We start from the raw sequence: 54,970 nt of genomic DNA, 5'->3' as shown, positions 1-54,970 counted from the left end.
GCCCATGAGGTAGAGACTGGGTGACCAGCCTGTGGTGCTAGTGGGAGGTGCTGGGGCCTAGGAGCCAGGCCTGGTAGGAAGAGCTGGGTCCTGGGCGTGTCTGCAGGGGTGCTGGGACCCTAGCTCCTTCCCTTGCCTTCCACCCGCCATGAGGTGGACAGGGCTTACTAATCAAGCGTTCTCGCCCTACCATGCTGTGCTTCCAGGGGCCCAAACCAATGGCGCCAAGTGACCATGGGCTGAAACCTCTGCTACATGAGCCCAACAAGCCTTTCTTCCTCAGGTATTCTGTCACAGTGACAGGAAGCCAGCTACCACAGCTGGCTCACACCAGGTGGAGTTGTGCATGTGTTGGTCCATGTGCCTTTTGCTTTTCAGGGGCCAGGGACAGTCTCTGAAGTGAAGCCACCAGAAGAAGCCATGCCAAGCAATAGAAAAGGAGCTGTGATTGACACATGGCCTTTTAAACCTGGTATTGGTGCTCTGGATGGCCCTGGCTCAACAGCTCGGCTTCCCACCACCAGTGTATACATACGAAGGGAGAGTCCCAGGCCAACTTGCTCTAAGACCGTGACTTGCTCCAAAGCTCTGTAGATAACACTTGGAAAGCACCCTGTGGGATAGGCTGCTTCAAACACCTGTCTTTGCTTTACCACATCTGAAAGAGCATCGTGCAGGTAACAGGGCACCTCAGCTGTAACCTGCTCGAGGCACTTTTCACAGATGAGTGAATTTGCAGTAACTCTAACAGAGTTCTCAGAAAGTTGGGAGTGGCAGACCTGGAGGAAAAACAGGCCTGGCTGGTCAGTCGGCTCATGGGCGTTTAGATGTGGGGTGGAGGTCTCTTTCCTTCCCTCAGTCTCCTTTCTACCTATCTTTACTCTATCACACCTCAATAAAAGGGAGAGCAGAATAGCCAGGGCTGAGCAGAGGTGATGGGGCCGAGGATGAGAGAAGAACAGTGTGCTGTGAACACAGGAGGGACCAAGCCCTGGCTGTCCGCGTGCAGCAAGCTGGGGGCGATTCCCTCCTCGGACTCCAGAAGAAGCTGAGCTCTCTGATCTGACCCAGATGGAACTGAATCCAAGCTTCTGACCTCCAGGCTGCAAGAGATCAAGCTCGTGCTATTTTTGACTGCCAGGTCAGTGGAGGTGATTTGTTATAGCAGCAACAGGAAGCCCATACACGAGTTGAAGCCCAGCATATTTCAGCAGCTGGCCCAATGCCAGAAACACTATTCACAAACTATTTCAAAAAATGCATTGCTAAAAAAATCAGAGACACTATAGCAGCTTTTGGTTGAGCATATGGATATCAAAGGCCATTTGCCATTCGGAGAGACATATTTGAAGCCTGCTCTTACTGGTGGTCTACCGCTTTGCTTTTTTTCCTAAAGGAAAAGCCAGTGAGACAAGAAAAGTGCCCTTCAAGGAAAGTGCTTGTTCAGCGGTGCACCCAGGAAACTCTGCTTTGTGTCTGTCCTGGCTCCAACTCACCAAGGAAGAACAAAAGATGGTGTCCCCAAGCGACATCTGCTGCTGTCCTTTTTGGTGGCTGCTGGCACTGCACTCCAGGTTCCTCTCTGGTTTCTTTCCCTAATTCTTGGAAAAATGTAACTGATTCGTCATAGGGAATTTGATTTTGTTTTCATTACACCAACACAGTTTTCAGGGGAAAGGTGGAATAAAGAAAAAATTTGCAGTCTGTGAGTAATTAAGTGTGCTTTTAACAAATGGGAATGTTTACTATTTAATATTTTCATTTTGGAACATTCCAGACATATCCAAAAGTAGAACAGGAACCCCCAGGTCCTCATTGCCCAGCTGTGGCAACAGTCACTACCTGGCCAACCCCAGGTCACTTCCCATCCTCTCCAGCCTAGAGCACTTGAAAGCAAGTCCCAGACACTGTATCATTTCATAAGAAAATATGAGATTATTTTATTTTAATTTTTATTTTATTTATTATTATTATTTTTTGTGGTGCTGGGGATTGAACCCAATTTACATTATGATTATTTTAAAGAACAGGCAATACAAACAGGGAGCATAAAATTTGAAAGTTGGGAAACAAAGTCAGCAAGAAGTGAGTCACAGGGCTTCACTCCGGGTGCCCAGAGGCAGCGGCAATGAGCCTTTCCTAATTAGTTTTTCCAATGAAGTACAACTTTGTTTCTTAAAAAGGAAATTTATCCTAAGAAATCAGCATCCAAATAGAGCTTTCACTCAGTGTTTGTCATGGATGGTGCCTTTCATGAGAGTGATCTGATTGGACTATAGACCACACCTGGGGTAGATCGATTAATATTTGTGGATTGAGTGATTCCAAAGCTACTTAAAGGTGGAAGTTATGCGAAGCTTAGTCTTTAAGGAACCCACTCAGTGCCAGTCTTATCCGGGCCATACGTATCCATGGACTGCAAGCCCTGGAAGGGACCTTAGCAATGACTTAATCAAGCCAAGGGGTCAGAGAAGTGACGCAGGAGGCTCAGGCTGGCAGCAGAGGCCAGGTCAGACTGAAGTCCCCTGCACCCGGTGCCTCTGCCCACGGTCTGCTGAGTTCCCCCGGAAGCCTTTCCACCCTGAGCACACATGCCACATGGAGGCATCCTCATACCCACAACTGAGGGCAGGGGCTGTGTGTGCCTAAATTGCCTTGGGGGAAGGAATGCTGTGGCCTTTGATGGAGCAGCCGATAGTATGTTTTCCATGCCATAGTCGGCCAGGGAATTCTCCCCAGGACTCAAGACAGCTGAACAGAACCCACAAAATGTTGCCAAGAGCCACCATGGTCTCTGCTCTGATGTGCCCCTGCCTGCAGGACAGCTTGTACTCAGAGAAACCTCTGTGCAGTGTAAGAAGCTCCTCCCCTCCACGGAGTGTCTGTGACCCCCACTTTACATAGAATGAAATGAGAAACAGATGTCCCAAGAGACTACCCAAGGCCTGCAGTCCATCAGGAGCAAGGCTGGACTCTGGATTCTCTGGCCAGGAGCCCAGGGTTCCTTCTCCACAGCACAGCTGGTCAAGCACAAAGTCAGTGCCGGTCCCAATGTCATGAGAAGACAAAAGACATGTGCACTGTTTGGAAGGCTGTGAGCACAGTATGTGTTTGATGCTGATTTTAATGTAGTCACTTGGAAAGGGCATTTCAGGCAGAGGGGACACATGGAGCGTGTGGGACACTGAAGGCAGCTGGGATTTCCAGAACCTGACATGGGAGTTAAGCACTGGGGGAGTGAGCTGCAGGCTGGAGCCAGCTTACCACAGGGCCGGGGTTCTGGAGAGTTTGCATTTTTATCTTCTAGTGGGAAGTGAGAGGGCCAGGAGGACTGTCCCTCCTCCCTTGTTCCTTTTCTTCTCCTTCTTCTTTTTTGAGATGGGGTCTTGCTATGTTGCTGGGGCTGCCCCCAAACTTAGGCTCAAGAGATCTTTCTGCCCAAGCCTCCCAAGCAGCTGGGACTGCAGGCACACACCACCACATTCAGCAGCTGGAGCTTGTCTGAGGTCCACACTGGACGGGGGAGGCCACAGCAGCTGGCCCAAGGACACGCTGGGCAGTAGAGCCCATGACATGGCGCCCCCTAGGGGATCCTGCCTGGGGCCTCCTATCCCCAGCAGTGATGCTGCTGCAGGTCCTGGCCACAGTGGACACAGGCCTCAGGAGCTTGATGGGACAGGCCAGGGTGTCAGTGTCCTCTGAAAGGCCCACACTTCCTGGTGGCCACAAGGTGGCACCACTGAGGGGGCACTTTCTCTCTGAGTCCCATCGGAGTGCTTTTGAGTCTGTTTATTTTGATCTGGATCACAGATGTGCTGTTTTGAAACGCCTCGGAACACAGAGCTGGGCTTCCTGCTTCCTTCTCCCTTCTCGTGGCCTGTTTCACGTTCTTGCGACGGCTCCAGGGTGCTTCTGCCGTTGAAAGGTTGCACTAGTTCACTGCTGGAAGGCAGTGCACATGGCGAAGCCTGGGAGCCAAGGCAGGAGGCCTCCCTTGCAGAGCACGTTTTCAGTACAATGGCGGCAGGCTGGACTTCACTATGTTGACGACAGCTGTTCAGACAGTTGGGTACTTTGCAAGGAATCTACCAAGTTGTAAAGATATGAGAGGTCTTGACTATTTCGGCACCTTCCAATGGTTCAGTGTGATAAGGCGGCACATGTGGCTACTTTTGTGTTGGGACAGAGACTAGGAGGACATTGTACCACTTTGGGTTTCAGTTGTGAAAAGCAGAGACTGATGCAGGTCACCAAAAGGGGGAGTCATCCCAGGCAACACCGGCATATGGTGGAGAAGAGGCAGCTTAGGGGCTCTGCGGAGGAGAGGCACCTGGTGCAGCCCTTAGCTGGCAGACCTCTCCAAGAAGAGCTGTCCCCAGGCCAGGCTTCAGTAGTCACTGCTCGCAGCAGAAATGACTGAATCTGAGACAACCGGATTATGAGTGGGTGTCTTCTTCAATCCACTTGTGGGTCCATCATCTCCAGGGGAATCAAGCCTCAGCATGAAACATGGTCTTCTCCTTTCCCCACATTCACTGGCTGTTTGTTTTGCTTTTTATTCAGAAATCAAACGTCAAAGGCAGAGTGCAGTGGCTCACGCCTGTAATCCCAGAGGCCTGGGAGGCTGAGGCAGGAGGATCACAAGTTCAAATCCAGCCTCAGCAACTTATCGAGCCCCTAAGCATCTTAGTGAGTCACTAAGCAACTTAAGGAGACACTGTCTCAAAATAAAAAATAAAAAGGGCTGGGGATGTGACTCAGTGGTTAAGCCCTCCTGGGTTTAGTTCCTAGTACCAAAAAATAAAATTAAATTAAAATAAAAAAATATTGAAGGACAAGAAAGAGCAGGAGAGTCTTTGAGAAAGGCCTGGTGTCAGAGAGGCCTGGTTCAGTGACTCCCAGGCAGCAGGAAGGCTGCAGCTCTGCTGCCTGGGTTTATCTTCAGAGTTGCTGAACACCTGGACTCCTGCACGTCATTCGTGATCCCTGGTAACTAGGAGGATGTGTCCTTTCAAGAGATCTGATCATTTCTAGAGCCTTGGGGTGTGAACAGACCTGGCCTCTGGCCAGGAGTCACCAGGTAGGCTGTGCTGGGGCCAGTGGAGCTTGTGCTCAGGATCTGCTCTGAGAAAAGGCCCTGGGCAGAAATCTGGAAAGTCCATTCCAAACAACTCATGAAGGAGAGTCGTAATTACTCTCATCAACTAGGTTTGCTTTAACAGTTACCTTATGGTTTAGTAGGCTTTCTCGCTGCTATAACGAAATGACGTGGCCAGCACAACTGCAGAGAAGGAAAGGTTTCTTTAAGGGCTCAGGGTTTCAGAGGTCTCCGTGCATTCACGGCCAGCTCTGCCATGGGGAAGAGTGTAGGCAGGGCGAAGCAGCTCACATGGTGATCAGGAAGCAGAAAGTCTCCACTCCAGATACAGAACATATGCCCCAAAGCCACGCCCCATCCCCACCTCCTCCACCACACCCCACCATTCACTGGTTAAGACTCTCCAACCCAGTCAGATCTCCTCTGAACCTTCTTGCCCTGTCTCATGCGTGAGCTTTCGGGGGACACCTCACATCCACAGCATAACACCATCACCTGAGCACACTCCAGGGCTCCCCTCCCCTTCCTGGGAGCTCTGGGCCCAGCCCAACGCATGGAGCTCCTTATGCAACGCGGCAGCAAGGCCATTCCAAGTTACCAATGTAATGAAGGCCAGCTCGTGGGAGCAGAGCTGTGAAGGGCAGCAGCCTCCCATGGGGCAGGCAACAGGTGCAAGCTCTAGGATAGTGGTTTCAAGTTGAATTAAAATATATTTTTTTAAAAGATTATTCTTCTGAGTCTTAAAAAACTGTGGTTTTGGAATTTTGGCTGGTGTTTCCATTGGCTCTGATTAGCACTCAGCTGTAGTACGTTCTTGTGACTCTATAGTAGGACATCCTCTTCTTGATTCTGCGACCTCGGTCTCTCTTTTTCCCTGCCTGGAGGTAGGCAGTTTTTCATCTTCTTGTGAATCTTCCCAGATACCTCATTTTAAAAACAAGCAAATATGTACATAAATCTGTTTTGTTGTTGTTGTTTAGTTTTTGGTTTTTGGTACTGAACTCAGAGGCACTCAACCACTGAGCCACATCCCCAGCCCTTTTTTGCATTTTATTTGGAGATAGGGTCTCACTGAGTTGCTTAGTGCCTTGCTTTTGCTGAGGCTGGCTCAGCACTTGTGATCCTCCTGCCTCAGCCTTCAGAGTCGCTGGGATTACAGGCCTGTGCCACCACACCTGGCTCATAAATCTGTTTTTACAACAGATTGTAGTCTGTTACACATCTGCACCTTGATCTTTCCTGTTGATATATTTTAGAGATTATCCATAACAGTCCATAGTACAATTGTCCCTCAGTATCTGCAGGGAATTTGTTCCAGGACCTCCCTCAGGTATTAAATGCCAGGATGCTCAAGTCCTGGAAGGAAATGGGGTAGTAAATGGAGTGCATATAACCTGCACATGTTCTCCCATGTAGCTCCAATCATCTCTAGATTACTCACACCTCTAAGACAGTGTAAATGGCATATAAGTAGTCATTATACTATATTGTTTAGGGAATAATGACAAAAAGAAAGTCTTCACAATATTCAGTACAGTACGATGCAATTTTTAAAATATTTTATTTTTAAATTTGTTTTAGTTGTTGATAGACCTTTATTTATTTATATATAGTGCTGAGAAGTGAACCCAATGCTTCACACATGCCAGGCAAGTATGCTACCACTGAGCCACAGCCCCAGCACTTAAAAAATATTTTGATTTGCAGTTGGTTGAATCCTCAGATGCAAAATCCATGATGCAGGAGCTGCGTGTGCCCTGTAAAAGAACACCCCACGTCTGACTGGCTCCCAGCTGGGCATCTGGCCCCTGGTTGTGATGAACAATGCTGCAGCAGATCCCTTGTACATCTGCCACTTCTCAAGTGTGGCTGCCAGCAAGGCAAAGTCATCTGCCACAACCCCAGTTGTGAATGGAGTCCTTTAAAAAGGCTCTGTATGCAGATGCAGTGGCACACTCCTGTACCCAGGACTCAGGCTAAGGCAGGAGGATCACAAGTTTAAGGCCAACTTAGTGAGGCCCGTCTCCAAATAAAATGAAAGGACTGTGGGTGCAGCTCAGTGGTAGAAGCAACCCCGGGTTCAGCCTCCAGCATCAAAACTAACAAACAACAACAGGAACAAAAACCATTTGGCATATTTGAATGCTGCAGAGGATTTGGCTTGTAGGAGTGCAGACTCGTGACTCCAGTTTAAACCGAGCTGAGAAACGGAGTCAGAGTCGACTTCACCTGCGCTGGACTTGGTCTTCCCAAGTGCCCCTGCGGTCCCAGGGCTTCCAACAGATCCCCCTCTACCATGAGCTTGTCAGCTGCTTGAGAACACAGCCAGCGCAGAAAGAGTCACTGTGAAAGTGACTGTCAGACACTTAACGCTGTCAGATTGCCAGGCTGCTAGACAGAAATGATATTTTGCAAACTGTTCTTAAAAACTGTGCAAGAACTAGGTTTACGACTTTGTAAATTAAAAAAATGGAACATTATTATTTTAAACAAATATGTGTTTGATAGTCTTTTCTGCAAACTAAAATGGCCTTCAAGGATGCCAAGTACCTTCACAGCAACCACAGCACGGTCTCGCCCGGTGGTTAAGGCAGCCCCTTAGTCTCCCCAGGCTCCCGGGGGACCAGCAGTCTGCAGGTGCCAGGGGCTACAGCATGAGGTGTGTGGGCAGCACCTGCAGGAGGAGCATTGCACCTGGGCACCTGACAGAGGTGCTGTGACCACAGAGGCTGGCTACTCCTGGGCAGGACCTCTGTGGTCCGATGCTGCTGAGGGGCCCGGGGTCACGGACAGCTGAGCCCTGCGAGCTGGTCAGTGAGGTGGGGGCCACTGTGGAGGGAGAGGCATCCAGGCTGAGGACACAGCAGGCCAGCAGGAGTGAAGCTGGATGGTCATCCAGAGCCCTCAGGTGGGCCTGCAGGACAGGAAGAACACAGACCATGGGAGCTCAGAGGCCTGGGAAGAGGTGGGTGTTGGGACTTCTCTGAGGGCAACAAGAAGCCATTGTTTTAAGTGGGTGAAAAGATCTGCCATCATCTGCCCATCCATGAGAGCTTGTGCTTCCAGTTGAGACCCTGAGGGTGCCAGGGTGTGCTCAGGGTGGGTAGCAAAAGGGGCAGGTCCTGCGTTAGTCCATCTGGCTGCTGTAACTAAACACCTGAGATTGGGCATTTTGAGAAGGCAATTAGTGGGCTTGTGATTCTGGTCGCTGGAGGGTCCAAGCTTCAGGGTATGGTGTCCTGGAGACAGAACCTGGGCCCCATCACCACACAGGGAGAAACAGAAGGGGAGTTGGCTGTCTAAAGAGAGGACAGAGGCATGGGCTGTCCACCCTAACAACCTGCTCTCAAAGTACTAACCCAGCCAGAGAGCAGGAGTGCCTGAGCTTCCTATTAATCCACCACTGGGGTGTCTCCTAGGACAGGGTCTCCAGGATGCCTAAAGGGAGGTGCACCTTGACTCAGGCCCTGTGGGTCCTAGACAACTTCACAGAAAGAAACTTAAGGATGGACAAAGCAAGGCACAGACTGATATTCATTATGTACTTATTTTTGTGGCAATGGAGACTGAGCCCAAGGTGCTCTACCTTGCAGCCACACCCCAGCTTTTTTATTTTGAGACAGTCTGGCCTCAAACTTGCCATCCTCCTGCCTCAGCCTCCAGAGCCTGGCATTGATGGAGCAGACAGGCCCAGTGTGGTGCTGGAGAGGATGCAGTGGCTTCACTGAACAAGGCGTTTGTACGTGTGAGACCTGCAGGACACACTCGCTCTCACAGGGCACTTCTAGTCCTCCTGTGTGCTGGCCGCTTGCATGTGAGTCATTGCCTATAGGGGTTCTTTTCTTCTTTGCTTTTGGTGAAATATCTCTACTACTATCCCAGATGCCCAGGTTTCATTGTTTTGCTTGGGAATTTAAAAATATTAATACCAGGGCTGCATTTGTGTCACCAACTTGCAGCATGTGACAGGGATAAAGTCAGCACATCCTCAAAATATCAATTATTAAAACAATCTGCAAAAGATTGAGCAAAAGCATTCTCATATCTGTTTTTCTTAAGGCCAGGTCAGGAGACGGGTTATTTATGGACCCGAGGATAAGGTCTGATAATTGATTTCGTAGTGTTACCTATGACCAGAGTGTGCGGAGAGTTCCAAATCATGTGCAAGTGGAAGGCTCCTGTTGTCTTCCTTGTGTTCCTTCTACCTGTGCTGAGGCCTTTCATCTTGCGGCACCTCAACATGGCCACATGGGGATCATGCTACCAGCACAAGCAGATTTGGGGACATAGGCAATCCAAGTGCCAATCACAGATGTTCTGTCCCTCAGTCTAGGGGCACAGGTGATGGATAAGGAGCAGCGAGACCTCAGAGCTTCGTGCTGCAGAGAAAGATGACAGGGTGTGGGAGCGGGTGGGAGGAGCCCTGAGGTCAGAGAAGGCCTCTCTGCCAGGTGTTGAAGAGCTGAGACTGGAATTGGGACAGGAGCCCCAATCTGCAGGCAAGCTGGCCCAGCAGAGCGGGATGGGTGTGGGACAGGAGGCTCAGATGTAAATGCCATTCCCAGGCAGCAGCAGGTCCTGCTCATTATTTTTTTTAAATCAAACACATCTGATGCTGAGCCCTGTCCCCTCCAGTGCCAGCCAGGAAAAAGCCTCTATCACCCATCTTGGAATCAGAGTCCTGGCGCTAGGTCTGAGGGGCCTTGGACAATGAGGGCAGGGCAGCTGCTGGTATTCCTAAGTAGAAACCTCCAGAAAGAGGCAGGTTCAGCCCAGACATGGCCTCCCTGTGAGCTCAGGCAGTGCCAGGCTCTGGCCTAGTGCAGAGATCACCCGGGGCCTTGGGCATGCTGAGGCTTGGCATGGAGACCCAACATCTTCCGGCTTCTGGACAACACAAGGCAGGCTGCCCGCCATTGCTGATGTCCTGCCAGGTGACACCAGCTTTCTGAGGCAGAGGAGCTCAAAGGCCTGGCGACTTGCTGGGAGCTGGGGTGGTGGCGGTCATGACCTACACATGGCCGGGTAGAAAGACCATGCTGGCCACAGTGTGGTGCGGCCAGAGGGAGGGCACATGGCACCTTCACCAAATTACCATGCTTTGGTAGTGGCTGCGTCTGTCAGTGGCTCCCTGGAGTCAGCAGCAGAATTCTTTACCCTGACCGTGGGACCGCGCTTTCCAGTCCTCTCTGAGTTGCACAGGCTCCTGGGGCCTCGCAGCACTGCTGGGAGAAACAGGAATCTTTGTTTTCTATCTGAACTTTGGGGTTGTTGCTAACTCCACGGGTCAAACCCTGACTTTAAAATAAAAGGAGTGGTGGTGTAGACCACCATCCCTGATACCTAGGGCTGAGCGGGGAGGGGGGCTTGAGCTCAGGAGTTTGAGGACAGCCTGGACAACATAGCAAGACCCCATCTAAAAAAACAACAAACTGCCGGGCTCAGTGGCGCATGCCCATAAGATTAGCAACTCAGGAGGCTGAGGCATGAGGATCCCAAGTTCAAAGTCAGCCTCGGCAACTTAGCAAGACCTATCTCAAAATAAAATAAACAGGGCTGAGCTGTGTCTCAGTGGTTGAGTGCCCTGGGTTCCATCCTCTGTGCTGGGCTGAAATGTGAAGTGGCTCGTTTTGTCACCCCAGTGCAGCTGTGGCTCCCCTCTACCATCAGTGTTGCTGTAGGGACTGCCATAGTGATAGCCATCCTTTTCTGTGCCTGTAACCTCGATCATGGGATCACGAGGCCCGCAGACACGGAGAATGGTGAAGTGCTTATCTTAAGGGTCCCAAGGAAGGAACGAAGCACAGGAAGAGGCAGAGAGCGACTTCAAAGGTCCCTGGTCCCAGCCAGCTCTGTAGAGCTCTCCAGAGGGAAGAGGACACGCTTCACTGACCCTGAGTTTAACCTCACCAGACAGAAGCACCTGACTTCTTTTGGCTGAAATTAACAGAGAACATGCCTCACATTCATTTCAAGTTTTTATTAAAATACTTTTTTGTTTATAGGGACAACCAAAGAAAAGATACCTATTTTACATGTTGTAGATCATCTAGAACACAGTAAACCCACTCTTAGGAGTGCAGCATAGACCTAGAAACCTTCAAAGTGGCTTTCTCAAAACTGACTTTGAAAATGTGGCTGAGTTCCCTCGCTCTCCACCGAATTCTCGGTTTCTCTCCTGCATTCGATGCTGCCTGACACCTGTTTTGTGTGCTGGCGCTGCTACATGGTGGCCTCCCTTTCAGAGCAGGCTTGTGAACAGATGTGAGATTTTATTTGAACTGTCGACTGATTTGGGGCAACCATTGTGAACTCAGTCACGATAGTCAACATCACGGGAGGGAGGGCAGAGCTGGCTAGCACACGCCCCGCGCCACAAGACAGGTGGCTGATGCACACCTCTCACAGGGCCCCCTGGCTTAGATCTGGCTATAACACAGGTGACCACTCAATTTTTGATTAAAATAAAAAGAGTTTTTTCTGAGCATCAGCATGGGCGTGAACGTTCTGTGTGGTAGAAAGGGCCTGTGTTTTGCGAGGCTGCTGGCCTCTCCAGTACTGTGCTTTCACTCTGGAAAAACATTCACATGCAGAACCTAGAGGCCACCACAGAACTGGAAGTGGGACCCTGAGGTTTTCTCCATCCCTTGGCAAACCAGGAGAGAGAAGTAGGTGAGCACAATGGACCACTCCATTGGGGATCCCTTGCAGTGAGAACGGGGTTCCCAGAAACGTAAAGGTGGAAAAAAAGTACAGCATTTTACAACTTCATAATGAAAGCTAAAAAATGGTGATCAATGCACTTCAACATGTTTGTCACTATTAAGAAAATATCAACTGTGTTGCCAACCAACCCAGAAGCATCCCTCCACTCGTAGGCATAAAGCCACCTGGAAAGCAGTGAAGCTGAAATGAGGCAGGGGACTCCTTCCCTGGCCTCGGCCTCGAAGGTGCTGGTGAGGAGGGGTTAAGGAAGGGCGCCAGGAGCCTCCATGCACAGGGAAGCCGGGGCTCCCATGCTCTCCTCTCAATGTCCCAAGAGCCATAAAGCTCAGCTTCCTAAGAGGCCAAAATACCTAAGTCCCTGTGACCTTCGTTAGTGACCTCAGAGCAAAAATGTGATCCAGCTGTGAACTTTATTGTAATCACAATGTCACAAATGACCCCATAACTACTGTTCAGATAACGAATAATACAAACTACCCAACAGCATTATCTATGTGCATACACTAAAATGTGAAGACATACAAAGAGGTATTCCTAAAAAGTTACTTGTAATTCAAATATTCATTAGAGAAATTAGAAAGTTTGTAAAAATCAAGAGTTTATATAATAAAAATATTTATGTTTTAGATTCATACTTGAAGTTTGGGATTCTATGAAGGACAGAGTATTTAAGCTTATCTCTATTGAGACATTATATAAAAAGCTGACTAAAATAATCCTGCAGTGTATTTGGAGTGTACAGAATATTGAACAGATATTTTAAAAAATATTTCAGAATTTCAACCTCCCACAATCTGATGCCTATTTAATAAGAACAAGAGATCCAGACACAACCGTCCGCATGGGCACGGCCTCGTGTGGCTGCCCTCAGCGCCCTCCCAGCACTTCCAGCCCGACCTGTTCGTATCTTGAATTTCTTCTGATCCTGTGTTGGCTGGGGAACCGGCTCTGTCTCCACAGGGCTGAGGCTCATTGTCACCTCCACATGGCCTGGTTACCAGCCACCCACCTGCCCAGAGGACAGAATGCTTTTCTGCAGGATAGGTGGAGTTGGCTCGGCAGTCCTGCTGCGCCCAGTGCTCCTCGCTGGCACCTAAGACGCCAGTTACTTGCCCTGGTGGAGTGTGCCACACAGTCTCACGGTGCACCCTGATACCCAGCTGAGCACTCCGGGTGGGCAGACAAGAGATCTGCCCTAGAGCATTGTACCTGGAGGGGCAGGGCTTCTAGTGCATCAGGGCTCTCAAATGTAAAATGTAGCGGGCAACTGCTTTCTAGAACCAATGCAGATGCTTACTAAGGTGATTTTCGTGGTTTTCAGAGTTGTCTTTGAACATCCCCTCTGTTCATAAAGCAGAGAGACATAAGGCACAGTGAAGAGTGGCACACAGCTATGGAAACAGGTCCCAGGAGTTGCAGGCACTGAGGGAACCCTAACTCACTTAAGTGGGTTCTGCAAACACTGGAAAGTGCTTGGAACACGAGAAGGGAGCGGTACCAGGCTTTGTGTTGGGCACAAAGGCTTTCGAGGCTTCCTGAGCACCAGCTTCTCCTACACCAGTGCTGTGCATGTATAACAAGGGAGAGGTGTGCGGCCAGGGGCGCGGAGAGGAGGGAGTGGTAGTACGCATGTGTCTAACCCACCCCAGCACCCAGCACCCTCAAATGGCACCTCCTTCCTAGCCCTTGCACCTTTGGAACTTGCTGGTATTCTGATCCAACCAGTGGACTCACTGAGTTATGCTCACACCTTTCTTGTGATTTGAGTGCTTGGGTTCCTGTTTCTCTTCCTTCTTTAGAACATGCAGTTCATACATTTGACAGTCTTACTGCCGTAGTCAATGCACTCGGGGCCAATGCACTCGCAGCAGGCATTGTGGAACCAGCGGTATTTGGATGCGCCCATGGACTCGCAGGATATCTTACACTGATGTATGGACATGCAGTCGTCAAAGTACACCACTGTGCACATGTGCTCTGGAAAACAGAATTAAGATTTCAGAGCTGGAGGTGTTAAAACACGAAGTGCTTTCTATGGAGTTGAATACAATTGACAGTTAATTGTCTCTGTTCCCTTACTGCTGATCTGCACAGGACGTAAATGAGGTACAGGAGAAAAGGTCTTTGTCTGTCAATCATGTTGAGAATCCTTCCACCACAGATAAGAAAGCAAAGGGCATCCTTAGTCTCTCCCATCACACTTCAGACTTTGACCTGAAGTTAGATTACTAGGCTTAAAAACTATTTGCTGCAAGATACAGTGGTGCATGCCTGTAATCCCAGCGTATCAGGAGGCTGAGGCAGGAGGATCACAAGTTTGAGGCTAGATGGGGCAAATTATGAGACCCCGTCTCAAAATAAAAAAGCAAGAGGGCTGGGATCTGGCTCAGTGGTACAGTGCTTGTCTGGCAAGCATGAAGTCCTGGGTTCAGTACCATACCAAAGCTCTTTTAAGTTCATCACTTCTGATAAGATTTCCTACAGAGAGAATTCTGCAGTCAAAAATTTGAAAACCCCACTATTCTATTCTAAGATGATGTTGAGGATGTAAGTAAAGAACACTTTAGGTGCTTTAGATACGGTGAGTGGCCAGCAGGCCGGCATCCTGCCTGGCGTCTGACTCTCCACAGGACACTGACTCTGGTTCAAGTTTCCCTGGTGATTAAGACCATATAACTCCTCACCTGGGAGAAAAGGGCCCAGGAGATCCACAGTGGATAACGGGCACCAGGATGAAGAGCATATAATCTAAGGCTGGGCCATTTTTACAGAGCCATTTACACAATTGATAATTTGCCAGGGCTTGAGCAGTGAGGGAGGTTTCACAGAGGAACTGGACATCTTTAGTGTAAGGGTGAAAAGCGAAGCTCACAGGCAGCCAAGAGGACAGCCAAGAGGGGGTGGGTGTGCTGTGTGGGGACGGCACCGCCAAGGTCATGAGAGGGGGCCTGGGAGGCAGCACAGCACAGAGGGGCGGTGCAGGCACGCAGGCCTCCAGTGACTGGTCCCACTAAGTTCCCCTGGTTGGTAAGCTCTCACGAACACTCCAGCAGACAGCCACTGGGGACCCCAAGTAATCAGAGGACCTGAGGGACAGAGCAGCCAAGGCGGCCCTATATGCTAAGGAGAGAATGCAGCCACAGGGGCGGGAGCTCCAAGGACACCGTCCAGGGAGCTCCAAGGACACTGCAGGACTAGCTCCCCTCCGTCCCCAGAACCTGAGCAGTCTCTGAGCGAAATCTCTGTGTTCCTATTTTATAGCTCTGATCATCCACATTTTGATAGTGGGAAAAATTGCAGGAAAACGTCTTATTATCATATTCCACATATTCCCGATGTTTTCCAAAACTCAAAATTTGTTGCATAAAGTATTTTAACCTAAGAGAAAATAAGAATCTTTATTAAATATTTAAGAAATATTAAAATTAACATTTTTATGAAATCTGTCCTCTAACAAAAGCCACTCTGCTTTTGCTATCCATGTCCTAAGTCCTTTCTACTTTATACAGGTCAAGGTTGTGATGGAGGACACGCAGGGAGGGGGGAACTCAAGTCACGCCCTTGCGTCCTGGACACAGCAGCGCCATCACGGCGGCAGAGCCACGCGGTGCCTAGAACTAGAACATGTCAGGGCTTGATAAAACCTAGAGCCCCTCCCACCCATCTTTAGTGTGCTCCTCGGGTTGGCACAGGGCGTTCTCATCTTGCTCCCATGGGACCAGGAGGGCCTGCTGGCTGGGTCAGAGTGGACCAGGGGACGAGGTGCCACAATACTGCTTGTAGCAGAGAGGTCTAGTTGTGGTGCCAACACTACCACAGCTGAAACCTCAGCTTTGGGGACATGGGGACAAGCAACACCCTGCTTGGTGAGGTGCGACGCAAAGGGATACCAGTGTGACTGCCTGCCACACGGAGCTCTGCAGCTATGCGGACGGCTTCTGTCTGGGTTGCCAGAGTCTAGAATTTACTCAGGACTACCCACACAAATTCAAAACCACAGGGTGCTCCAGAGGATGACCTGAATGCAGGTGTCACTGGACCAGGAACAGACCAGAGGGTGGAAGGGAAGTCCAAGGGCAGTTACCTTTGTCACTGGAGTAAGGCGCGTGCACATTGTTGCTGGGAACAGACACGTTCTGCTGGTGTGGCTGATTCACTGTCTCTAGAAAGGAGACAAGGTTCTCGTGGTGCGAGAGCTCCTCTGCCACAGGGAAGGAGACGATGTTCCAGTTCAACTGGGTGTCCCCCTCGGTGAGTGCCCGGAAGAGCGAGGGGATGGGCTCGTGCAGGTCCTCCACTGTGCTCTTAGAGGTGGGTGGCGTGTCGCTGTAGTTCCGAGGGTTGCACATGCCTGGGGAGAGAGGGGCCTTTACTTTCCTCACTGAGCAGCTCCAGGGAGGGTGCTGGTGGCTACCATGCAGGGGGCACTCAGGGGTTCAAGCAGCAGCTTCTGACCTGACTCTGGACACTCTCCCAGCTGTGTCTGCCAGAAGGGCCAAGCAGTGAGGCCACCATGCCACTGTTCTCGGGGACCGAGGCCCTGCTCTTGTGGAGCTACCTCCTCTAGCCCATGAACCAGGGCTCCTGGAGAGGGTGACTCCAGGGCCCAGGGGCAAAGCACAGCAGGAGACAGGAACGTGTTTTGGGGACAAAGGAAGGAAGTGTTCAGTGAATAAGAGGGCCCGTGAAAGAGCCAGGGAGGCAATCGGAGGGGATCTCATGGACTAAAGTGGGGTCTGAACCCAGGGGTGCTCTGAGCTACACCCCAGCTCTTTTTATTTTTTGAGACAGGGCCTTGCTAAGTTGCTAAGGCTGGCCTCAAACTTTGAATCCTCCTTCTTCCTGTCTCAACCTCCTCAGTGCTGGGATGACTGGTAAAGTCGACAATTTAAGCAATGAAAGAATGATAACATGGGTCACCCCCAGGAGTGCACATGTGTAACTAAATGAATGAACCAGTGCAGCCTAAGCAGACACTTCTGTGCCAACTAACAGACTAACAGATGCAGGTAGAATGAAGGGAACAACACCCCGCAGACCACCTCAGAGTACCGCAGACCACTGCGGGCATGTGCACTCTGAGGGAAGAAGCCAGGTGGTGCCCAGGCTGGGGCGGGAGTGATGGCACATACCAATGGAGACTGTAAAACTCTCCCAAGTGCCAACCTGCTGCGGAGGGGTCAATGGTGGTCAGGAGATGGAGGTGACATCACAGTAGTGGGACAAGTGGATGCTGTGTCACCTGATGCAGGCAGTGACACAGTGACAGGCTGCCTGGGAGGTAAAGCTGAAGCATGGCCACAGGCCAGCATCGGGAGGGCAGAGGTGAAGGACCAGCCTACAGAGGTAAGGTCTGCACTACCAGGCGAGGACAAGGGGTGTTCCAGATGGAGTGACTGTGGGGTCTGACAACAAAGCACACCACGTATTCCTGAAAGGACCTTGGACCAGACAGAAACAGAGACACTGAGGGATGGGGCTGAGACTGGACAGGCTCTGTGGACTGGGTGGCAATGCTGCCTGATTTGGAGGGTGTGGGGAGTCTTAGAGAGTGTCCGTGTTGCTGCATGATTTAGTGGTGACGGGACCTCAAGTGTGAACTGCTTTTTCAAGATCCAAAAACAGATGATAGTGTGTGTGAGTGAGTGTGAGAGTGTGTGTGTGAGTGAGTGAGTGTGTGTGTGTGTGTGTGTGTGTGTGAGCAGGGGAGGCAGAGACTGAGCAACGAGCCAATATGAACATAAAATGTCAACACCCGAGAATCCAGAGAGGGGAACATGGGAGTCTTTCGACCCTTCTGGAAAATTTCTCTATGCCTGAAATTATTTCAAAATGAATAGTTTTAAAAAATAATTTAAAAACAAGAACATGGACGGAGGGAAATGCAGACAGGGATGACAAACCTCCTCCCAGGGCCGTGCTGGGAAGGTGAGGCTGGGGAAGCTCAGCCAGCCCCAGCCTGTGGGGCAGGCACTGCTCCTCGTGGTGGGCTGCCTGGTGTGGGGGGGTTGCTGCCCGCGAGCCCAGACTGCGGGGACTTCGTGAACAAGGACAGTGCGTGTCCCACCACTGCAATTCAGGGTAGGTGATTTCGTAGCAAGAGTAACTGGAACAGAGCGCTCTGGGTTTCCTTCAGCTTTGAAAAACTAATTTTTTTTTCTTTTTCTTTTTTAAGCATCCATTAGATTTAATATTTCACTGCCATTGCCATTTCTAATAACCTCTTCTGCAAATGATCTTCAGCACTGGAAAGCAAACCTTCTGGGCATTATGAATGTGTGTCTGTCTTCTCTTCAATGAGGGTCATTTCCAGAGATAGCACAGGAAACTCAGCATGTGACCCTGACTTGACCCTGCCATGAGGCTTCCAATTCTGCACTTTTTCAAGACTGTGACTGATCCTCCAAATGTGTTGTCCTGCCCAGGAAAAGAAAACCTTTGAAACTTCTGGAGCTCCTTAATTGCCCCTCTTCATTGCAAACAGGGGGTCAACTTCGGGTTTGAGTTACCAGCTTTTGTGTATAAGTTCACTTGGGAGGGTTCTGCAAAAGCACCTGCCTGAGCATCCTGGGGTCTGCTCTGTCCTTAGAAGCTCTTCTCCAAGCAGAGGCTGCCTTGGAGCTCACTTTTCTCTTCCTGATCATTTCTCTGAGATTTTGTTACTGGTTTGTATTCTTTCACTACATAGAAATTTAAACACTAACTATAAATGCAACTGTTAAACTGGTTTTGCAAATAACAGTCATAACTGGCCATAACTGAGAGGCACAGATTTCAAATCCATAAGTCAACAGAATTAGACACTACTCCCAAAATCACCCCATCACACTCTTCATCTGCAACTAGGAAATACAAAGAATTTCCCATGATAACAGAGCAACACTTAAGTCTGGCCTGTCATCACTAGATACCTGAAAACCAAGGATGCGATAAGAGGTGGTTTGCCTGACAAACTGTATTTCATGGAGATGCTAAAACAAAAGGGGAAATGTTACTGCTCTCCTGGGTGCCTGGGCACACCAGAAGAACCGGCAGCAAAAGGCCTCAGCCCACGCCATTCCATAGCCCTTTCACAGTTACCACCAGGATGACCCAAATAAAAATGGTCAAAGCAGCTGCAGAAGCATCTCGAAACATTATTAGTGAACGCTTTGGAGTAAAAGATGAAAGATGGAACTCATTGACCCTAGCCCCATCCCCTCCCATATCCCTCACAATGATGTCACCAACATGGCAATTAGCTTCCTTGGTATCTTAAATACATGCAAATACCTAGCTCTACTCTACATCCCTCCTGGCTCCAAGGCCAGGATGCCAGGCCCTTCCCACTCTCCCTCCCCATTTCCAACTTGTGCTCTGACAGGACTGATGGTTACCTCCATGGAGGGCCTGCCCCTGCCTCCAAGTGGAACCTGCAAGCACTGGTCACCAGTCTCAAGCAGCATGCCAGGGCCCCTCATCCAAGGTCATGGCAAAGAACAGTGCCTTGGATGTCAAGACAAAGGGCTTTCCTTGAACTCTGTAAAATACTGAGAATCACACAGCACACCCGTGCAGTCTTCTTGCCAAGGGGCATCAAACCTGAATCTGATCAAGGGCTCACAGGTGGCTCTGAAGTATTGAAGTACAGAAGGGGAGAGGACCCGTTAAAGATGATCACTCCATAGGTCAACTGTACAGCATGGGGCAGGCATGGTGGCTCTGGATCAGAGATGCAATTCAAGCCCCCATAGGAATCTGGACAAATCAGCTACAGAACTCTTGAGACATCTGGAGAACCTTGATCATGAACTGAACTTCAGGTCAAGCAATTATAATTTGCAATCCTCCTGCCTCAGTCTCCTGAGGAGCTAGAATTACTGGTGTGTGCCACTAGATCCTGCTATAATTTGCTTTAAAATACTTCAGCAAAGAAAAAAAAAATAGGTAGGACAAGTGTGCATCTTCTCAATCACTCTGAGTCTGATATGGGTATGCGGAGTTCACTGGGCTGTTCTTTCTGCTTCTGTGTATACTTGAAGATCTTTATCAGGAAAGATGGATGGCTGTATTTGATTCCTTTATGGAAAATATTTTCTTTTTGAGTGCTCTCCCCTCACAACCCTGGCATTTTAAGCTTAGAATTTTCTTTCTGTGGATCTCAGAATAAGGTTTCAGCCGATCTAGAAAGAGTCTCATGCTCTTCAACTACACGCTTAAAGCTGGGGAGCCCAGTTCCTTTTAGGAGGCCTCCAGACCCTGCTGATGCCTGGGTGAGGCCCATGGTGTCCTCTAGGGGGAGGGAGAGGGACCTCCACAGCCCCTGGTGCTGGCAGGCTCCAGTCTCCAGGTCCTGCCCTGTCCCTAACCCCCTCAGTTCGTGGTTCAAGCTGGTTCCTTCCCCCGCACCCGCCCCTTGCTCTTCTGCTGGATCCTCTATTACCCATTTAAGGACCAGGTGGGTGAGCAGGGAAGCTCCACCTGAGCTCCACCTGCATTTGTACTGAGACTCACACTCGGAGTCCACACCTGGCGGTGAGGAGAGGCTCCCCACTGACCATGACAGACATGGTGCAGGACAGCAAGAGCAGTGATGTCCATCTCTCCTCTTTGGTCTTCATTGGGTACAATTATTAATTTCTTCTTTTAACATTTGCCACAGATTTGGATCTTTAACGCACATTAATGCTGAACTTACAATTATTAATGTAGTCAGAGTCTGCGATTACATAACGCATTATTTCATGTTTTTCTAAAATGTATTTTAAGCCCATATGTGGTATTATGTGTAGAACAGACAAAATTAGCCTAAGGGGTTAAAAAGAACAATAGCATTAAAATGAGAATTAAGGATCAGAAGATCTAGAATGGGCAAATAAAGAAGAACAGAAGTTGAAACCGTGAGCCATCAGACTTGGCGAAGGTTAACAACCTGCTACCCTGGTTAGTGGCTTCATGCCCCCAGCTCCTGGTCCAGCACTTCTCCCATCTCCACCTCCCCTGGGGCTGGGACCACAGGCCTAAGACACCTGGCTCTTCGGAGTGGCTCCTTTTTAAAAGGTCAGACCCAGATATTTTTGTTGCAAAATATCCTAAAAGGGCAGTCTAACGTCAGACCCAAAATACAAAAAGGAGAATCTCAACCACATGAAGACTTAACCATCCGTGGTCTTGTTTCTGACTTTCTAGAGAAAATGATCTTGAAAAAGTAAACAGCCTAAGTACCAAAGAAAAATGAAGTCAGTGTTCTTTTTGCCTTATATACTAATAATGGACGGAGACTGCCTGTGCCATGTACAGCATGCTGCACAGAGGAGCAAAAGAGCTGGGACCAGGCTTCTGTTGGGGGAGGGGGAGAGACCTGACGCCTGGACAGGCACAGAGACAGACAGGAAACCCAGCAATAAAGCAAAGTGCACTAGAGGAAGGCATCACCTCCATCAGCAGGAGAAAGGTACTACTCAATAAATTCTACCAGGATTTCATCAATAATGTTTAAATATATGGTAGTAGTTGTTTGAAAAAAAAAAAATGGGATCCAAGTTCACGCATCAATCAGGATAAGCTGCATTGGCACGCACATGTAATCACAGCCACTCTGCAGGCTGAGGCAGAAGGATTGCAAGTTGGAGGCCAGCCTCAGCAACTTAGGGAGATCCAGTCTCAAAATTTTAAAAAAGGGCTGGGGATGCACTCAGCCACATCCCCAGGGTTCAACCCTCAGGACAAAACAAACAAACCAACCAACCCCAGGATAAATGCAACAGAGAGCTGTGCCCAACAAACATAAGCACACCGAGTACTACCGCGATGGGGACCACCACAGTGCCAAGTCTTAATGAGATCAGCTCCATGAAAACAAGACTTTCAGATGAAAAATACTAAAGCACAACCAATACAAATGATTGAGGAAAAACACAGGTGTTGGAGTTATATCCTATATATTTGTCAAAACTCCTAAATAATTAAGGAAAAAAACAGTAGAAAAGTGGATAATATATAAGAATAAACAATTAAAAAAATATACAGTCCTTAAACATATGAACAGACACTCTACCTCACTGGAAATAAGATAAATAAAAATTAAAGTCATACCATTTCTTCCTATCAGATTAACAAAAATCCAGAAGTTTATTAGCAACAGCAATGGGCGTTCAGCAGTGTAATTTCTTTTTTTAAGGAAGGAAGTCTTTTTTTAATAACTGTATTTTTTAATTAATTTACTTTTTATGTGATCAAATCCAGTGCCTCACATATGCTAGGCAAGTGCCCTGCCACCAAGCCCCAGCCCCAGCCCAGCAGTGTAATTTTGTAGCAATGCTGCAGGGATTGGGTAAGCTGCAGAGTTATAGGGCCCTGGTGAAAGTGCAGAGGACAGAGCCCTTAGGGAAGAGCATGTGGACACCAGCACAGCTGCACAGAAGACCTCTGCACATGGCCACTAGCTGCAAGGCCGTCCGAATGGGGAAAGACAGGAAGCAACCAAAGGCCCATGCACGGTGAGCAAGCACACGCCCCATGGCCAGCAGCATGGTTACAGCTGCACGCAACTAAGTCTGAAAAGAGAAGGCAAAGAGCACAACGGTGTGTGCAGGATGAGTGCTCAAATGCACTCAAATGCAAATGCTTATGGAGTTTTAAGGGATCTTTTTCTTTCTTCAGTGAGTTTCTTCAGTGAGTTCAGGCTTGGCTACCATTGTTTCACTCTCTCAGTGACCTTGCTTGAACAATAAATTATAGGGGAGGCAGGAAGCAGAGCAGAGGTGACAAAGATGGACACGAGCCCCTTTCTAACCAGTGCTGTGTGTGTTTGGCTTGGTTCTCTCATACAGGTTTCATATCCTCAAAACATAAAGATATAGCTGGGCATAGTGGTACACACCTGTAATCCCAGTGACTAGAGAGGCTGAGGCAAGAGGATCACAAGCTCAAGGTCAGCCTCAGCAACTCAGACCCTGTTTCAAAATTAAAAATAAAAGAAAGGGCTTACGGGGCTGGGGTTGTAGCTCAGTGGTAGAGCGCTTGCTTTGCATGCGTGAGGCCCTGGGTTCGATCCTCAGCACCACATAAAAATAAATAAAATAAAGGTATAAAAAAAATTTAAAAAAATATTTTAAAGGGGGTGTGGCTGGGGGTGTGGCCCAGTGGTTAAGCTGCCCTAAGTTCAATCCCTGGCATGAGCATGTACATGCACACACACACACCAAAAAAAAAAAAAAACCACAAAAACCCCAAAACATAAAACTAAACCAAAATGGGGCTGAGACTGTGACTCAGTGGTACTGGGTTGGATCCTCAGCACCACATACAAAATAAATAAATAAAGTTATTTTAAAAAACCCAAAAACCAAACCAAAAGGAAACAACCCCTAAAAACTGAAAACAAATGAATACAAATAAACCTTTATGTCAAGATGGTCCCATAACTGCTCAGGAAATGATTCTAGATGACCTTGGAACACTGTATTTGAGCTCTCATCTTCAGGAAATATTTAAGAATCAGCAACCTTAAATTTTATTTAATCATCTCATTGATTTATTATACATAAAAGCATATATTATTATTTTAAAAGGTCAAAATAACTTTTCTAATAAATTCCTTCACACAGAAAAGGTCTAAACAAAAAAAAAATCAAGCATATACTTAGGAACAAAAAAGTTCAATTTAAAAGAAGTTACAAATATAAATCAAAGAAATAAAGACTCTGTTATCTTTTTTATATTTATTTTTTAGTGGTAATTGGACATGATATCTTTATTTTATTTATTTTTATGTGGTGCTGAGGATCAAACCTGGGGCCTCGCACGTGCTAGGCGAGCGCTCTACCACTGAGCCACAATCCCAGCCCAAGACTGTTATCTTAAAACCGAATTAGTAAGAACTCAAAGCAGGTCCTCCCCATGCCTATACCTGCCTATCATGACTGCCCACTGGAAAGGGCCAGGAGAGGCCCCAGGAGCAGCCACAACACTCCCAATGTCCAGATGGCCATCTCCAACCACCATTCTTCCTGGGGGGTGGGGGCAAGGCTCCAGGGGCAATCCCAGGAGTCTGGGAGGTTCTGAAGCCATAGGAACAAGCCACATCCAAAGGACTCTGGGCCTTTGTGAGGATCTGGAAAGACTCCTACTAACTAGAGATGAGGCAATTTGAAGAAAAAGAAAGAGGAGGAGGAGGGACGGCAGCAATCAAATAAAGCACTAAATATATATATCCCAAACCTTCATCAAAAAAGCAAGCAAGCAAGCAAAAAACAAATAAAACGTACTGAACCTCAGTGGAATCTGAGGGCAGAGTCAGTGCTTGGCAAATGCATGAAGAGAAAGGATTTACTGTTTATCTTGCATTTGTCTATACACCTTTATTTCAAGGTAAGCAATGGGCCTCACTGGATCAAGGGAAGCTCCAAGCAGAATAGTCCCAGCTGGTGACAACTGCAGGAGCAGTTATGGAGATGAACAGTCACTGCCTCACAACTCCAGTGGGACGCCTGACCCAGCCAGTGGTCATCAGGGCAGGGGAAGACTGCTAGGTAGGAGGCCAACAGGGATCTCCACCTATCACCAAGGATGGCACTGTCACCCACTGACCAAACTAAGCATCGCCAGAAGCAGAACCTCTGGTGCTGCCTTTCTGCTAAGGTGCACTCTGTGCCTCCCCACAGCGAGCCTGAACCTCACTTCCAGCCTCTAGGACAGAGTGGACAGAATAACAGGTTCAACAGCCACAGGAAGTCACCACCCAATCCAGAAGAGGTCTCCTTCCCATCAAAACAAATTGGCTCCTTCAAAAAGAACAGCAAAAGATGGGGACAAGCAGGAACTGTTCTAGAAAAAAAGAAACTTAAGAAAATTCAACCACCCACCACAGCAAGTGGACTTCACTTCTTGATTTGGGTAAAACAACTGCAGAAGACCTTCAGTCCATCAGTGGACTGATGTGGTGTTAGATGGCATTAAAGAAGGACTGTTCACTGGACATTGTAAGAAAAATTACTCTTTTTTTGAGATACATAACTAAAGTATTTTGGTAGTGTTGTGAAATGATGGACTTCACAATACCCCAGAAAACAAACAGGATGAGGACGGACAGGGAGAGAGGAGCGAGCAGGTGAGGACGGACAGGGAGTTAACTGTGCAAAAGGTTGACTGCTTCCTCCTTACAGGCTAGCAACGCTCACAGGGGCCCACAGTTCGCAGTCCTGCAGGGTGAGCGGGTGCTCCTGGCTCCCTGTGAGGGCTGCTGAGGAGGGGGTGTTTGCACCAGGACCTGAAGGAGCCGCGGGGGTGTCCTGCCCCAGCCACGGTTCAGGTGCTCGGTTTTCCTTCTCAGCACCACCAGCAGCACTCTATCAACACACATGCACACGTTTGACTTAATATATCTTGGAAAATTTTTCTAGATGCTTCTTATAAAATATGGTTCCTAGCAAAAAATTTCTTCTTACAAAAAATTCAACAGTAGAGAAGATTTCAAATGAAAAGCAAAAGTATCACCTCTGGGTCCCTCCCTTCCACACCCCAAGGATATGCACTTTAAATCTCCTCCCCGAACTTTTTCTATAAAAATAAAGCACACAAATGTAAATATGATCCAATACAAGCACATGTAATAGCAATGTTCCAAATGCTTATTACACCTGAGGCAACTCATTCATACACATAAAACACACTTCTGTTCTGTGAAGTCTCTCTTTCTACTCTGGTGCTGGGGATTAAGCCCAAGGTCATGCACACACCAGGTGAGAGCCTTGCCACTCGGCCATCCCCTGGCCTCCCTGAGTCTCCTAAACGCCGAGCCACCGCCTGGGTGGCAACTTACCCACACAGTCACAGCACTCGTCCCAGAGGGCCCCGAGACACAGCATGCACTCCTTACAGCAGGAACAGTTCCCCTCACCGGGCCGGCACTGGCAGAGCTCCTAGAAGGGACAGACATTTAAAGGCAAAGTTTCAAACAACGCTATCTAATGTTATTGCTCTTTAAGAACTAACCCCCAAATCTTTACATTATAATAATTTACTCCTGATGCAACTGTTCTTCCTGGCACTGGGGACTGAACCCAGGGCCTCATGCTCGCTAGGCAGGTGTTCTGCCACTTAGCCAGATTCCAGCCCTCTTGGTAACTTTTTATCCAACCTAATTCATATTTGCAGGAACATAAGGGCCTACAAAGTCAAGTCAATTTTTTTCTTTTGGACAGATTCAGAGAAGAGATATTAGAAACTTTTATCTTCTTTGAAACAAAGGAAACAATTTACTTTATAACTTGTAACTTTAACCTCCAAACCACCTCAAAGTACCATTCATGAACAGAAAATACTTCTCAGGTATTCGATTTGTTGTTAAGATTGATATAAATGAACAGTCAACTTTTGGTGAGAGCTGTAGTTTCTCAATATACAAAATGTGAATAAAGCATCTACTACAAAATGCTATACTGAGCCCAGCATGGTGGTCTACACCTGTCATCCCAGCAACTTAGAAGGCTGAGGAAGAGGATTGCAAGTTCAAGATCAGCTTCAGCAATTTAACAAGACCCTATCTCAAAAAAATAAAAAGGGCTGGGGTGTGGCTCAGTGGTTAAGCACGCCTGGTCGATCCCCAGTAAAATACCCGCGCGCGCATGCACACACACACACAGGATATTTTAATGACCCATAATACTTTAAAACGGTGTGCTTGCTGTGGTACTTATTTACAAAGAAAGTGGAAATGACCTTCCATCTCTATATCCCCTCTTCACAAGTAGCTTCTCAGGTCCTCTCCTCTGATCAAGGGACATGTCCAGCCCCTCTGGCTTTAGGTGATCCTGAGATTTACTTTGATGGACAAATTCAGTGGAAGTGACCTCACACTAGCTCTGGGCCTTGGCCTGCAGCAGCCTGTAGTGCTAGCTGTTCCTGTGAGAGCTCCCCAGCTGTCCTGTGAAGCTGGGATGAGGACACGTGATAGGTCAGCCACCGGAAGTCATCCTAGAGCAGCAGCCTCCACCCAGCTGGACGAAGCCCACACTGCCAACCCACAGACACAGGAGCCAAGAAACACTTTGCTTTGAACCAGGCCCCTCTGGGTGACTGGTCACTCCACGAGGACTAACCATGCATCCTGCTTTGTGAAGGAGGCCCCTGCCCTGCCTCCCCCTGCCCCCAGACCATCACTCCTGAACTAACTGAGATGGGATTCTGTAGCCTCCCAGCCCTCTTGGTTTCCCTGGCTTAAGAGATACTGGATGTATCTGTAAGAAAAACAATAAATTTTACTACTTGGATAGAAGTAACTTATGATAAAACTGATCTTACCCTCAGGCTCAGAAGGAACTTCAGAGGTAAACTAGACCATCTTTCCATCTAAGACTAGGATCTCTTCTGTAATGTTCCTTTGACAAGTGGTCATTTGAGCCAACAGTTGATGAGGGATTTAATAACCCAAATAGCCTGTCACAACTTGTAATGCTCCAATAATGTTTTCCATTCTTTTTTTATTTTCTTGGTAAGTATTGAGGATTGAGCCTAGGGGTGCCTACCACTGAGCTACATTGCATTCCTTTTTACTTTTTCTTTTGAGACAGGGTCTGGCTAACTTGCTGAGAGGCTGGCCTGAGTTGTTGTCCCCCTTCCTCAGGCTTCTGAGTGGCTGGGAGTACAAATGTGTGCCACCACTGGCTCAGTAAGTGTTTCCCTAAGTTGAACTGAAGTCTGATTCCCGGGAGATTGCTCTTTAAGCCCCAGTCACCGGCTGCCCCCAAACATACCTTCTCTCCACAAAGCCCCTCCCGCCTCTCGCCACCTGCACATGGTCTGGATCCCACCCTCCTGGGTTCTCAGAAATCATTTAGACTGTGTGACCTTTCTTCTTCCAGGCTACAAATAATTGGCACTGGTAGAAAGCAGGTGGTCACTGGCAGTCCATTCTCTTCCCAGATTGTAGAAGTGGGACGCAGATGTCTGTCAGTCCCTGAGGAGCTTCGCTGGGGGCTGATGGGAAGCTGAGTGGGGAGGCCACTCGGTAATAAGAAGTGAGGGTGGGAAGGAAAAGGCTGCCCTACTCCTGGAGATGCACCAGTTCGCGGGTCCAGTCCTTGGAGGGGCCACTGCGCTCTAGTCCACCGAAACCGCCCTTGGTCATCAGCTCCAGCTGTCTACGGGGAGAGAGCAGCAGGGAAGTGACACTCACCCCGTGAGATGCTCTCAGCACCCAAGTCACGTCCAGCCAGAGAGCCCCACTGACCCCAGCAAAGCCATGTTCCCTCCCTGCCCGCTTGTCCTGGGTCAGGTCTCCCACAGTGTGACCCTCCCATGATATGACCTTGATTGTGCCACCAGCAAGCACTTTATTCCTAAGGCCACCATGAAAAAACCACCACCACCACCCATCAGAGCCTAGCACAGCCAGGAGGAGCGGAGCAACCACTGGCCTGCTGAATTCTGGGCACCGCCTCTCATAACTGAAGTAGCCTAAATTAGACGGCTTGTTTGGGGTACAAAGATGCTGTTAGTAACTGTGCTGTTTTCAAACCATTTCAACAATATTTTAAAAAACTGAGACCTAGTAAAATACTACTAATAGCACATATTTTAAAAAATTAACTAGTGCCATATAACCCTTATTTCTCTAAGTCAATATGGTGCCTTTAAAATTTAAACATAGGACATAATACTTATCCCTATTAATTCATCTCATTATGTTCCAGATCACTGGACTTGAGTCTTTAATTCTAACATGACATTGTTTTGCAACACTGATTTTAACTCCTTTTTCATCTCTAGAAATCCCCTAGCTACACACAGCATTTTCAGGAATCAACACCTGCAATATTTTCTAACTAATTTGTTAGTACCACGTTAGCATTTGTGACTTATTACATACAAAGGACAATAAGCTCCCACTGCAGGATGGGCTGCATTCCCGCACTGCAGAGGCAAGGGAACTCTGCTGGGCTGTCAGGAAGTCTCAGGACTGGGGGGCAGCTAGTGGCAGAATGCGTGCTGCGAATGTATGAGGACCCGGGTACTAGACTCAGCACCCCAAAACCCCAAGCTCCCAACGAACACCTCCCCCAATATATAGATAAATATGAAAGTAAATAAGAAAAAGAGGGCAAAAGGGTAGGGACTCACTGAGAAGCACAACTGTATGTCCACACCCGCCCAGCATGGGAGAAGCCCTGGCTTTGATTTCTGGCACAACAAAGCAAAGCAACACAAAACTACAAGCTTGAAGTTACTTGAAAATGTGTGATTGGTTTCTCCATGAAACCTGCCTGTTTTATCACTGGAAGGACAACATTTTTGGGGAACATTTTTTTAAAAACACCATTAGTTAAGGATGCTGATGCTTTTTGTTTTTATAAAGGCTGCCACTTAATCGCAAGAAATAAAGCTTCCTTTAAAATTTAATGTACATTACATATAGAAATATGGTTTTACTTTTTTAACATGAGGGCAGTCTATGCCCTGCTCTGAGTGACTCCATGGTATATAGAACAGGAGTCCTCAGGCTGTGCCTGCCCTGAGTGACCCCACAGTGTACAGAATAGCGGTATTCAGGCTGTGCCTACCCTGAGTGACCCCTTGGTGTGTAGAACAGCAGTTCTCAAGCTCTGCCTGCCCTGAGTGACCCCTTGGTGTGTAGAACAGCAGTTCTCAGGCTGTGCCTGCCCTGAGTGACCCCCTGGTGTACGGAATAGCAGTCCTCAGGCTGTGCCTGCCCTGAGTGACCCCTTGGTATGTAGAACAGCAATTGTCAGGCTGTGCCTGATCTTGAGTGATTCCATCTAGTAAAGCACTAGTTTGCCATGAGCTACTCAGTTTTGAGTAAAAGTGTCAAGGCAGAATGAGTAAACAGCCACCATCTGCCACCATAAGGCACAAATTGATAAATGTGCCAACTTACCAAACTCAGGAGCACCTGGACATGTAAACCTCCCAAATCACATAAACCTCATCAGATGTGAACCCCTCACTCAAGGACCATAAAGAAGAAGCCCAAGATTAGACAGCAACACTTTCACCCCATCCCCTGATCACTAGTCACAAGCCTTGCTCAGGAAAATTGACACAGTAAACAACCTTTGATTTCCTACCCTTCTTGGACTTCAGCAAAGTGCGATTTCTCCTGCCCGTGATCACCACGTATGGCCCACTCCAAGCTGACACCTCCACCAAACACCGAACCTGCAGTCAGGACCCTTGCCTAGAGCACATCCTGGGCTTTCTGTGCCCTGAAGATGTCCATTGGCTGGTTCCTGATCTTATCTGACACCTACATAGCTGCTCTCGGGCCTTCTAACCCAAAGTGGTTACCCTAACCCTTTCTTAGCCTTTCTGTAATCTAGTACACGATTGTGTGAAGTGTGACATGTGACTTGAGTGTTACAGATATTAGGAACTGAGATTGGAATAAAAGAACCTGATTGGTGGCTTGTGATCACCAGGTGACCCATGCCTATTGAGTGAACTGCCACTGGTGAGAGAGGCGGAACCACGAATCTGCTGTTAGGTGATGTCTACATGTGGACAGACACCAACGTGTTTGGTCTGTTAATGACATAGCACTCTCATAACACTTGACTAACATTTCTCCTTCTTTCTGCCTTACTGTAGGTAAGCTTAAAAAAAAATCTTTGTCTTAATAAAACAAATTAATCAGATAAAATTTAGCAATGTGAGTGAATAAGCCCCAAACATGAGCAGCACCTCATAGCTCCTGGCAATGTGCACTTCAGATCTGGACATGGGAACAAGCCCCCAGCCCAACCTCCTGGTGAGCATCTGAGCCTTTTCCACTCTCAAAAGCACTTCTCACTTTGCAGGGGAAAACATAAACAAGTTCACAGATGGCTTCTTGATCTCAAAAATCTCTCTGCAAATCAAGAAAGCAAAAATAGACTGTGATCATTTACTTTCCAAAATGCTGTTTTTAAAGCAGGAAACACACTGAAACCCTGAATTTGCACAGGTAAGTAATTTCGGGGCAGCAGGAGTAGCGCACCACACGATTCCCTCCTCCACCCCTGCATGCCTCAGAACATAGCTTGACTGACTAACAACTGGTCATAAACACACTTGGAAACACACACTGCAAGTGTTTTCATGGTAAGCGAACTGTGGCTAGGAGGAATGTTCCTAAATAGAGAAAATATTTGTAAAGTGTTTTGAACTCAAGTATGGAAACACAAACAACAACAACAAAAATACTAAACAAAAAAAGACCCCAATAATAAACTTGAAATGTAACTGCTGAATCAAAGATTATGGAAAAGTACAAAAGTACTCCATTCAAGATATGTGCCAAGGATACGCCACCTCTAGCTGCACCAGTTAGGAGGACAAGCGATCTTCTATGAGCAGCAAGGTGGATAGAACAGAAAGCAAGCCTGGGGGCTGGCGGCGCCTTCCAGCTCCCTGCCAGGCTGAGGCAGGGTCATCTGAGCCCAGGAGTTGGGGTAGCCTGGGCAACATGATGAGACTCCCTCTCAAAACAAGACACCCCCAAAACAAAAACAAACAAACAAACAAACAAAAACTAAAGCTTTTTTTTTTTTTTTCTTTTGGTGGTGCTGGGAATTGAACCCAAAGCCTTGTGCTATATCCCCAGTCAAAAACTAAGGCTTTGCAAAATAAAAAATAAAAAAACTTTTTGAAATTATAAGATGTTGGGAAATATGTACAAGGGTAGAAGATGGGAACAAAACAATCAGATGCATCCCATGCTGATGAAGTCTCAGGACTTTCCAACAAAATAATGATTACATATATCCTGATCTAAGAAAAATAAGCATCTCACTATCAAGAAAATTTGTCAACATAACTTAAGAGCTGTGCAACCCACTGTGCCAAAAATTCAGGAACAGTCCTTAAATTGTGAATCCCTCCCACATCTGGTCATCTTCTTCTTTAGGACACCCTCTAACACTCTGCCAGCTTCCATTTCATCCTTACTGTCTTTCAAAGTCTCTACTTAACAGAAAATATAGTAGAGCTGAGACTAGGAAATGTATTTATACATTTAACCAGCCCCACTATGGCTCAGCTTGGGTCCCACTCAGTTGAATGGAACATCTGATCAAACCAAGTTCACAGAAGTCCAAAATAAAGACTGATTCAGAGCTTCCAATATTGACACCCACCACCGCCCCCAGGCTCTGTAGGGATTCCACTTACCACTTACAGACAGGTGCTCAGAGTTGACATGCACTATTTTGAACCTCATAAAGCTCAAATTAAGGTAGTTATTATTTTCATTTTTCAAATGTAAATGACAACATTTATAAATCACCATTCAATTACTAAGTGGCTGGAACCGACCCCAGTGATGGTTAGATCTCCCTGTTTCTTTAAGAAGAATAAAGCTCACTCCTTATTAACATTTCAGAAACTCCTGCTATCTCTCTTTCCTGGAGAGCAGGAGCCCAGTGACTGCCTCAGTTTGTCCTGCAGGCTGTGTAATCAGGCCCTTTTTCAGGCCCAGCCCTGCAAACACCTGGAGGGCTGCTGCCCAAATCCAGGAGAGGGTGAGGCTGGCTGACCTGCAAGGCCAGGCACTTGGAACGCAGTGCTTGACGCCCCTGACGCCCCTTCACTCCTCTCAGTTAATGAAGCAGCATCTGCTTCCCCAGTGGCTTGGGGCTCCAAGGCTGCACTACCTCTGTTGGTCGGCCGTGACACTGGCTCTTCCTCCCACGCTGCTCTTGCATGTCAGAGCTGGGGTGCCGTGGGAAGCGTTATGCTAGATGCTCTTAAGGTTGGCGACCATGTAAAGAATTTCATTCTGAATGCCACAAGATAGAAATTTTATGTAACAATCCAATTGACTTTGGAGAGGAATCTTATTCCACATACAAATTATATTCTAGGGAGATCTCTATGCAAAACACATTTTCTGGGGAGATTGATTTAAGACTAGATTATGAGAATGTTTACTGTACAAACTTCCAAATTTCTAGGTGAGACAGGGAAGCTAATAACCTGAGGAAGGATCTTGTTTATTCTGAGGCTCAGTTTTGGTAAACACTGCACTCTCTAACTGTTGCCAAGACCTGTTGTGTTCGTCACAACAGAGAAACACTGGAAGCAAAGTGTAGAGTCAAAAGAGCAAATGACCTGGATGTCCAGGGTGGGGTTTCAAGTCCTAGCCCAGAGTGGCAGCATGTGACACTGACTCTCAGCTGCTCAGGCAGGAAAGGACTGGTATTGCTGGACTCTCCCTCAAAGATGTTGGCATCCAAATGAGATAAAGAATACCAAATGCTCTGGTGACCCAGCAGTCTCATGCCCGGGTATCTACCTGGCAAGAACAACCTGCAGGTCCACACAAAGACTGAACAGGAAAGCAAGAACCAGCTTCACTCTCTCATGACCACCAGTGGCCTGGCTGCTGCAGCAATCCCAGTTCATCTGATGGTAAATGAATGAACGATGAGACACATCCCACCAACAGGGCACATGCACCAACAAAAAGGAAAGCACTCCCTGATACAGCAGCTGCACGGAAGAACCCGAAAGCATTCTACCAAATGAAAGAAGCCAGACAGAATCCATAGGATTCCAAAAAATACATAAAATTCTGGAAACAAATACATAAAATTCTGGAAAAAAACCAAAACTGTTGGGACAAATGTCAGATCTGTGGTTGCCAGGGCAGAGGCTGGGAGAGGGAGGAGGGTTCCACTACAAAGGGGTGCAGGGCTGAGCACAGTGGTATATACCTGTACTCCCAGCTACTGGGAGGCTGAGGCAAGAAGATGACAAGTTGGAGGCTAGCCTTAGAGAGACTTTCTCCAAATAAAAAATAAAGGCTGAGGATGTGGTTCAGGGGTGGGTTAGGGTTAGGGTTCTAGTACTGCAAAAAGGAGGGAGCCATGAGAGCCTTTTACAGGGCTGAAAATCTTGTCTATCTTGACCTTGGTAGCATTTATATGAGTATATGTTGGTCAAAAATCACAGAACTATACCCCTAAAGAGGGAATTGTACAGCATGTGGATTATACCACAATAAACATGACCGAAAAAGGGAAAAAAACGGTGCTCTGGGAGATCAGGGAATACCTTGTTTCATTCTGAAAATCTAGTAATGTTACACTGTGGTTTAGCCATTAGTTATTTTTTTTAAATAAACCTGAATTGTAAAGCACAGAACTTACCTAAATGCAAAACTTATCTAAACTCTTCTGTTGGTACAACAGAAAACAATGCAGAAAGCAGGTCTCTGAACTCAGAGCTTTTAAAAATCTACACAAATACTATTTTTAAAACAAAGAAACACAAAACAATCCAGATGAAAAACACTAGTGGCAAAGGTTGTGTATACACTACAACTATTAGTCACCTCAACAGAATCCAAGTCTGGGTTTGGACTACGAATGGCTACTTTTTCTGTGTTTTCTGAATTTTTGAGTAGCAATTATTTTACAAGGGCAAACATTTAATTTGCTTGTATCATTTATGACTTCTTAAGATAGCAAGGTACACAAGAACACAGACTGCAATCCTCATTTGTGAGATGAGGCAAACTCCCAGTGTTTGCAGTATCTCGACCTCAGTCAACAGGAAGGTGGTCAGTGGGTGAGCATGCTGGTCACATCTGCACTGCGGCTGCTGCATACCTTCACAGGCCCAACAGGCATGTAACAAAGCATCCTTCCAGAATTAGCCCTTACTCAAGAACCAACAGCTACCACCAGGCTCTAACACATCTGCTTGACATTCTAAGACTCTGAGGAAGACATTAAGCAAACCTTCAACCTGGGGCAGAAAACCAACCAACCTCCATTGCATTGTTCTTCAAAATCCTCTCTGTAAACTCTGCCCTGAAAATAACCAGCACTTAAGTGAACCAGTTGGGAAAAGAATCCATCCTCCTGGCTAAATGCAGGCGCATAGGAGCTCACACAAGCAGGTCGAAGACCTGACTGTATCGATTGGCACCATTTCTTGACAAATCTAGCAAAAGAAAATGAAGGTGAAAGTGAGGTGCCCCATGCATTTCTCTAAAATTACCCAGTGCATGAGGTGGGGCAGGTCCAGATGGGATGGATCGATCACATATAGATCACTGCCCAAGCTCGGGGTGGAAACCAGCTACTTACAGTCTTCCCTCTTGTGTAAGCGTGAACATTTCCACATGCACCAGTGAATCCTCGTCTTTGTTTTAACACACCAATCCAACAGGTGAAGTGGTTGGTGAAAATGTACCTTGACCACTACTTGTACACCTTAGCAGGTATTCCAGCTGGTGAAATAAGAGGGGGAAGCAGTGATGCATTCCTCCTTGAATTTCATGAGGCTGGACACTGACTGCCTTTGTGTGTTACAAGACTTCTATGAAGGTCACCTGAAGCAGAGCAGGGCAACGGGGCTCAAGGCATGGCTTTCACAGGCAGAAACATGTGATTGGGAATAGCACAGGAAACTAACGCCATGCACATAGTAGGAAGGCACTTCCTACTATGAGCCAAAAGTATTAGTGGTCAGTGACAAGTCAAGCAACTGCCATGGAGTAATGTGGAGTATAATCTGCATTAAGGAGAAAGGAAGAGAAGGGAATATGGAAGAGAGAGTCAACTTTTTAGTTCATTGTAATTAAGAAAGCTTTAAAGATTCCTGAACTATTTAAAATATTAACCTAAGGAAAAATACACTTTTTAAAAAATATTTGCATTCTTTTATTTATGTATTCATTCATTCATTCCAATCAGTTATACATGGCAGCAGAATGCTCTTCAATTCATTGTATACAAATAAAGCACAATTTTTGATGGAAAATACATTTTTAAAACTAGAATCATTAAAAAGAAATAAACCATTCTGAAATTCTAACATGTTTTAGAAAACTTAAGATTCAATAACTAATTTTAGAATGAAAAGGCCGGTGTCAACGTAGCACAGGGGAGTGCTGCATGCATCTTCAGAGGACCAGCATGTGCTAAGGTGGTGCCCTGGGGCCTGGAAACCAGGCTGAATGTTCCCATGAGATGAGCATAAATATTAGCCAAAAGCACTTAAAACTCAAAAGCTTTTCCACACTTAAAATAAAATGGGCCTGGAGATTACTAGGGGCTTATGGCTTGGGTATGGAATGTCCGTCAAAGCCATTGTGGTCCCTACCTTGGCTGTATAGGAAGGTGGGAGACCTCTGGCGGGGCAGTGGGAGGAAGCTGAGTCACTGGAGACATGCCTGCAAAGGGGTCACTGAGACTCTGGCCTTCCCTCTCTCTTTGCTTCCAGGCCACCAGGAGGCGAGCAGGCCTCCTCTGCCTGTGAAGTGCTGTGTTGTCCTAAGGCCAAGCGATCACCAATCAAAACCTCGTACCATGAGCCAAAAGAACCATTCTTCCTTTTAAGTTGATCATCTCAGGCATTTTGTCACAAGAATAGAAAGCTGGCACACTACAGTAGAGCATAATACCAATTCAGACTTTTAAAGTTCTTTTTATAAAAGTACCAAAATAGTAAAGATCTTGTTAGAAGAAAAATCCTACATCACCAATTATTTTTCTGAAACAAGATTAACTAAACCACTCATTTTGTGAGCAAGGGGTACACCAAGACAACAGTTTTATTTTCTTGATATTTAAAGTTTCCCATGAGAAGCACAAAATAAATATTTACATGGGGACCACCCTTATGCATAGCAACCTGTAGGAGTGGCAGGAATGACTACTGCCCTGCAACTGTGCTGGTCACAAATATTTACACAACTATGAGCTTCCAGGGAAACTTTCTGCTTATTTCATGAGTGTAGAAAGGTCAACACACACACATGTTCTACTGTATCCTCACAGAACATCCTTTCATCACTACAGAGGCTGTAAACCAAACCAGTGAAAAGAGACTAAATTCTCTAAGAGGCAAGTTTCCTTTATGCTGTTCATGTGTTGCTTCTTTGTCTTTAGTGTTTCATCTCCCCGCTTATGTCTGTCCTTTCTGTCCATAATTAAAGCAAGCTTAAGGGAAAGCTATTATCATCTGAAACATCTTGTGAAAGGTGGATTTTAACAAGGACCCCAGTGTGGCAGTGAGAGCAAGGCTGCACCAATTCCTAACCTCTTCAGGGCCTCTGGCCACTCTGGAAACCCCCTGAAGGCTACAGACCTTCTCCTAGGACACTGCACACACGCAACCTGAATGTAATTCCCAGGAATCCCCTGAGGCCACTAAGAGGTCCAAAGACAGACCCCAGTTAATAACTGTTGGCATATGAAATAAAAATACCTAATCTGCTCTTTAACTGAAGAGACCAGGGCTAGAAGAGGGTGTTAAAGTTGGTTTCCATTAGACCAGTCAGGCTGCCCCCATGCTAAAGCAAAAAGACGGGAACCAGGCACCTATGGGCCATCTACCTACCACCAAGCACAACAAGGAAAGCAGCCAATCAACACAAGCAAGCAAACCAAACCACCAGCACGTTCTCCAGGGAAACAACCAGTCTCAGAGAGGGGGGACACACTCCTGGATTAGGGGCTTCCCGACCCAGGTGAGCTCTCCTGCCTGTAAAGCCCTGTAAACATACAGACCTCCCATTTACAAACAAAGATCTGAACAGGGTGCGGGGATAATACACTTAGGAAAAATGGTTCTGGGACACTGGATATTCATATACAAAAGACGGGAGTTGGACCCACCTCACAGCACATATTGACTGAGCCCACACTAACTAGATCACAGCCCTGAATGTACAATCTGTGGCTATAAAGCTCTTGGAAGAAAAAATGTATATGAACAAACCTTTATGACCCTGGATGAAGCACAGCTTCTTATATATAACATCAAAAGCACAAGCAACGACAACAACAAAATGTTAGATATGTTAGACTTCATCAAAATTAAAAACTTAGCTGGACAAAGTGGCTCATGCCTATTATCCCAGGTACTTGGCAGGCTGAGGCAGGAGAATGTCAAGTTCAAGGCCAGCCTGGGCAACTAATGAAACCCTGTCTCAAAATAAAAATTTAAAAGGCACCTGAGAGAGTGCTTGCCTAGCATGTGTGTGACCCTGGGTTCAATTCCCAGCACCACAAAAGGAAAAACAAAACAAAACAAAACAAAAACAACTAAACTAAAACTTCTGTGCTACAAATGATACTAAAGGAAGGTAAAAACACAACCCGTAAATTGAGAGAAAATATTTGAAAATTCTGTCTGATAAGGTTTGTAGCCAGAACTCTTACAACTCAACAAGAAAAAGACAATCTAATTAAAAACTGGCAGAGATACTGAATAGCTATTTCTCTGAAGAAGATAAACAAATGGCCAATCAGCATGTGAAACAATGCTCAGCTCCCTGGCAGGAAGAACATACAGATCACACATCACAGACTGAGCCTGCGACCCTCAAAGACAAGCGTAGGTAAGGCTGAGGGTCGGATCCTCACCCAGAGTAGTCACTTTGAAAACCCTCATTTCGGGGGCGCTGGGGTTATAACTCAGCGGTAGAGTGCACACCTAGCACATGCGAGGCCCTGGGTTCGATCCTCAGCACCACATAAACATAAATAAATAAATAAAGATATTGTGTTCAACTAAAAAATAAATATTAAAAAAAAAAAAAAAAGAAATCCCTCATTTCCTCAAAATGTCACCATGTGACACAGCAACTCCACTCCTAGGTACACACTCAAGAGAAAGAAGACAGTACACCGAGGACTGGGGAGGTGGAGGGTGTGGCTAGCAATCCCCAATACTGGAAAAAAGAGATATCCATTTAAAAATTCATACATGTATGCTCACAGCAACATTATCCCAAAACAAAAAAGGAGAAACAACCCAACTCTCCACAGCACCTGATGGTGATAAACGAAGCACTGCAATATGCTATATCATGGGTGGACCCCCAATAGGATGCTCAGAGACAGGAACCAGGCACAGCAACACTCTTGGACTCGAGTGTATTCAACATCCCAAAGAGTCTTGTATAGGGGGTGGGGGGACATAAAATGACGGATGCTGTGTGTGGGATGTCTTTCTAAGGTAATGACAATGTTCTAAAATTAGATCGTGGTGATGGCTGCACAACTCTGCGCACACCAAACACCACTGGATCGGATGTGTGCACAGGGGGATTTTATAGTGTGAATTACATCTCAACAAAATTGTCTTAAAAAGATCTGACCTAGATGGATCCTTCCCTCTTCAAAACACACCAGTCAGCCTTCCAGAAGAAAAAATACACACGCGCATTTAACAGTCTTCAGCTCAACTGAGCCCCACGAGGCTGGCCAGGATTCTGTAGGGTGCGTCTCACCGTGTCAAGGGCAGAGAGGTGGCAGGGAGGCTCTCAGGAGAAATAACCATCCGAGTCCCACACAGAGAGCAGGAAACTAGCTGGACTAACCTTTCACCAGCAATGTGTGACCCGAAAGGAAACTCCACTCCCAGCTGGCAGGACCACCCAATGGACTTCCCACACAGCCCACTGAGCAAGCCACCTGAAGGCACCTCACGACAAGATGAGGGCAAACATTTTAAAAAGGGCAAGATACGGAATCTAAAACAGAGAGACCAATTGGGAAGACGACGGGAAAGTCAGACCCCCCCAGAGTCCAGAAACATCAAGACTGAGGCTCCACGTGGGAAGAAGATGGATCATGAGTTTAAAACACCCAAGGAATCATCGGCTGACGATGCAAGTCAAAGAAGGACAGTTTGCAACTGGAGACAGAGCTCCTCAAGTGAAAGCGAGCAGCAGCCAGCAGTCCAGGCTCCCGCGATCTTCAGACCGCAGAGCGCTAACTGCGGAACACACCTGAACAAAACTGGGAAGACACAAACACAGCCACAGAACCCAAGCACAAGGGTAGTTACTGCCACAGGAGCACCCAAGTCCGGGCACAGCACAGTGACCACACGGGCAGGCCTGGCTGCTCCTGCTGCTTGGCAGGTGAGGAAACAGAGACACCGAGACTGACTGACTTGCCCTGGGCACAGGGCCAGCAAGTGCAGCGCTGCCCTCACCATCACCGCAGGCTGTCTCCAGAGCAGAGATCTAGCAACCCCACAACAGGAGTGAAGTCGGGAAATAACCCAGTACCCTCGGCTTACGCTGCTCTCCAGAGGTCAGGCCAGGAGTAAAAACGCTGAGGGCAGCATTCGCATATATGAGGAAATCGCAATTCTTGGCTTTCTATGACATGAAGTGTGGCAAGGATTGCCTGAGACTATAGCCCTAATAAACCCTCCTTTCTCTATGCTCCCTGGAGGGGAAAGTACTGGGGATTGACCCCAGGGGTGCTCTACTTCTGAGTCAAATCCCCAGCCCTTATTTTTTATTTTGGGACAGGGTTTTATTGAATTGCCCAGGCTGGCCTCAACCTGGCCATCTTCCTGCCTCAGCCTCCTGGGTAGGTGGGATCACAGGGGTGTGCCACTGTGCCTGGCTGCACTGTTCTTAAAAATTGTACTATATCTTGTTGCTAAAAATTAGAATTTCTAAAGGGAAGAATGGGGCTATTAATCTCCTCTTACATCAGAAATCAGAACAGAGCAGAAAGGCTTAAATACATTGTAGAAATTAAAAAGGAAACCAGAGATAAACTTGAAACAGTGAGAAAACCACCGAGGGCAGGGGTGGAGGTGGGTGAGATACACCCTCATCTATTATAGCAGAAAAGCAGTTTTAGACACACAATCCCTAGAATTGAAAAATCAAGAAATGGTAGTAAGAGTTTAGTATTTCATCATCTCGGTAAAAATCACAAACAGAAATGAAAATAGAAGTAGCTAAAACATTAAAAGTGGATCTCCCTTCGTAACAGGAGGAAGAGTAGGGAGAACTAGATCCAGAGATTTTTTGCTGTGTATTCTTCTGAAAATTTAACAATTTACTAGTACAATTAAAAAACAAATATCTGACATACAGTAGTTGGTTTTTTCTTTAGAGCTGCATGGAACCAGAACACCGAGCCATCCAGCCCACCCCTTTCCCAGGTGAGTGGCTAATGGGCTGGCTGTCTTTTCCACAGGTGGCCCAGGATTGTGTCCTGTCCTATGCTTCCTGACAAAGTGACACTGTTTCTCCTCCATGGAAAGGCGGAGGCCCAGGGCTGGGGATACAGCTCAGTTGGTGGAGTGGTGGCCTTGTGTGCACAAGGCCTCGGGTTCAATCCCTGACACCACAGGTGCAGGCCCACATCCTCTCCACCTACGGCATTGGTGATCTAGCATGTGAGGCATCACGCTGCAGGCAGCGCAGTGGAGAGCCCATGCAGAAGGCCCAGGCAGGGAGGGAGCGAGGGAGTCTGGGGTGGGGAGGAATGCCCAAAGGATATTTCTAGCTCAGGTGTCAGATTTTATGAGCACTCAGATTTTGGATGTCCAGTACAGTGAACAGCTGTCAATCACACGTAGGTATTTTAATTAAATTGAGTAAAATTTAAAACTTGGTGTTCCAATCACACTAGTGACACTTCACTTGCCACATGCACCTAGCTCCCATCAACTCTACAGGGCAGGCCTGGTGGGTAGTGCTGCCTCAACTCCAGTGAAAGACTCACAAGAGGCCAGCTCTCCCCGCCCCCCTGCTCAGAAAGAAATGGCTCCGCAAAATAAATGCTGAGCTCAGCCACTGGTTCTTGGGGTGATCTATCACACAGCCATAGTGAAAGGAACACAAGAGAACTGGGGGTCCAATCGTGAGGACATCTGCCAGAGCTCCACGACAGCAGCCAGAGGTGCAGTGCAGTGAAAGCATGTCCCAGGTCAGTGCTCGGAGTGTGACTGAACAGAGGAGTAGCAGAGGAAGTCCCCGCCCCACACAATCTGCAACCCCAAGCACCCTCCAGGCACCAGAAGGCCTGGGTCTGCTACTCCAGAAAAAGTCACCACTTCCTGCCTGAAGAGCAGCCGCAGCCTCAGAATGTCAGCCTGTGCATCAGACAAAACCCCAATCCTAGCTTCTTTCACAAGGTGGAGTCTTATTTACTAGTCCAGTTTTTATAGTTGCATAAAATTCTTTACTTTTTGAAGTATTTTGTAAATCTTAAAACTTTCAAGCTAAAAAAGTTTTTTTAAACAAACAAAAACCTTAGAAAGTATTTATCAACATTAACCCAAAGCTTTCTCTTTTAAACTTTCCTTACAAAGAAAAGTATTTTAAAGTATCATTTTAAATTACTGGAACCAATGGAAACTTGGAGTATCAAAAACGAAAACAACCTGAGGTTCAAGTGAATCTCCCCTAACCCCCAGACACAGCAGTGGTTCCAAGACCTTATTTTCAACGATGAATGACAAAGGTACGCTGAATGACCTGGAAGGGACGGAGCCCATCTGACCACAGCACAAAGCCAGTTGCTGTGCAGATGACAGAACCTGCCACCTCAGAAGCTCCAGCTGCATTCTGGTCTCACAGCTGGGTGTCACAGAGTCTGACCTGCCAGAGACACGCAGCAGAATCACACACCAACAAAAGAAGGGCAGCCCACAGCCAGGATGCGCTGACTGCTGACAGCTGCCTCCTCACGTCTCCTCTGTCTACACTTGAACATGTCCACAGGAAAAAGTTAAAGCCAGACAACAAGCAAATTCTTCCAGGTAAACATTCTAATTTGAAACACGAAGAAGGGTTATCATGGTATGAGATGGGGGGTGATGAGAATTTCAATTATGAATGAGAAGACTCAAAACACCAGAAAGAAGCACGCAGTGCCTCTGATCTATAACTACCATCCCAGTAAGGACCACCACACTGCAGAGCTGGCTGAACCACACTTCACAAGGAATGCTAATAAAGGTACAGCATCCCAAACATGAACTGCTCCAAAATGTGAAACTGGCTGAGTACCAGAATGATGCCACAAGTGACACTTCACCTGCCTCAGGTGCTGGGTCACAGTCAAAATGCAGGTGCTCTAAAAAAAGCACATAAAGTTACCTTCAGACTCTGTGTATAAGTAAGGTTTATATGAAACAAATGCACTTCATGCTTAGATTTGGGTCCCATTCCAAGATACCATTAGGTATATGAAAATATTCTAAACTCTGTAACAAAGTCCGAAATCTGAACCAGTTCTGTTATTTTAGATAAGTCTACTCAACCTACAAGCACAGTAACTAAATTTCTTAGCCCACAATCAATAACAAGAAGGGAGGCTAATAAAGACATACTCAAAATGAAAAGGCTGTTGCTAGTCTAATGGGAGAGGGAACAAGAGACGAGCCACATGAGACGGGGTGTTCACCACCAGTGATCACAACATGAAGGAGAAGCAGTAACCAGAATGTTCAAGGGAAGGCCGCAGACTTGCAGTCAAGCCAGATCAGGTCCCTCAGGTACTTACTCCCTATATGAACCTTGCCAAGTTATGGAGCCTCTTTTATCCTCAGAGAGAGAAAGAGCAGTAGCTAGGGTAGTGGGCTTGGCTTGATGACCAGAAGAGTCCACGTTAAAGTATCCTGGACTTGGAGTCTCTAATCCCAGCCAACACTTGCCTGCAACCCATGAGATACACTGAGGCAGAACCACCAAGCTGAACTGCTCCTAGGGTTCCAGTCTCAGAAATTTCCAGAGAGAATGAGTATTTACTCCATTAAGCTACTATGTTTTGAAGTACTTTGTTACACTGCAATACAAAATGATATATTACACTTAGGGAACAATGTTTCTATTAGTTGAGCTGCTAAATTTTTTTCCTAAACATAGTCTTTAAGACTCTTTGCAATTAAATATTAGATTACATAAGGGAATCCTTATGTAATCTAATATTTAATTCACCTAAAAAAGATGCTCATCACCTTATAACAGCGTGTTTACAAAGCAGGATATCAGGGGCTGGGGTTGTGGCTCAGAGGTAGAGTGCTTGCCTAGCATGCATCAGGCACTGGGTTTGATCCTCAGTACCACATAAATGTAAAATAAAGATATTGTATCCACCTAAAACTTAAGAATAAATATTTTTTTAAAAAGCAGGATATGAGACTCAGTATTGAATTTAATTATATTTTATAGTACTGGGGATTGAACCCAGTTCTACCATTGATCTACATCCCAAACCCCTTTGCTTATTTGTTTTATTTTGAGACAAGGTCTCACTAAGTTGCCTAGGCTGGCCTAGAACATGCAAACCTCCTCAGCCTCCCAAGTAACTGGATTATTTATAGGTGTGCATCACTGCACCTGGTAGTACTGAACTTCTTAAATTCTACGGTGCTTGTGCGCAACACATAACAGAGGTAAAAATCCAGAGTGCACCATAGTTCAGCACCTCAGGCCCAATGCCACATCATATACACACTATCTGTATACTGTTTTTCAGCTTTACTATGTGTTGTTGTTGTTGTTGTTGTTGTTTTAGTTTTCGGTGGACACAACAAGTTTATTTTATTTTTATGTGGTGCTGAGGATCAAACCCAATGCCCTGCGTATGCCAGGCGAGCGCACTACCGCTTGAGCCACATTCCCAGCCCCTTTACTATGTGTTTTAACATTAACAGAGGACTCTTGATCCTACCTGAATGAGGCATTTGCTGACGTCACTAGCACACAGTGCTTTGTTGCAGCTCAGTGACCCAGGGAGCCACATCAGGAGTGTCAGGAAGGCTAGCATAAGCACAGCAGCATGATGTGACTTCATGATGCTTCAGTAAGATGAAGGCGGATCAGTACTCCCAGGAAGCTACACAGACAGACAAGCAGTTGATTCAAAGGTTAATGGCAGGGTAAAAGACAAGTACTGAAACGGAAATCAAAATGAACCAAAACTGGTTGTTTGTGTCAAAATACTTTGAATGATCATTTCAAAATCATCCCAATGAAAGATTAAACATTCAAAAATTAAACTATATATTTTTAAATATATCTTTATTTTATTTTTAAATTTTTTATGTGGTACTGAGGATCAAACCCAGTGTATCACGCATGAAAGGCAAGTGCTCAACCACTGTGTTACAACCCCAGCCCTAAACTATATCTTAATAATGTCTTCATAGTCATCTTCAAAGACCTATCATACAGAACCTACCCAGAAATGGTGACCTCGAAAGTTAAGTGACCATGTCTACTAATTCTTAGTAACCAGAAAGTTCAACACGCAATCAATGAGTTTCAGTACTATGCTGCTACTATTCAACTTTGATTTCAGGTCCATTATTCAACTTCAAACCCACATAAAAATTACTAATGTTATAATATAATTTTAAAAACACTGAACAAGATTTTTTTTTTTTTTTTTTTGGTGAGGGGGTGAACCCAAAGACTCTTGCATACAGGGCAAGCACTCTACGTCTGAGCTACATTCCCAGCCCCAATTTTAAAATGTTTAGAATCAAAACAAACTTGTAGGTGGAAATTATTCTAATGATTATTTATGACCATCTTGCTTTATCTCTTTTTTGTGTGTGTGTGTGTTTGCTTGACTTTTTTTTTATTAGAGCTTTATAGTTATACATAATAGTTACACATAATTAAAGAGTTTCACTTTATCTCTTAAGAGAATAAAGCAGCTCAATGAAAGGAGTCGAGTCCGAAGTCATTCCTTAAATAATTGAACCAATAACAAAGGGGGCAGTAAATTATTAATTGCATTAAGAATGCTGAGTAATCCCAGCAGCTCGGGAGGCTGTGACAGGATGATTGCATGTTCAAAACCAGCCTCAGCAATTCAGCAAGACCCTGTCTCAAAATGAAACATTAAAAAGGGCTGGGGAGGGACCAGAGTTGTGGCTCAGTGGTAGAACGCTTGCCTTGCACATGCTAGACACTGGGTCCAATCCTCGGCACCACATATAAATAAATAAAGGTATTGTGTCCATCTACAACTAAAAAAAAAGGAGGGGGGGGCTGGATATGTGGCTCAGTGGTTAACCACCCCAGGGTTCAATCCCATACCAAAATAATAATAATAAATAAAATAAAAAAATTAGGGGGAGGGGGGATAGTAGAGGATAGGAAAGGCAGCAGAATACAACAGACACCAGAATGGCAATATGTAAATCAATGGTTGTGCAACTGATGTGATTCTGCAATCTGTATATGGGGTAAAAATGGGAGCTCATATCCCACTTGAATCAAAGTGTGAAATATGATATATCAAGAACTATGTAATGTTTTGAACAACCTACAATAAAAATTAATTTAAAAAAAAAATTTATTTTGTGGGCTGGGGTTGTGGCTCAGAGGTAGAGAGCGCTGGCCTAGCGTGTGCAAGGCCCTGGGTTCGATCTTCAGAACCACATAAAAATAAATAAAAATACTGGGGAAACACGTCTTAATGTCATTCCTATTCTGTTTTATCTATGAAATGGAGATTTAATAAATAAATAAGTATTATGTTCAAAAAAATTATTTTGTTAGAACCATGGATTCTTAACTTATTAAGAAGACACTACAGGGGCCTGGGGCTGTAGCTCAGTGGCAGAACGCTTGCCTTGGATGTGGGAGGCACTGGGTTCGATCCTCGGCACCACATAAAAAATACACAAATAAAATATAGGCATGCTGTCCATCTACAACTACCAAAAAAGGGGATAAAAAAGACACACACAAACAGCTTAAGGAAGAGAAAATGTACTTTCTTGAGGTTAAAAACATCTCCAAGGAGCTGGGACTCAGTGGAAGAGCCCTGGGTTCGATCCTCAGCATCGCATAAGAATAAATAAAATAAAAATCCGTGGACAACTAAAAAAAAAAAAAAAAATCTCCAAACTATAACGAATCAAGTAACTACTGAGGCAGGAGAGGTAGCCGGTGGGTGGGGGTGAGCACACTCCTGGGCATCAGGGACACCCGCAGGGACGCTCCGTGACCGGGGGTCAGGGCCGCGCAGGGTGGGTCAGGGCCGCGCTCCGCAGGCCCGACCCGGCCCCTCCGCGCCCCGCGGGCCCCCGCGCAGCGCAGCGCCGGCCCCACTTCCGGGCCCTCGGGGCGGCCCCGCGAGGCCCGAGCAGGCCCCCGACAGGCTGTGCCCAGAGCAGCTCTCACCTGCGACCACCAGCCCTCCCGCGCCCGTCAGTCGCTCCTCTCACCGCGGGCCTCGCTGCGGACCGCCCGAACCCGTGCCGAGGGCTGCGGCCTGTCCACCGAGCCGCAGAGCGACGCAGCGGGCCCGTCCCCACGCCGCGACGTTCTCCGATGTCGGCCCGGTGGCCCAGGTCCCCGAGGCGCTGCTGACAGCAGCGGGGCGCAGCGGCAGCTTTTGTCTGCGCGGGCGGGCGCGCGGGGCCCGGGGACGCGCAGGGGGTGGACGGGGGCGTGCGGGGCCCCGGGGCGCGCAGGGGGCGGTCCGCGGCCCCGCCCCGCCCCGCCCGCACCTGCCCCGCCCAGATAGGCGTCGCCCCGCCCGCTCACCGTGCGCCGTCGGCCCTAGTTTCCTGCGGGCACGCCGCGGCGGCCGCGCGAGTGAGGCCGGGCCGCGCCTCCAGCCGCCCCTTCGCGCAGCACCCGGAAGCTTCCGCGCCCCTCAGCCTCGAAGACTGGGGCCCGGAGCCGCCTCCTCTCGGCCCTCGCTCCCGGCTCCGCCCGCCTCGGCCGGCCCCACCCACCAGGGGGCCCCGCCCCTCCAGAAGCCACGCCCCAGGCTCGCCCACTCGCGCGCGCCCCCGCAGGGAACCCAGCCTGGGCGAGCGCCGCCCTGGTGCGCCTTCTCTCTGCGGTCTTCCCCGCTGCTCCTGCGGCGCCTGGGTGGGGCCTTCTCAGGCCCCTGCAGACCTACCGCCAGACCCGAGGTCCTGGGGTTGAGGTGTTGCAGTCGACAGCCGCTGGGATCAAAGGCCGACCTGCGCAGGGCGCCGGCGAATGCCCGCCGCAGCCCCGGGGGCAGCTGTTCTGCGGGAGATGCACCGCGGCCTCCGCGGAGCCGCCCATCCCGTACCGACGGGCGGACGCTGGCCCTGGTTGACGTCAGCAGCAGCACGCATTTCCAATGCAGGCTTCTGGACTGGCCTGGGGCCCACTGAGTCAGAACCTTCCAGACTTCTTCAGGGTTGGTGGAGATCCTTCTGTCAGCCGAGCTGTTATCCCAGCGGCTACGGAGGCTGGACCTGAAGATCAGGAGGATCGCGAGTTCAAGGCCAGCACTCAGCAACTTAGTGAGGCCCTAAGCACCTTAGGGAGACCCTGTTTCAGAAAAGGAAAAGGGCTGGGGACGTGGCTCAGCGGTTAAACCCCCCTGGGTTCAGTCACCCCGTAGCACAAAACAAACAAAAAACTCCTTTGTGTCCCATCATCCCAGGAGTGGCACACTCATAAATATTTAAATATACTATATTGTATTTACATACCAATAATATGGTAATTATAATGTTAATACTCCTGGAAGCTCTAGATTATCATTTCCAACTGATTTTAAAGCACCTGTGTCAATTGTTTTTGAAATATTCTCAGAATTGAAAATTTAGGATTTAATGGATTTGTAATCTGCTGAGTCCTTGGAGTGTCCATCCGGATTTAGCTCAGCGATGGAAATGAAGAGAAGGCTGCGTGGATCCTGGCCGGGAAAGCCCCAGGCCCTGGGAAAGGAACTAACCTGAAGTCCAGCACAGAGGGCAGCGGAGCCCATCTCACTTGGGCATCATTTCAGGCTATATTTTACGAAAAGGGAGCTCATCCCAGCAATAGTTAGCGTGTAGGTAGCTGCACTCATCCCCCCTCCCCACCAGGAATTTGCTTTTAAACAAGACCTAAACAAGGGTGTTTAGGTTAGAGCCCATGGAAGTAAATAGTCCACAAAGTCCTTTCCCCTTGGGAACGACCACCTAGTGTGAAACCCTTAAGCTAGGAGGAGTCTCCTTCCCTTTCACTCCCCTTGGTGTATTGTAGGGAACTGGAAGAATGGAAATAACCAAGTGGCTGAGGGGCAGATTGCATTGTCCATACTAGTTCATTTGAAACTCACCCCTGAAAAAAATAAAATAATACATCAAAAAATAAAAACAAGAAAACTCACCTCTGAAAATTATTCTAAGAGGATAATTAAGGGTATACACAAATTTATCTTGATCTTATTTGCAGGGTTACTTACTGGTTAGAGGAGTTATGATACTTCAGATCAATGGAATCAGTCAGCCATTTTAAAAAATGGTGTAGTTAATCAGAGACTCTTAAGCTATTTGGTCTCAGGATCCCTTTACATTTTTTTTTTCAAAATTATGGAGGTTCCAAAGTGGATGTATAGCTGCATCTGTCAAAGCTTTTGAAATTAAAAGAGAAGTTTAAAATACTATTTCATTTAAAAATAACAATAAATTCATTATATGGTAACATAAATAATATTTTATGAAAACTTAAGTATATATTCCCAAACTAATAAAACAGTAGAAAGAGCGGTATGCTTTGAGATTTTTGTTATTCTGTTTAGCATCAAACAACAGAAGCAGCTTTACTTTTATATCTGTTTCTATATTCATACTGCTGTAAATCATTTAGCCTCTAGGAAAGTTAAGTGTATGCTTGGGATAGAACAAGAGCAGACAGTTCACAGTAGCTACGCTGTAGAACCAGCCTCGGTGCCCTTCAACAGATAAGTGGACAAAGAAAATGTAGTACATATACATAATGGATTATTACTCAGCCATAAAGAAATATGAAATAATGGCATTTGCTGGTAAATGGATGGAGCTGGAGACTACCATGCTAAGTGAACTAAGCCAATCCCAAAAAACCAAAGGTCAAATGTTCTCTCTGACGTAAGGATGCTAATACACAATAAGGGGGAGAGAGAAGAATAGAGGTTCACTGGATTAGACAAAGGGGAATGAAGGGAAGGGAGGGGGATGGGGGTAGGAAAGACAGAATGAATCAGAAATAACTTTCCTATGTTCATAGATGAATACAGGACCAGTGTAACTCCACATCATGTACAACTGCAAGAATGAGAAGATATATTCCATATATGTATGATGTCACTCTACTGTCATGTATACCTAAAAACAACAACAACAAAAAGGATGAAAGTGCAAAAGGCAAATGATGTCTTACCATTAAAATACAAATAGTTTCGCGCTCATGAATCCCCCAGAGGTTCACAGATCACACTGCTTTTTGAGCTAATGGGGCAGATGAGTATTGTTGACAAGGAAAGATATTAATGATCTATAAAACTTTTAGAGTAGTCTATATATTTTTGGAATGCATGTACATGTCTAGATTTTTTTAAATTGCATGTACAGGTTTTGAAAAGTTCTGGAAAGATGATCATGGTTTGGGCATGCTTGTCTTAGTGAGACTGAGTGTTGTTACTTGTTGATGTTTTTTCTTGTACATTTGCTGATGTCCTTCCATGTATTACTTGAGTAATAAGGAGAAAATGGTTATTTTAAAATTAATCTTTTCTGAATGGTCATTATAGTGCATGCTTGTCATCCCAGAGACTCAGGAGGCTGAGGCAGGAGGATTGCAAGTTCAAGGCCAGCCTGGGCAACTTAGTTAGACCTTTTCTCAAAATAAAAAATGAAAAGGGTTGGGGATGTAGCTCAATGGTAGAGCACCCTGGGCTCAGTCCCCAGTACAGCAACAAACAAACAAGTCTTTCTGATAGGCCCCAGAGGGTCAAATGGTTGTTAAGCCCTCTCAGGTAGTTATCCAATGGTTCCAGGTCTGTGGTTGAGATTCAGGAACCCCAAACCCACAGAGGTCAATGTGGTGGCTCTTTTATTTGACCAGCAGCCTTTATGTCATTGTGAAGGAGAGGATCTGATGGTGCTGGGATGTTCTTAGTAGGGTTTGATGAATAGGTCAGGGTGGGCACTGACTAGAGGGCTCACTGGCCTCTGTCCTACAGCCACTGGCAGCCTTAGGCATGGGGCCTGGTGTCCTTGGCCAAGCTCTACTGAGCTGGTCTTAATTCCCACTTCTGTTTCTGTTGTGATGGGCAAAAGTACGACTTATGCAGTCGAGGGGAGAAATAAAGAATGTCCACATGCTAATGCCCTTTTCAATGTTTTATTCACTCAAAATCACTCAAAACGTTTCACTCTATAGGTTCTTAATCAAGAAATGACAATTCTTAATGCTGGGCTCTCCAATAGACATAAACCAATTCACAGCAAACAATTCTAAGTTAACTCTAAGCACTGCAAACACACTAATTCATGACAGACTCATTACAGACATTCCCTCTGCTTGCCAAGTTCAAGTGCTAAAGTCTGAGGTCTTACGTTTTAAGTCGAGCAGATGCACCGAGGCTTCTCCTCGTGTGGAGTTGATGGCTGGCTGAGGAGAAGGGTCAAGAGGCTGCTGTAGAGTTTGAGAGTAGTGAGGACAAAGCAGAGGATCAGGTAGATGAGGAAATATGGGATGTCAGTCTAGGTCCTCATCAGGCTCTCAGGCTTGTGTGCATCAGCATCAGCTGGCTGAATGTCTGTCTGTTCATTTGTTCCATTATTTATACTAAGTTTTGGGAGCTTCTGCATGCACTTTTGGTCCCTATCAGCTGTTACCAGGTTTCTTAGTGAGGACATATGGTCTGGTGGTTTCCACCCTAATATCACCCTCCTGGCTCTTATCAGGGTTGTGGAAAGTGACTTGTTTTATCAGGCTATGCTTGATGACATATTGGAGGGCTCTGTGGCTTGCCTGGTGAGAATGCAGGTTTATTTTAAGATAGAGTTTTAAAATGGAGTTGCTTAGGCTAAGGCCATCCTTATAGTTTCTCTACCTATAATCTAGTAAACAAAAGCCCTTAAAATACATGAATGGTGACCTGGCCAATTGGAGCTTCTTGTGCCTTTGCTTTGAAAGGATTCCACAGAATCATATGTGCTAGGACACTTCATGTCCCAGAGTGTTTCTGGGGCACAGGTTAGGTGCTTTGAAACTGGGGTCACCCTTAATGCATCTTAGGGGAAAATAACAAGCTGTTCACCTCAGGGAGGAGTTGACTCATTTAGTCTCTTGTTTGGAAATCCAGTTAACAAAATTGACTCCAGAAGAGAGAAACTAACAAAACAGTAACAATGGAAGAAACTGGAAAAGTTTCATCCTTCCCACCGCCAGGCTTAGCTGGGATCACAGTTCTGGCTAAAATGCCCAGGCTGACCACGGACTGGCAATCCTCTTGCCTTAGCATATCAAATTGCTAGTATTATAGGGGTGTGCCAACTTACCTGACATAAAATGCAGTTTTGAAATAAGTTTATTAAAAAAAAAAATCCTTCGGGCTGGGGATGTGGCTCAAGCGGTAGCGCGATTGCCCGGCTTGCATGCGGCCGGGGTTCGTTCCTCAGCACCACATACAAACAAAGATGTTGTGTCCGCCGAAAACTAAAAATAAATAAATAAATATTAAAAGAAATTGTTTACTATTTAAAAAAAAAAATCCTTCCACATGGGGCTGGGGTTGTGGTTCAGTGGTAGAGTGCTCACCTGGCACGTGCAAGACCCTGGGTTCGATCCTCAGCACCACGTTAAAAATAAATAAATAAATAAACAAGTGAAATAAAGACGTTGTGTCCAGCTACAACTAAAAAAAATAAACTTCACAAAGGGGAGGCAGCTTAGGCAACATGATGAATTCAGAAGCTCATGAGAAGAGGCCACTGATTCTAACATCTTCAAAACCAGAGATCTCACCTCACATCACCAATGTTGGAGAAGTGAAGCCCTGCTGTGGGGCCGCTGTGGAGCTTCCAACAACGTGGCCTTCACATTCCCTTGCAGGAGATCCTTCCTCAGCAGCAACTCTATGGAAGCCAAACCCCCAATGCAGAACTTCTGTTGAGGGATGGATTTTGGAACTTGTATGGCAGGATCCTTCCCCATTGATGCAGAAGACAACCACCCTGGCACTTGTGTCTGGTCTGTTTAAGGATTTGCCCTGCCTTCTTTGAAAGTGCCTCTGTGCCCCAGAGTTTGCACCCTGTGTCGTGGTGGCACACTGGCAGGGACAACAGAATCCATTTTTTCACTCCATCAGAAGGAGTTCAGACGTGGCTTTCAAGACCACAAGTATCATGACAAGGTCACAAACACTTTAGGCTTCAGGGCACTGAAATGCCATGGAGTCGAGAGTATCCGTGGGGGTTGCTGCCCCTTCTGTTCCTTAATGGATTCAGCAATGTCCTTTCCTTTGTCCTGTGAGGTCCAGTAAAGAGCCTACTACAGGGACACGGGGTGCTCATTTGGTCAATGACTTTATCTTTGGAGGTCTATTGGGTGCCATGTTGGGATCCTTGCTTTTTCCAATTAGTGTCATAAAAACTTGCACACAAACACAGATTGGTGGGAAATTTCAGTCTTTCTCAAGGTGTTCAAAACAACCTGGCTACAACAAGACCAGAAACTGACAAATCTTTTCAGAGGTGCCCATCTGAATTACCACCAGTCCCTCATCTCTTGGGGCATAGTCAGTGCAACTTATGAGTTCTTCTTAAAGGTTATGTGAGAAAAGCCATTGGTGAAGTGACATTTATCAACTAAGTAGATCTGAGAATGTAGATTGTCTTGTTCCTAAGTGGCTCATATACAGTTGGTATCATTAAGTCCAGGCTGCACGCATTATGGTCAAGTTACTTTCCTTAGGCAACAACAACACACAGTAAAAAGTTTCAGTAGGAAAATTTAGGGGTTTTTGTTTTGTTTTGTTGCTTTTATCCTCACCAAGAGTTTTTGGCTGATTTTTGGTAAATAGCTGTCTATCTGATGACCTTTCCTAGGGTAATTTAATAGCAAAGATATGATTCTTTTCCCAGAACAGCCTGTAAGAGAGAATGCTGGGGGCCCCTGGGACTTCTCTGGCTTGCTTTGTTACTCTATTCCTTGCTTCTTGCCTCTCAGGAGCAGTTATAAGGGTATTCTTCACGGAACTCAAGCATATACTTGACAGGACAAAGAAGCCAAACAGAGCCGGGCGTGGCGCACACCTGTGATCCCAGCGGCTAGGGCAGGAGGATTATAAATTCAAAGCCATCAATTTAACAAGGCCCTAAAAAAAACAGGGCCGGGCTCTCTGCTTCCTGATCACCATGATGTGAGCTTCTTCCCTCTGCCACACTCTCCTGCCATGATGTTTAGCCTCACCTTGGGCCCTGAGGAGTGGAGCTGGCCTGCTATGGACTAAGACCTCTGAAGCTGTGCCATGAGGTGATCAGCATCCTCTGTTACACAGTCCGGCCATGATGTTCTGTGCTGCAATAAGATCAAGCAATTATGGGCTGAAGCCTTTGAAACTGTCTGGCCTGAGAGATTTCAGCCTGGAATTCCATCTCCCTTCCAGGAAGAAGACCTTGGTGTGGATGGCACAGAAACCAGAAGGCAGGACTTCCTGAAAAGCAGAGCGAGGAGGAGGCAGACAGACTCTATTCTCAGGAAATTTTCACCATTTAAACTGGTGAAAATGTTTAAAAGGAAAAAATGCAAAACTGGGTGCAGAGCCCATGACTTTGTGGATCAGGAATTCAGCCTGGGCTCAGCTGGGCAATCCTTTCATTCCACGTGGAATTGACTGAGGTAACTTGGTGGCATTCAGCTGCAGAGGTGAACTTCTTACTGCAAATTCCAGTGTACTGAGCTGTGCTCAGAGAACCCAAGGAAAGAGATGTTCAGGAATCAATTGAGCATGCTTAGGAATCATAATGGAGGAGTGATACATGCCTGGAGACCAGAAAAAGGTCAACACAGATCCCCCAAAAGGAAGGAAGACACACACAGTCTTGTGCCACTTCACTAGGTCCCCTGCCCACCTGAAGATATGTTCTCTTGCCAAAGTCCTTCTCTGCTCAGACCTTGGCAGTTCAGTTCTTCACCGTGTTACCATGGGTGAAGTTCCTCTTTGTGGGTATCTGGTTTCCTTACAGTCAAGGGGTAGCTTTCTCCAATTTGTAACTCATTTTCTTTTTTGTCAAACCACAGCCAACGACAGAAATAAGCTGTGACTGGATCTTACCAATTAAAGCTAAATTGGTAAGATCCAGTCCTACCAATTATTCTATGTTCTGAAAATGGACCATCGGACTTTCTTTCTCTCTCAGAAAGGAAGAATGCAAACAAGTAACATGATCATAATCAATCCTCCTTCTCTGACCCAAGATCCTGTTTAATGATGGAAGCTAGACCAAAATTCTAAGTGATATCTCAGTTGCAGTCTTCAAAATCCAAATAGGGGTCAGCAGGGCTTGTCCTCCATGCCTCGCTTCTTCCACTTAATGTCCTCCAGTTTTGCTCTGCAAAAGAAACACTCTTAGGAGAAGGAAAAAACCAAGCCACAGACAAGGGAGAAAACTTAGCAAAAGACATGGAAT

The 54,970-nt window shown here is 46.7% G+C and overlaps 1 protein-coding gene and 1 pseudogene across 4 annotated transcripts; one reads left to right on the top strand and one right to left on the bottom strand.

The window, feature by feature from the left end:
• Positions 1-11,063: 11,063 nt before the first annotated feature.
• Positions 11,064-47,612, bottom strand: Twsg1 (twisted gastrulation BMP signaling modulator 1). Of its 4 annotated transcripts, none has more exons than XM_076837086.1 (5): positions 47,449-47,612; positions 44,251-44,415; positions 25,626-25,725; positions 15,909-16,175; positions 11,064-13,801 (listed from the first exon to the last, which is right to left on the bottom strand). In XM_076837086.1, the coding sequence occupies exons 2-5, from the start codon at positions 44,371-44,373 to the stop codon at positions 13,620-13,622; spliced, it is 672 nt and encodes a 223-aa protein (XP_076693201.1). In that variant the 5' UTR covers positions 44,374-44,415; positions 47,449-47,612; the 3' UTR covers positions 11,064-13,619. The 4 variants fall into 4 exon arrangements, with proteins under 4 accessions (XP_076693201.1, XP_076693202.1, XP_076693199.1 ...); XM_076837087.1 differs by lacking the exon at positions 47,449-47,612 and adding an exon at positions 47,085-47,179; XM_076837084.1 differs by lacking the exon at positions 47,449-47,612 and adding an exon at positions 46,719-46,984.
• Positions 47,613-52,237: 4,625 nt separating this feature from the next.
• On the top strand, positions 52,238-53,115 carry LOC143382494 (mitochondrial nicotinamide adenine dinucleotide transporter SLC25A51-like; annotated as a pseudogene).
• The last annotated feature ends 1,855 nt before the right edge of the window (positions 53,116-54,970 follow it).

The sequence above is a fragment of the Callospermophilus lateralis genome, chromosome 17 (assembly GCF_048772815.1).
Source record: "Callospermophilus lateralis isolate mCalLat2 chromosome 17, mCalLat2.hap1, whole genome shotgun sequence".
Classification (NCBI taxonomy): Eukaryota; Metazoa; Chordata; class Mammalia; order Rodentia; family Sciuridae; genus Callospermophilus; species Callospermophilus lateralis.
The sequence above is the reverse complement of the archived record's forward strand: the minus strand, read 5'-3'. Positions and strand labels throughout refer to the sequence as shown.

Excerpts from the sequence above, each read along its gene's own strand:
- Twsg1 (XM_076837086.1), bottom strand. The coding sequence starts at position 44,373 with ATGAAGTCACATCATGCTGCTGTGCTTATGCTAGCCTTCCTGACACTC. Across the intron at positions 25,726-44,250 it reads TCAGCAAATGCCTCATTCAG|GAGCTCTGCCAGTGCCGGCC; the intron begins GTAGGATCAAGA and ends TGTCCCTTCTAG. Across the intron at positions 13,802-15,908 it reads GCCTTACTCCAGTGACAAAG|AGCACATGTGCACAGTGGTG; the intron begins GTAACTGCCCTT and ends TCTGTTTTCCAG.